A 63921-nucleotide genomic window follows, 5' to 3' on the forward strand; every position below is an offset into this window, starting at 1 on the left:
TTTCCTTTCAGTCATTACTAACACTGATATCCCCTTTCTCCCTGACAGAAATCCATAGTGAAGTATTAATAGGAACATGCTGTTGACTAAACATCTTCAACAAGCCTTTTAAGCTTGGATAAATACTAAAGAAAAAAAAAAACCAAAACAGAAAAATGAATATTAATAATAGAGCTCAACATGACCAAGAAAAGGCATTGCAAACCTAAGCTAAGAAATTACAGTGAATTTTCAGAAGGTGTCATTCTTGAAGTAATACAATCATCTGTTTTCTTTCAGAGTAAAACAGAACCTGTCTCCCTCTGCTGGTTTTCAGAGAAAAAAAAAAAAGTTTATGGATACTAAAAAAACCCTGGCTGCAATTTTGATACAAATTACAAATCGTTCCAAAATCAGCTCTTAAAACTTGTTGCCTTTAAATATATAGAGGTCACCTTGAGGCTATCAGTGCATTGATTAGCTGAGGATTGGTAAACTTTTTAGTGTTTACTCTGTTCAGGCTTAATTTCTCAGTATATTTAACATGATTTCTTTAAGAAAATGTAAGAAGATAAATATAACAAGATAAAAGCTGTTTTGCCTTTAATTCAAACATCGTTGAATCTAGCAGCTATGCTAAGAGCAGCCTCATACTGGAGTTGTAGATGTAGTGGCATGATTTTCGTTTCCTGCGTAGTCTGAGTTGGTCTGCTTTCAAATCCAAGCTTTGTGTTGCAGTCCACACCCCAGCGAATGAAATCCTGGGAATTTCCATGCTGCACAAAGTGGGTGTGGGTTTTTTACCATGTTCTGGTACATGGCACAGCTTCTGTGAAGAGGTTTTTGTCCTTGGTAGGACGTGCTCCTTCTTTCTATTGTCACAGGAAGCACATTTGTCCTTTAACAATCCCTGTGCTCTTAACAACAATTTGTCATTTACAAAAAGGATACTCTAACAATAGACATCAAGTTTATTCCTTCCAGTTAGTTAAAGGCAAGCAGCAGTTCCAGTACCTCAAGGCATTCACCTCTTAAATTTGGGAGGCTCATATATACATTTTCTGCTGAGAAGAAAATTAAGGAAAGTTTGGCTTTAAAGTGATTGCTTTTACTTATTTTTTTGTTTTGATGGCGGGTGTTTGGTTTATTTGATTTTGTGTTTTGTTTTTGTTTAGTTTTTTACCTCTCATGTGTTATAGTCACCACAGCACATTTATTAAGCTTTGTTACGTGTAGATGTCCTTTTGATCTAGGTATACTTCAAGCTTCCTTGTATCCTAGATATTGTTTAAAAAAGCATCTACCAGTGACAGTTTATCATATTTACAGTTAATACCAGTGTCAATATTGTTAGTTACACAAGCTGATTTGGTCTTTGCATATGCTGTGTGTCAGATCTTTTGGGATGTTTGACTACCAGCATAGTGAGTACAGCACTTACTCTCTCCAAATATTTGACTAAATTCTCTCATTGATTCTGTCTGTGGTATGCAATTTAAGTTTTCATTAAAATGTTATTTAATAAATTTTGGGTTTTTTTACACAATATAATTTTATCAAGTGAAAATATTGTTTTTATCATAGTTTTACCTCCTGAAAACTGTCAGGGCAGCTGTGGCATTTGGTCTGTGTATCACAGACAAGACACACAAGACAGTGAGGCCGCTGAGACACACACCTTGTGCTTTGCTTTCATGGGCACATTAATAACTTCCTGTATGAGAAATACTTCCAAGCTTGTGTCACTTCTGCGTGTGGGAATGGATAACTTGCAATCATCCATTCCTAAGCAAGTCTGCAGGCTATGCCATTGTTCCCTTCTTGACTCAGCTCTCTAGAGAACAGTGTCACTTTGCCTGGAAGCTGAGCTTCCAAGGCCAACTGGTTGTCTTTCTTGAAGGAGAACTGCTGTGGCTGCCCAGCTGTGGAGAGGCTACGTGGCATCTGACACACAAATGCTGGATCTAAAACTGTCTGGTTCTGCTTCCAGAGTGCACCTGATAATTGGTACTTGGGTAATGTGGTAAAACTAAGAAACAATGAAAGCAGAGGCAAAAGTACCTGTGTTGGAGTTGCTCTTCAGTGCAAAGTGCTGGCCTATATTATAAATAGTGTGGCCAGCAGGACTAGGGCAGTGATTGTCCCCCTGGAGCCCACACTGGTGAGATGGCATCTTGAATCCTGTGTCCATTTCTGAGCCTCTCAATTCAGGAAGGACATTGAGGTGCTGCAGCTAATCCAGAGAAGGGCAACGAATTTGGTGAAGGGTCTGAGGAGCAGCTGAGGGAGGGGTTGTTTAACCTGGAAAAAAGGAGGCTCAGGGGAGAGAGACTTTATTCCTCTCTACAGTGCTGAAAGAAGCTGGTAGCCAGCTGAGGGTGGGTCTCTTCTCTCAGGACAGGGCAAGAGGAAATGCCTCGAGTTGTGCCAGGGGAGGTTCAGACTGGACATCAGGAATAATTTCTTCACTGAAAGTGTTGTCAAGTACTGGAACAGAATGCCCAGGGAGGTGGTGGAATCACCATCCCTGGAGGTGTTAAAGAAATGACTGGGCATGGCACTGAGTCTAGTTGACAGCATGGTGTTCAGTCAAAGGTTAGCCTCAGTGATCTTGGGAGTATGTTCCAACCTTAACGATTCTGTCACTCTGTGAAAACAAAGGAAGGAATAGCACACTCAGTTTGTATTCAGTGTGATAATATGAAATCAGTGCCTATTTAACATGAAGTACCTTTAGAATACCTTTCAAAAACAAGATAGTGCTAAAAAGGATGGCTTGATTTTTTTTTAAATATGGTATAGCAAGAAAATTTTTTGACAAGAAGGAAATAATTTCCAAGTAACAGCACAGACAGTTCTTACAGTTGTAGTGATACTGATAGGCAGGCTTGCAATAGTCTAAAATTCTTCACTAATCCACAGAATGAACCAAATCATCTTTCCTATCTCAACTAGTAAGATTCATATTTGACCTCCTGTCACATATCATAATAACATGATGGAGATTGGTCAATCAAACAGCCATGATCATGGAATCATGGAATGGCTTGTGTTGGAAGGGACCTTAAATGTATCTCATTCCAACATGATCTTGTTGAAACAGTTGGGTGTGGCAACTGCTTTTTGTTCAGACTAAGCAGGTTAATGCTCCTTTACTTGTCGATGGATGAAACATCAACAAATGATTATCCCAGGACTAAACCCTATGGCCAGTGAGTCATAAGTGCAGTTGGGAACAGTTTAATGTGACCTGTACCTGAAGGGGAAAGCACAAACACGTGGAACTGGTTGGCAGCAGGATCCCTGTCAGAAAGACACTGTGTCTCTGTAAAGAATCATTTACATGGGTCACTAATTGCTCCAAGTACAGCGCTCTCCTGGCCAGGATCACCACAGGAGCCCAGCAGGAGAGGTGGCCGGGAGACACGACTGCCAGGACAAAAAGTCTAAAATGCAATCTGCAAAGAAGGTGTATTTGTACAGACTGTCTGGAAAGGAGCCTTGAGCTTTCTTTTTTTTGAGTAATTTCTTCCAGTGATGCTTCACTCTGTTCAAAATCGGAGCAGAATTTGCTTATTGATTGTCAAAACTGGAACGGCATTAAAAAGGATCGATTTCTACTCCTAATAACTGTCAGCCTGAAAAATTCCTGGTGGCTTAGATCACAAGGGTGGTAAGAACTCTGGTAAGTATTTTAATCTATGTAATTAAAGTCATGTCTGTGATGATTCTCCAGGAACACATTTTGTGTCAGTCTTCCAAGTCCCCATTTTGCTCATGTAGAAGTCACCTGCAAGGGCTTTCATTGACCTTAATGGTGTCAAGTCAAGATCTATTCAATAGAAAATGCTTAGATGCTAAAATGAGGGAGGCTATATGTATCCACAGTAAAAATGTGACTGCCAGCAATGTATTCCTGACTAATTTTTGATAATTCATTTATATGGTAGCTTCTAAACAGATGTGTCTCTGTTTCCTGTGTGTGCTTCATTAAGTGTTTTGTATTTTTTGGAATTTCAGTGTGCTAAAAGTGCAGAATAAAGTACCAATAAGCATTAAGTGAATTCTTTGCTTATTTTAAGTAATCCCTGAGTAGATGGAATATAAAGTTATTCTCTCTGGATTTTACATCTACATTAAAAATAATGCTGCTACGTTTCAATGTCCATGACAACTTTCAATTTGATCTTATGAAAGGCCCATTGTCTAAACTTTGTATGAAATCCCACATGCAATACTTTTCGGCATACCCAAAGCATTTCTTTCTTTTGAAGCTATTGTGAAGGTCAAACCAAAATATTTAGACTTTCTGAAACGTGTTGGTATGTCAGGAAGGTTGGAGTTGACAACAGGGACCTGCCCTTGCCGGCCAAGTGGTTTGTTAAGTTAGTTAACCAAAGTTCTGTGTAGTGGAACCTGTTGTTGCAAACCACCGGGGATGGAACGATGCGGTGGCGGTGTTCATCCCCGCAGCCCAGCCCCGAGTGCTGGGGGCCCCCCGGCTTCTCCAGCGTCACTGCCCGGCCCGGCCCTTCCCCCGCCGCCGGGGCTGAGGAAGTCCATTGTGTCCGGACGCGGCTCCAGCCCCCCCGAGGGACATTTCTGGTGCGTTGGGCAAGTTCCCAGTCATGCCGAGCATTCCTGGGAAGATCGGGCGATAAGGGGAGGAAATGACGGAGAATCAGCCCAGCGCGCCCGGCCCGCGGCCCCCCCCGGCCCCCCCGGCGGGACGGGCTCGGTGCGCGGCCCAGGAGCGCAGCAGCAGCGGCGGCGGCGGCAGCGCGGGCTCAGGTGAGGCGGCCCCGGGGCCGGGCCCGGCACAGCGCCCGCCCCGCCCCGCCCCGCCCCGCTCCGCCCCGAGCGGCCGGGCGGAAGTGAGCGCAGCGCGGCGGAGCGGGGGGAGCTGCCCGCAGCCTGGAGCGCTCCCGCCGGGAGCAGCAGGGACGAGGGGAAATGGCCGAGGTAGGCGCGGGGAGCCCCGGGGGTCGCGGCGAGCTGCGGGCCCCGCGCCGTCCCAGCCCCGCCCCGCCGGGGCCGCTCGCTCCGCTCCCCGCCGTGCCCCGCTTCGCCCGCCTCTCCCGCCTCTCCCCGGGGTCGCCGCGACCCTCGGCCTCCGGGCGCGGCCTCGGCGCGGTCCCGGCGCTGCCCGGCGGCACCTGCGAGCGTTGGGCCCGGGCCCGGGCGGCGCTGCCCGTCCCGCTCCCCATCCGTGCGGGCTCCCCGCGCCGGGCGGCGGCGCTGCCTGCGGGGAGCGCCCGGCCGGGAGCTGCGTGTCCGGAGCGCGGGGCCGTGCGGCTGCTGCCCGCGCTCCGCAGGTGCCAGCGCTGCTCTTCGGAGCCGGGGCTGAGCTCTCCGGGGTGCGGGGAGCTGTCACCGGCACGCGGCGGGGAGCTCGGGGGGTGCCCGGCGTGGGGGGCACCTTGGCGGTGGCTGCACAGACCCACCAGGTTTACATTTCCTTTTCGTTCATCCCATCGGTGGCTTTGGAGTGGGTTCACTCGCCCCGGGTTGGTGCGGTTGGTGCTGTGGTTCCACAGAAGTTGGATGTTTACAAAGCTGATCCCAGGGCTCTGGTGTTTCCTCCGGGAGCTTTGCCGGTATTCCTAGTGATACATGGAAGTTCGTGACTGCCTTGCTGTTCTTGGCTCGATCTAGTTTATTATTCTCTATCAACACAATAAAAAAGGTATTCCCGCACCTTTGTTAGCACATGTAACCTCCCACTTCAGCTATGCTGTTGTTGGGAGAAGGGCGTAGTAGCAAGATCAAAAAAGAAAAGCTTTTGGAAGAAAGGGCAGTTCTGGTGGTCTTTCTACTCAATACTTACTATTACTTACTATAAGTATTATAGTATTACTTATTATAAGCCTGATACTAGAGCATAGCACAGTTAAATTGATTTGGGGTAGAAGAGAGATGCAGAGGTTTTAACTGATAACACTGCATGTTTCATGCGTAGCTCTTCCTAAAGGGAACTGAAAATTTGAGAAAAAATGTCTGGTGTTTGTACAAGATGTTGTGCAATACTTGCTTTGAATATAAGCTGTGTTCAGGAGTGGTAGTGATGGATGATTTATGAAGAATCCAAAGGGGAAGCAGAAATGGGGCAGGGGAAATGAAATCAGACAGACAAATTATTTTTTATATGGCTTTGTTGGCTTTGAAAGCAGTTGCGTGCTTCATTCCCCCAGCACTGAGAGTGGGCCTGTAAAAAACTTTATGCGTTCTGGGAGGAAGGGAAGTTGCTTGAATTGGCCTCACTTGGCACATTTGTGGGAGGGGGAGAAAGGGATTGTAGTTCCCACCAAGTTCTGTTTGTGTTTTGGGGTTGTGTTTGTTCTGTTGTAAAAGCAAGTTGGAGCAAAACTAGTAAGAATAAGGGGACAGTGAAAGAAAGTCGCATAGAAAATAAAGACAGAGGGAGAGGACACAGGCAGAAATGACAAATATTTGAAGTTAAATTACCTTTTGGGGAGGAGACCTCAAACCAGACAAGTAATAAGTTATTTAGAGTCTCATCTGCTTAAATGGTGTGCTATATTTGAATAGTTTTTTACATCTCTTAGAGATGCTTGTTTATGAAAAATGCAAAGGAAATCTCAGGAAATCTTTAAAATTGTGATTGATTTAATAAAATCGGTTTGTCTTAATTACAGTTTAATAGTAATCCTGATTTATGTACTTGAGATTGCTCTTTCATGTGGGTTGTTGCTGTCATCCCTGCAAACTCAAACATAAAGGTTCATCAGGACATATAATCATTGTATTGAAATTGGTAATTTAGTTATTTTTATCCAATTTGAGTAGCTCTCTGTACTAACAAAGAAAATTGAATGCCTTTAATGGAAAATGATGCATTTCAAAATGCCAAGTAAAAAAAAAAACAATTTCTGATTTTGTGTTTCTTTGTTTCTTACTTCTCAAACTAAACTGAAACTGTTGATATTTCTTACTCAGTGTTGCTGTTGTCTCCAGCTGCCTGGCTGGAGACACTTGGATTAAAATGTTTTTTAAGAAATAAAAATGCTGAGGTGATGTTTTGGAGGGATTTTTTTGTTGTTGTTTTAGGCTTTGATGTGGGACCAAAACCAGACGGTATGAGGTTATTTAGAAAAATGAATGCTAGATTTGAATTTTATTAGGACAGGATTATATGTTGTTTGTCTTTTAAACAATCTTAAGGCTGTCTTATGGGAGCTTTGAAAATTGCAGTGAAGTAGCACTGGTGACTAGGCCAGTGTAAGTCTAGCACTGGCATGACTAAAATTCATAAAATATAATGTCAGCCCTAAAGACATTCAGGTAAAGATCTTCTTTTTTTTGTGGGTTTTTTTTTTGTTTGTTTGTTTTAGAAGTATTACTTTTTAGTGTCTGCAGTCAGTACAGAAATTATTTGGTGTTTGTTTTTAGGAGAATACAACAAGCTTAAAAGTATTACACAAATGTAAGTTGTTTGTTTTATGGATGTGTAACTGTGCAAACATTCTATTTTAAGTAGAAGATGTGGATGTGTAATTAATTACGAGAACCAGAGTTCAGTCTTTTATCAATGGTGGTCAATAAAATCAGTCATCTAATACAGCATCATCCAACCCCTTTGTAGGTGACAAGGTTGGTGATGTAAGTTTGTGAGAAGAATGATGAAGTTGTTTCCAGACAGGATAGGGAAGGAGGAAATGTTTCAAAGCATGCCAGTAATGATAAACCTCACTTAAGCTATAAAAAATTTAGAATGAAATGCTTTTGTCAAAGCTTACATTAAAAAATGTTATGAGAAATATTGCTTCAATCTATAACTCTGTAGAAATGCAGCTGGAAAGTGTTTCCTTGTATTAAGCTGTCACTCCAGAGGGAAGAAATGGAAGTAAGAGGGAGAAGGTATGCCTGCATGTTCCATGTCACTTGTAATTTGAAGTTACGAACAAAATATCACTTAACAAAACCAACCACAACTTGCAGTGTGTAGTGTGTGAGGACCTTGTGGTGTTTGTGCTAAAGGAATGTCACTGGTTCACACCTGGAGGCTGGTTAGTGCATCGTGGCCCAGAGGAAATAATTGAGGTTGTAGGCTTCAGTGTTGTAGTTGATGTTTGTGGGGACTGATGGAGAACAGGTCATCAGTAACTGCCCCATCTTCTGCTTAGGTTGTAGTCACAGCAGAGGAGCAGAGCGTGGTGACAGTGATGTTGTAAGGTGAGAGCTGGAGGTTTACCCAACTTCAGCATCCATCTGAATGAATTCCTGATGAAAAAGTCCATCAAGAGGTCTTAATCTTAGAGAAGTTACCTCAGGATTCAGGAAGTACTTGAGTGACATATTAGTAGAGACTAAAAAGGTATTTTGAGGAAGTGTTTGTGTTGGTTTAGCTTTTTCATATTTGTATTTCCAAAGCCACCTTTAGAGACAAGATAAGGATGAGATGAACCTTTGCTCTGAGCGTAGCCACCCTGTTCAGTTCTCTACCTGTGTATTGTAAACAAAGCAAAGCCAAACAAACCCCGTAATAAACATTTAGTAATTTCTAATGGATAAAGCATGGAGGTACACGTGAACGGTGCATTTGTTCTGTCAATTAGTAATCAGCAATTCTGCTCCATCTCCTGTGAATGTGAGGTGTGTGACTGAGAAGCATCTGCTGGTTATAACTGATACTGTGCAAGTTTCCTGCCTGAGGGGAAACTCAACTGCTGAAGCAAGTGGTGGAAATAATTTGGCTACTGCAGCAGAATTGCATTAGGTTAGGCTGGTAGGGTGATACTAATATAGTGATACAGAGTTAAGTCAGGGGCAGAGCTGAGGTGTCAGTGTTTCCTCTCCATGCGTGTTTTTGATGTTTTGTTGAAGGTGTGTGTTGTGCACTCCTGCACAGGGAGTAAAATAGGATCTCTGTGGGGGAGGGTTGTTTTCATCTCCCTGTGTTAACAGCCTCTGTACCTTGAATCATGAGCCTCCTGCATTTTACTGTGTTTTCAATGTTTTACCACATTAGGAGGATGTCTGCAGGGCTTACTTCAGGCACATAATTTAGGAAAAATTGGGATTTTAACATGGTCCTCTGTCTGTGCTGCAGAATATTACAGAACTATGTGGAAGGTGTTTGAGCAGCTGTGTTGTGGTAATTAAAGCAGACAGCACAGATGTTTCTTTCCTCTTTCTCTGTCCTACCTAGACTAGACACTTCCTGTGATTTTGATAAAATTGGATATATAGTTTAAAATGTTATCTGACTTCTGTTTAATACCACCGGGATTGGGATTAATGGAAGTACTAGTTTAGCTATATGCTCCAGCTAATTTGTCATGTTCTACTGGGGTCAGGCCCCACACTGCATGAATAAATAAGGTCCCTTCCAGTCTTAGTTGTTCCATGAAAGTGATATTCCAGAATAAAATTACTTTGCAAGTCAGGAATTAGTGCACCAATTATTCAGCTGGGGAATCAAAATATTTGGGATAATGACCTCACTTAAAGAAGAGGAAAAAAGCCTCCCCTTGAGCCAGCAGTTAATGTTGATTCTGTACGAAAGTTTGTATTGCATGAGTGTTTTCAAGTAGCCTTTGAAAAGCAGGATTGGTGGAGGGATTGTGTATGTCAGGGTGACGTGGAGAAAGGCACAACTTAAGAGGTGCCTGTAAGCAAGGGAACCAGTACAAAGTTTTTAAAAGCCAACTTTTGAGACGGGAGGAGTGGAATTGAAAGCATTACTCTGCAAGGAGAAACATTGCAACAGAACTAGAATTCCTAGCCTTTGTCAAACAATGAGGGTAATAAGCTTGGCTGTAAGGCATGGAAAAAACTGTCTTGGCCAAGTGCATTGGAATGAAACAGCCTGGGATGCCATCAGTTTCATTCTTGCTCTTTTCTGGTACCTGCATCCAGAAAATACTGGGCAGGAACAGAATAGAAGGATGCTGTTAGAGAGCTGATAACAGGATAGGGAGAAATATAGAGATGCAAAGTTTGGTGAGTAGTTCTAGAGCTGATGAAACTGATGCCGAGCTTCCTGTTGATTTGTGTCTTCTGCTGATTGACTTTAAGGACTTCTTGCCATGATTCAATCATTTATAAAGTTTATCTTGGTGATAAATCTGCAGTGTCCAGTAACATGAGCTCATGCTACAGTTTTCTTCCGGCTGTGACACCCATTGTTCTTAGCAGGGTCAGGGTTTTTGTTTTTATGCAACTTACATGGAATTCAATTATCTTTATGACCCCCATCTCTAAACAGGCCTAAATGGAATGGTGATTAGGTTCAAACTTTGAGGGGAGGAGTATAATAGCAGAAATGTGCTGAGTAAGCTTGCAAACCAGCTATACCAAATCTGCATGTATCCACATCTACTACATGATGGAAGGGCTTGCAGTGGCCAATGGTGCAAACCATTGCAGAGGAAGAGTGTGGCCGTGGGAGACACATGATCTGTAGGTATCTGCGGCTGCCCTCACTGAGATCTGGCTGGAACATCATGACAGATGCAGCCACGCTTTGTCTGTCTTGAAACGTTGATCAAAACCAGAAGATTCAAATTAAACAGCAGCTACACAGTGTGCCATATCTACTAAAGATCCTCTGCACAGTGTCTGGGGTGAAAATTGATTTCAATAGTTAATACATATTTATAAGTACTGAAACAGCTGAGGTTGGATTTTTCAAGGGATTTGTTGCTGATGTTGAAAGACCTTAAAGGCTGAGACTTCCTGTTCTAGTGCTAGAAACATCCTATTATTGCCTAGCCCGTGAGATCAAAGGTTTTGTGATGAAATTGTACTTTTTAGGTGTAAATGGAATTTCAAAATCAAAGGTAAGAGATGCAGTTCCTGCTTAGGTATTTATGATCTGAATGATTTGAGCAAAACAAATGAAATGAGTGTTGATTCAGGTTTGTGGCCAATTTAGAATTGCACCAGTATTTGAGCTAGTGAAATTGTCTTTGAAAGTTCTGTAGATATGAGCTGAAACAAAATTGATTCAATTTTTGGTTAACTGTGTTCATCTCATTTGTAAGGAGGCACTTGCTAATTTTGCTAAAATGACTGGATTAAAGAAGCTACTAAGGCTTTAGTGGAAAGATAGCATGATAGAACTGTATAGCTTTAACAGTGGTTTCAGAGCTGTTTGTTATTGAGAACCTCCACTTTAAACTTAATATTATTTAAAAAGAATAACAGCGTTACTTCAACAAGTCATGTCATGAGTATGTGCTCAGTATTTTCTCAGTTTGTAGCAATGTGAATGCATCTGGCAGGGAGGGCTTCTGAACATCAAAGTTCTTAGTACTATTTTCTTTCTCTTCTTTGCTAAGGAGTTTTCCTGCTGTGGCAAATGTCTGGCTATGGATTCCTTTGCTGATGATTAGTATTTTCCACAGTTTATTACTGCTGTCGTATTTTGCTAAGTTTTCCTTGGTTTCCCATAAAACTGCTACTGTTTCTGGTATGCAGGCAAGATTTGTTAATTTGTAAGTTAGCTATGATTCAATGTGGCAAATGCTCCAAGTATTTTTATTTTTGTTTTCTTTAATGGCACAAAGAACCTCAGAGTTACTTTGAAAATTGCACTTGTTTTGAGGAAGCACTGGCTACTGTATGCCAGGGTCTTACTTTATAAGGAATGCAGGAAATGGCCTGAGTTGTTATCATTGCTTCTGTATTTAGTGCTTGGACTCCAGGGAATTCATGTGCGCTGTTTTCTGATAGCTATAAAGTACTTCTTGTGAAGAAATTACCAAATAATATGTTCTGTGCTTGCGTAGAACAAATTATAAATAGGGTATTACAAGCCTCTTTTTGAAAAGAAAGCTGTGCAACTCATCTGAAATAGAGAATAATGTTAACGTGTACATGAGCAGATGGTGAGATTACCTCTGCTTAAGGTAAAACGATTTATGTCTGATGAAGTCATCCCTTGCTCATTTAGATTGGAAGCTAATTTAGATTTTGGGAGTCTTTGTCCTGGTAGAGATGTATTGGTTTCACAAAGTTTCTTACCAGAAAATTACAAATTCCTTATTGGAAATAAAATTCTTCTTTGTTCCATTTTATGTATTTGCTAGAGTAGTGCATGTGTAACTTTTTTTTTTTTTTTTTTGGTAAGCCTAAGTGAAAATATGGTTTAAAATTAATTTCCATTCCATACAGAGGTTTTGATCTGAAGGAAATGGTCAGGCATCTTGCAGTTTCTTGGTGGTTCTCGATTATTAATAAGTTTTCTTGCTGTTTTTTTTTTAAGAGTATTTTACTCCTCTGAAATAATAATGTGCAGTATTCAAAATTATATAATAATATGCAGGTACTTGAGTGATCAAATTAACTGTAGGCTCTAAACACATTTATGTAAAATTGTTACCAATGAAGTGTTACTCTTTGCAGAAACTTTGCTAGACCTCAGCCAAAGAGGTTTGCAAGTTCCTGTCTGGTCACAACTGGTCGAGAAAGGAAATACTACTTCAAATTAGTGAAATCTGACTGCAAGGGACATTACCTTGGTCAGGGCTGTAGATAAATTGTGTGGTTGAGGTTTTAGACCCAGTTTTAAAGGAAGCAGGTGAGGTTCTGCTAGAACAATGGAAATGTGGTGACTTCACCCAAATACCAATGTCTTTTTTACTATCAAAATTAGGGGACAGTGTAGTGTAGTGACAAAGTAGTGTAGGGGATTGTTTTATCACTTCTGAATTTCTGTTATAATCTCTTCAGTTGCTTCTGGCTTTCCTTTAAAAATAAACGCAATGTTTCTCACGTTCTTTGAGTGCTTGGCAAGATGAGTGCTCTTGAAGGTGAACAGATTGACAGCTGAAAACTGATTATTACTGTTACTTAAAATAGTGTGCAGCAGTTCAGATGAGAGCAGTCCTAGCTCTGTAAGGATCACTTCTGGGTCTCCAATGACCTCCAGTTGTTGCAAACTTCTGGTGAGTTCCTATAGCTTGGTCAGTAATGGTTCAGGATTCCAGGATTTGAATTGCAACTTATTTTTCTGAGTGTTTGAGGAGTTCCCTGCTGATAGATGATCCTAATGGAATTTGCCCTTCTCTTTGTAAATGTTGGAGAAGTTTAAATTCTGCTCACTCTCTGCCTTTGAACTTAGATGGCTGCAAAGTGAGAGGTTCAAAGTGAAGTTAACTGATGCTGCATGGTTAGCATTTAAAAGCAGATCTATCACTATTTAATCATGCTTATGCCTAGGGAGCTTTTATTCTGATGTTATATGAATTTACTGCTTAGAACTGGCATGCAGGATCAAGTTTCGCCAAAACTATTGCAATTTTATCAGATTTTTTGTATCAATTTTTTTTTACTGTTTTTTTTTTAACTGTTTGCAAAAACCTGCAGTCTGCTTATAAAATTTTACAGAAATTTATACACTGACTTTATAAGTTTCCCAAGGACAGGACTTAAATACAGCAATCATGTTATGTGTATGTATGCTGTTGAGGCTGTCTTGCAAAGAATAAAGCTAGAATTCAATTTTTCAGATAACCACTAACAACAACCTTCTGTCTTGAATGCTAGAAGTCACTGGATTTGTCAGTGCAAGTGTGCTGTACTGAAATACAGCACTGTAATGTGAAATTGTGGAATAAACAAGCAGTTATTGAGCGACTGGGGTTCTCTAGATGTTGTGAATGAAGGTGCTGTGGTAGCTGTGTACAGTTTTCTGAGAGCTGAGGAATGTGTGTTTATCTGCAGTTGTGACTTCGTGGAACAGGGACTCTCCTTGTGAACAGGAGACTGCTTGGTGATATGGAGATCAAGGCCATTGGTTTCAGAAGAAAAATAAAGCTTTTTTATTTTTTAAAAGTAGGCTGCTGTTATATATAAATACTTTGAAGGCTATATAAATTTTTTTGTCATCTCCTTGGGAAAAAAAATCACTGTAATTAGCAAGCAACACCTGAAGGGATTGATAATCTTGTAAATTGTAGCCCAAGCAGTTCTGAATAGTCTCGGAAAGTACGATTCTGTTTTATTTTCTTGACTAAAGTTCAGGAAAAAGCCCCGCTGCTCTTCAGAATCCATAGGCAACATCAAGACTCTGAAAACTGCAAACTGCACTTACCTCAGGCTGCTGCTTCTTGGAAAAGCCGAGTAGGAATTCTTGAGAGGACTCATAAGTCAGGGTGTTCTTGCATCTGACATGGCAGTTTTAACCAGCTGTAAGTTAATGAAGAGATTAAAGCCAGCTTAGCTTTCTAGACAGTCTGAGAAGGTGGTGTCAAGTATACCAGGCTTCTCATTAGGATATTTTCTGTAGCTGGTAGGCTTAGACCATCTACAAAATATTCAGTACATCTTTAGGAGAAGTTTTAGTGTGATTGTCCTGCTAACAGGAGCATAGTAAATCATTGAAGGCCACATTTGTGCCATGAATGGGACTAGAGATCTGCATTTTCTATAAAGGAGCCCAGCAAAATAGTTTTGGGGTTTTTAAATTTATTTCCTGATTGTGTTTCACACTGAACTCTGGAGATAGGAAACAGACAGGACAACAATTCTTCCTGATGGCAATATTTATGGCTTTAATGGGTGTCAAACTCTGCAACTTCATATACTGTACAGAAGAGGATTTGGTGTCTGTTTTTTTCTGTAGACTTTGTCAGTGTTGAATATTTACATCCTTATCCTATGGATTGATTCATACCTGTAACTTCCAAAGCTCCTTCTTAAGACTTTATGACTCAGGACTTGAGTTGTGTGGTTTTCAGGGTTTTATAATTTTGTTAGTCTGTTACTCTTTCAGTCTTTCTGAAGGCTCCTTCTTTTGTTTAAATCTTGTCTTGGTAACTGTAACATCATTTCTGATTTAATTTTGCTTTGTGAAGAATTTCACTTGGATTTGTCTTCAGACTGAGCTGAAATGTATGGCATCTCTTATAAGGATGTCTGTCCTTCACACTATAAGCCATTGAAATGAAGTAGATAAAACAAAAGACTTGGCCAGACTTAAAGAATGTAAAGAATCTGTTATAAATCTCTTAAGAATCTTACTGTGTGTGTGGGGAGTCCAGAGAAATAGTCACTTTGTTTGAAGCACATCTTGCTGGTTTGATTAAAGGAAGGCAAAAAACCAAAAAAACCCAATCTAAAATCCAAACCCTTCCACTGGGTGTGAATTGAAAGAGAACATTTTGAATTTTGAATATCTACCTTATTTTCTGTGGAGAATACTTAATTTGTAGATTGGTGCATGTGATTTGCATCTATAAGGCTCATCTAGTTCGGTGAAACTGTGTTTTAATGAGGATTGCTGATTATGTAACCCTTCTAGCAGAAACTCATTATTCCTGATTTTTATCTTGCTGCTTGATGTGCATACTGGCTATTGCTGGAAGACATCTCCTGGGCTCAGCTCTGACCCGGCTGTGTGCAAAAAACTGGAGAATAAAGTAGAAGTAGTGCTGAAAACTAACACAGTTCTTGTGGTAATCTCTTGCAAGATTATTTTAATAAAGAGTCTACGTAGATATTGTAGTGAATATGGGCAGTTGTATCATAGTCCTAAGCACAAGACTGGAATTGGAGAAATGTAAAATACCATTTTCATAGTGGTGGCCTTAAGCAAAAGTGACTTTTTGGAGTTTCTTCCTTTACCTAGTAGTGAATGACACTTCCTGTAAAGGGCTGTTAAAGAGATTAGTCAATGAGCAGCTGTACTTAAATATCTTATTTTGCTTGTCCAAGAAATGCATTTCACAAGCATTATTTTTCTTGTTAAGAGGGTAAAGTACAATCTTTTTCAAAGGAAGAGAGGTCCTTCAGTGTCATTATGACCATTATAATCATGGCATAGCAGTTTGAAAGGTCTGGTTTTGTAATCTAGTGAAGTAAGGTGGAAGTCCTCTTGATAATGTGCTTTATCAATGCTATATTTGTATAGTCTTCAGAACAACTTCTACTCCCAAGATTGCACCTGTGCAATTGCTCAGATCTGAAAACCGCTACATGCCTGAAGGTGGCTTTTGTGTCTCTTGGGTCCACTGGTGCAAAAAGAAACCAAGTGCTTACTAGCACCAGTAGGCACAGTAAGAAAAGTAAATGGGTCTTGCGTAATTCAAAGACTGTGATTTTATTTATGTGGCTTCTTTTTAAGTTTGACACTCCCTCTCTGCCCAAAAAAACCAAAAATTGGCCGCTTCAGAATTTTACATCCTCAGTTTCTGAAGGACATGTGCAAGCTGGTGGTGTGTGACTTAGCAGTTGTCCACATATGATTTATTGCTGATGTTTCATTTCCTTTGCTATGATGTGTTTCTAATGTTTCATTTCCTTTTCAGGTCTGCTAAATCTGCTCTGAAGCCAAGGGTAGAGAACCAGTGCAAGGGAAGTGTTGCTGCTTTACATGGACATCTGCTCTTGCGGCATGGCCCAGATATCCAGCAGCAATGGATTCAAGCAGCGCTCCTCACCGTCTCTGTCAGCCCCAAGGTCAAAAGATGTGGACAAAGAGGAGGCACTGCAGATGGAAGCTGAGGCATTAGCCAAGATGCAGAAAGAAAGAGGTGTAGCTGGTAATAAACAAACCTTTCATTCTTTAAGCAGCCCCAGACAAAAAGCGCAGACTCATAACAAACAGGACCATGATCTCATGGTGTTTCCAGAGTCTGATGCCAAGAGCATGGAAGATAAACTAAGTACCATTGACATAGAGAAGCTCACTCATGCTGAACTAGAGAAACTGCTGCTGGATGACAATTTTGAATCTAGTAAAGCACCTACGTTACCAGCAAGTCCCATTTTGAGCCCATCTTTGTCTTCACAATTTTATCTTGGGCCCACGGGTCAGAGGAGACAGTGGACACCTGGAGTACCAGCACCTGTGACATGCACTTTACCTCCTATTTACACCTCAGCTTCTTACACAAAACAGACTGGTGTATTTCAGAATGGATTCCATCCAAGTATGTCGTCCTATCCCCCTAGAGAGCCTATTTATCTTGGCCTTCCAAGACAATACATTTCATACCCACTGGCAGCTACCACACCTTTCCATCCACATGGAGGCCTACCTTTATACCCAGTACTCACTCCAGAAATGGCAAAAGTATTTGACAAAATTGCAAGCACTTCGGAATTCCTGAGAAACGGGAAGTCGAGCACGGACCTGGAAATGACTTCCATAAAGTCTGCAGTTTCCAACCTGCCAGCCTCAGAGAGCTGTGGGGATGTCAGTAAATTCGACTGGCTGGATTTGGATCCTCTGAGTAAACCAAAAGTGGACACTGTGGAGACTTTAAACAAGGCAGAGGATGATGGGGAGAGGGCTTCAAGAATGACTGCTGAAGACCCATGGGATGCTGTTCTGTTAGAAGAAAAGTTACCAAATTGTCACCTGGAAAGAAAGGTTAATGGGAAATCTTCTGGAGCAACAGTCACAAGGAGTCAGTCCTTAAACATGAGAACAACTCAGCTTGCAAAGTTACAGGGCCAAACATCACAGGTATGTAAATCTGTATCTTTAAATTGCAGTACAACAGTGAAGATTAATGACAGTGTTTAAAGACACTTTATGGTCTGTTATTTATTTTATGTGTTTTACTTGGCTTGAGCAGTGTCCAAATAATGTGATGTTATGGCATATGTATTAGTGCTATTCAGAAAATTGAACATTACTACTGAATTATCTCCCAAAATACCTCTGCCCTTGTGTAATCCTTCCACATTTACTGAGGAAATTGCTATTTTTCAACTCAACGCTCCAGTAAGAAAAAGAAATAATACTCAGTGCAATTAAGTGTCTAAATCATATTGATAAATGTTTCAATTTTATGAGCAATTCACATGATACTGGGAAATAAAAAGGTGGTGAGCTAAGCACTGAAAGTTTTATCACAATGCCACAATAATTCTCGTTTGTAGGTAGAAAGTTTTCCTTCTGTGTAGGAATGCTACACAGAGCTTTTGGTTATACTGTGCTGGAGTGGATGTTGGGTCAGAAACACTGTACTTCTGCTCTAGAAGAAGGCAAAACATCTTTGTGTGATGTGACTTGTATCAGGCAGGGCAAAAAGGTGTTTGAGAGATTCTTCTCTAGGATCACTTTAACGAAATATTCAAGAGCAAACTCCCCACAGGGGCTTTATTATGGCACTCATATCTTTGAACATGGAGCACATGCAGTTTGTGTCAAAACCCAGCTATGCAGCAGGTGATTAGTACTGGCACAGTCTCATCTGCTTAATTGCACCCCTTTAGGACATCCTACTTTTTCCCAAGTCCTGTAAAAGACTGTAGGTTATTCAACTCTTCCTATATTTTCAGTTCTTTCTGTGTTAATTCCACCACAAAAAATAAAAAAGACATTGTGTTTTAAAACATTAGTCAGCTCACTAGAAAGTGGATATGAATACTTTTGGGTTTTGGGGTTTTTTTTTTGGTGGAGTACAAAGACTGAAAGAGAAGTGGAGAAGTTTTCAGTGGAAAAGCCCTGGCAAGGGTGATAATGGCCCCAAAAATTGTATTTGTAGAAATTGGTTAGAAAATGGGAAGTAAACTATTTGTTTGCTTTGGAGACTGTGGTTTACAGCTGTTTCAAATCTTAGGTGTTGTCTTTCTAGGTGTTCTTAAAAGGCTAGGGACATGCCATAAAAAAAACAGTTGTTATCACTCAAGGATATTTTTTCAAAATTCCTTAGTTCTTCTCTCCACACTCCCAAACTGGAGGAGGTTTTCTTTCTCAGAAATAGGAATATTTACTAGTCTGTGGCCTAAAAGGCTGTGTAAATTTCCATTGAAGTGAAAATTTTGGCCCCTCATTAGAAGGATTTCCTGTTTTTTCTGGGTTAGGTGTCAGTATTCTGGCGAAAGTTAAATAGAAGGCCAGTGGAGAAGAAATAAAAACTACCCTGAAACCCAAAAAATCTGTTTATTTCTGGTTTTATGCCATGTATACAGATCTTGGGTTTCACTTACTTTTATTTCTTTTCCCCAATTGCTGTTGATCTGGGATACATTAGCTGTGTTATTTCCTAGTATTTGGAGAGGCATGTAAATTTGGGCTCTACAACAGTTTGCTATATCATTTGGTGATGTGTTTGTCAGTTTTTCAGTGGTGGTTGGTTGACTGTAATTAAATCCTGACTAATAACTGGGCTACACTGGATCACTGCTTCTCAGGTGGTGTCTGTAGGAAGTACTGTTTGACTGTTGCTGAATGAAACCTGGCTTTATACATACCGGGTTTTTTCTAGAGTGTAGGATTTCAAAGGGTCTTTCCTATTCATAAGGCCCAGCCTCCTGCTATTTGCATGTCATGCATTGACTACAGATTCATAAATGAAGTTCATGCTCTGCCTCCACATGTGGTCTTTTCCTCCTGCCACTTCTGATTTAAAGGCTGTTCCAGCTCCTCCTCATCATTCCTCTGATTTTCAGCAGAACACATTTGTAACTAGCTCTTAGCAAATGTTCTTCTCTCAGGATAGAACAGCAGGTACTTAAGATGAAAGAATCGTTTTGATATTTACCTCAGTATGTTACAAGAGACGGTGACTTTCTGTCAGCTTTCACTGCAGGCTCTGTGTGAGAGCTTCTCTTTCTTTTTTTATTTTTTTGAAGATGACTTATGAGAATTTTAGCTCTCTGTGTGAGAGCACAGTACCACATGCCTTGTACAGCATGAATAAACCCTCGTTTTACAGGTGGGGGCATCCTGCTTGGTACTCTTTTATTGCATTTGCTTTATTTGTGATAGCATCACAACATCAATTCTCTAGTCAATTAATTTTTATTAAATCATCTTTTTCAAACAAGCTCTTAATTTGTAGCAGAGTTCTGCAGTGAATGCCCAATTGAGGGTTTTGAGATCTACTTTTCACTTCTGCTCCTCCAGGCTTGTTTTGGCATCACACTCCAGTTCTAGCCTGTGTTAGGTAGATGATGATACAGGACTGTAAGTTAGAAGTGTTGTTTCTGCTGAGTTGTTAAAGAAGAAGATAAATAGATTTAAAGATGAGTCTCTCAATTGGATATCCTTGAAATAAAACCTGGATAGTCTCTCTTTTGCCTATCCTGTGCTTCTATTTCATTTCCTAGTTTAAGTGATTTTTCTACTTGGTATAATAGCTGGTTATGTAGCCTCTATTTGTGGCAGTTCTCTTGTGTTTTACCCAATTTACCCCAATTTATATGTTCTTCAAAGTGTATTTTTAAGTCCTGCATGTTAACAAGTGTGGATCATTCCCCCCCAAACCCTTCATGAAGAACTCAGTCTCACTGCCCCTTTAAACAAAAATATTAGTATTTTGATTCTGTCAAAACTTACGACTATCAATGTGTTTAATCCCTGAACCAATAGATTGCTTTGTTTTGATGAAGTCTCTATTTATATCTGTTTTTGGTTTTGCCTATTTAATGTATATATTCATATTTGAAGTAGTTATATGTTTATTTATTTTAAATACTTTAGTGTTTGTCACTCATTTCTGAAAGCAGAGGCAAAAAGCATCATTTTACCTTCTTTTATGTGTTGTTTTCTCTTGCTTTCCACAGAGCTGCTGAGTCTTGTGACTTTGTGTACTCATGGAATTTTATTTAACTTGACTTTTGCTAATTTATTGGGGTTTGGGTTTGTTTGTCATTGTTCAGATTAATTGTATTTACAGACCACTTCTATTTTTGCAGCCTATACTGACATGAACTATTTATCTCATTTGGCCTGAAGTCCTTCCTTTCAAGTTATTTCCTGTTTGACTGATGGCTTTTGCACCTCCTAGATCAGCCCAAGTTGAAGTTAAAGAAATTAAAATTCTACTTGTTGCTCAAAACTCATCTGAGTCCAGTGGGTTTAAATAGATTTTTTAGTTTTTCCTGAAATTATTTTCCCAAAAGTGATAAAAAATTAACATTGAAGTTCAGCTAACAATAAGAAGGTGTTTGATGTTCTTAATTTTCCACCAGGTCTTTTCCAACGTTACATGTTGGAAACATGAGATTTCTCTCCTTAGCCATATGGATAACCAGATCTTTTTTTTTCTTTGCTCATTAGACTAGAAAGTATTATTTACCCTGGCTAAGTTAGCATGTGTTGATATGCCATCTTAGTTCCCTAAACCCTGAATTTAACAAATTCAATTAACAGTAGAATAACCTCCAAATTTTTCTCTAAGGAATTCAAAAATGACACGTAGTGCCATAGTGCTGTTTCATCGCTGCTGTGACTTCATTTGAAGTGGGCCCCTCATTTAGTGCTTTTATCCTGTGGTTGCATAGTGCTTTGTGTACTTATTTGTGCTGTTCCTTGAAGAGTTTGTAAATAGAATTTAACATTTGTAGAGGCAGCTTCTTGATTTGTAGAGGCTGAGTTTTGTGTGGAGTACCAACCAGCAGGTGATTAACCTTCGTCAGATGTGTTTGCCTTTCCCTGGATGCGTCCCCTGCCTGTTTCCTTGGAATTTTTGGTGGTGGTGTTGTGCAGTTGCTTAGGGAGTGTGTTTACTAGATACACCTGCACAGGTTGGCAGGTCTTGTGAGGCTACCCAGTATTTTTATGTGATAGAACTTGTCCGAGATGTTACTCTAGAAGAACCTATTTAAATGTAAGGTATTAGGCATGCTGCTGCAGCTCATTTCAGGTTTTGTGGCTTTACAGCTTCCTGCTGTAATTGTCTCATGTGGTATGGCTAATCCCCAATTACACAGAAATTGACTGATCAGTATTCATGAAACCAATATTTTTCCTGAAATAATTAGGTTTAAATGCAATTCAAGTGGCAATTATAGGTTGTATCTCTTCCAAGTTTATGCTGTACTGCTTAAACAAGTTTAATTGCAAGGGGAAAAAGTGCTTCAAGGAAAAGACCTGACAGGCAGTATGTGGCTCTCTCAGATTTGACCCCTTTTCTGAGAGTCTAATTAAACTATATTGTCTGATATGCTCTAATGAAATTAGCTGACTACTTGGGCTAATAATAAATAACCCACATACTAGTTAAGTAGTTAATCACTACTTCAAATATGAATAAATTGTGGTGATTTTCAGAAAAACTGTAGTGCAGTCTGCTTTGTTCCTGGCATTGTGGCTGGATTAAAGCCTTTTGTAAGCATTGTAAAATCTTTGGATGAAAAATGAAAAATGTAACTGGTCATGTAACTTATTCCAGGGAGGATCTGGCAGGAGCTTCACAAATCCTTCAGGCTAGTGGTGGCTGTTAGACTGTAGACAACTGAGTTCCATTGGTTATTCCAACTTTTCTCTGCTTTTTGCTCACGCCAGAATTTGCATGGATGTATTGTGAATTGGATCAGAAAACAGCAGGATTCAAAGCCTGCTGCAGTTCTGTGTTTGATGTTTTGGTTTTGTTGGTTTTGTAAGTTTATTAGATTTTACTGTTGTTTTTTGGATTGAGTACTTCAAAGATTGTGGGTTACAGTTTTGGTAGGTGATGGCAGCATTTAGCATAAGGGGTTAAAACAGTGGTAAGTTAATTCCATGGAGTTAATTTTCAGTTTCATGTTCTGAATGCTATTTCCTTCCAGTGTTCAACTTGTATTTTCCTGCTTTGTAGGAAGAGGTAATCATGGGCACCAGTGATACGTAGTGGTTCTTTCTGGAACTACACTGAATTTGAATTGCAGAACTGGAGGAAAAATGTTTTTTTTTCCATCTGTGGTTCAGCTGAATTTAGCCAAATCTGAATGCAACAGGTCTCTGCTGAGAGCTCAGGAACTGCTTGCAACTTAATATTAACTGATAATGATGCTGGCAAATAAATTACATGCTGTCAAGGAGTCACTGCTCCAGTGAATCCACACTTTTCAATTTAGTAGTGATATATGGTTTTCTCCATACAGAAGTCGACATAAAAGTAATAGTAACCTCAGACTCATGAAAATCTATCACCTATATGTAGCTTTGCTGGCTTTAGGAGTATGTTTGCAGCTATTTTAATCCTGTTATCTTTGAGTTGCAGAAAGACAATGGGACCACTGGCACGCTGACAGAAAACGTGCTTCTCCAAGCAATTGAAGGGCAGAATCAAGAACTGTCAGCTTTTTCTGAAGCAGTTACGAAGTAAGAAATGACTGAATATGAATTAACTTCAGAAGGGAAAAAAAATAGCTAAGTGATTCATTTTCCGTTAGCTTGACAGGAACAGTCCTACATTTTGTTTACTTGATGGGTCAGATTTCAGTATGTGTCCTTTTTCCTTTTCTTATCTCAGTTTTTCCTGGTTTTGTCCTAGTTTGTTTATTTTTTTTTCAAGAATGCAACAGAATTGTTAAGATCTTCAGTGCTAAGATTATAGTATTCTCATATGTCCTCTTTCTTATTTTGGTCCTGTGACTTTTCCTCTTTCCTTGTTTTTATATACCTTTTTATCCTCGAAGCGTTTTTCTGTATCTTGTTGGGTTTTTATTATAATTTCTGCTAAAAATATTTGAAGTCTTTTTTTTTTTTTTTCTTGTTAGCTGATACACCTCACAAAATCCTATCACTCAGTGGATTTCCGACCTTTAAATGCTTTTATTTTTGTTGCTCCCACAACTAGAATTCTGTGACATAAAGTCTTTAAACTTGTCTCTGCTTAGATCAGTTAGTGAAGTTCCTTAAAAATTGTGTGGGATTTTTTTCTTACTGCCACAATTTAATTAGAGATTATTTTTTTGTTTTCTTCTTAGAGAAGACGAGCTACTCTTGCCTTTTTTCCTTTAAAGATCAAAATTCAAGAAATAATGGAGGAAATAAAGATCCTTGAATCTCAATGATAGCATCTTTTTTTTTTTTTTTAAGCAGGAGTGTTTATGAAATGAAAAGGAAACTCCACAAAATAAATGGGAAGCTTACTGATGAACAACATTAGCACAAAGCTCACATAGGATAGGCTTGTTGCAACACTTTCTGGTTCAATCTAATTGTTATCCTTTCTTTCAAAACCCAGTGCTTAAAATACTGGTGGACTTTTAACTGCACAGCTCCTGCTGGAGGATCTTACTATTGTCCAGAATTGAGATGATGAAATAAATGATCCTTGTAGAGGAGTTCTGTTCTTAATCTCTTATCTTGCTTTAGTATTGGCAGAAGTTTAAGGTTAAATTATTTTATCCATATTAACTAGCTGAAAATCAAAAGCAGTTTTCAAATTATGATTTACTCACCAGTAGATAAATAGCTATACTGTTTGTGTCCTAAATAAAAACATTTGTCTCAATTAAGTCCTCTTACTCAACCTCCATGCTTGGAGTAGCTACCTTCTGCATCTAAGTTCAGATTAGACTCCTAAAAATTGAAACATATGAAGAGTTTTGTTACTTTTTTTTTATTTTTTAACTAATTTTCAGATGATACTGTGGATTTATCTTTTTAAGAACTGTTTTAGAGCTTAGCTTCTGCAGAAGCTGGGTATGTCCTGTAAGAATTGACCTATTAAATATTTTAAGCTGTGTGGAAAACCTGCCTAATTATATGCTAGGATTTTTTTTTTCCCATCTAACTATTACTTGTATAATTACTGTGGGCAATGTTCTGTTGAGAGTAGAAAAATTAAATGGTGCTTTGCACATGCAATTTAGGTAGAGAGCCAAAGGTAGTCTTTACTGTTCTGCCTTGTGGTTATTACCACGTTCTTTTGTTTTAGTCTTGGACTTCTCCATTGCAATATTTCATAAACCTTCTCTTCTTCCAGATTGAGGACCAAGTTTCCTTATACTGATCAGCAAACCAACCCAGGTTTTGTGCTGAGTCCAATCATGCTGCAAAGAAATATAAGTGGGGAGAGTGCCAGTATCAAGGTTTCGATAGAAATCGAAGAATTCCAGCAACCAGTAACTTTCACATGCGATGGTATGTTCCTGCTTCTTGCAATGGAGTTTGCTTGTTAAACACTCAGCCTAGGACATTCCCTTCCAGTTTTTGTAATCCCTGGGTCTCAGGGGCATGAGGTGTTTGTGGGAAGTGTGGGAGAGGTAACAGAGGAAAGGCCTAGTTCTGGGTCAAAAAATATTTAGGGTCCAGCAAACCAGAAGCACTGTTTAGACAATAGCTGGGTAGAATAAAACAGTTTTTCAAGACTCTTTACTTTCTAGTTCTTGAGGGGATAATGACTGAGATTTTTAATGTTTAATTTTTAATTTCAATGCTAACATATTTTAAAATAAATTTTTGTACGCTATCTAAAAATTCAGGCAAACTGCTGTTGGAAAATAGGAATAAACACTAAACTATCTATTACTTGCCTTCAATACATGCTTATGAACACAAACACTAAAATAATATGGTTGGATGTGCCACAACTGGCTGTGCCAGTTTTGTGGGTAGCCAGGAATATTGGTTTGGGGTGGACCTTTGAGGTTTCCCTGGTTGTACTGCATAAATTGATATTCTCTGTGCAGTCTTGACTGCACAGTGGTTGCATCTGTAACTGCATGCTGTCAACTTCTGGCAGTTCTGGCTGATAAAATAACTGGATAGAAACTTTTTACCTCTACACTTCTGTAGCCTCTTGTCACTTGTGAGGGTTACCATTTGGATCTCAACTTCTAGCAGTGTAGATGCTTCAGAGCTGGTTGTTCTCAAAAGATCTGGAGTTGTTCTGTTACTCCCATGAACTTGCTGCTGTATTGGAAAAACAAGCTCTCAGTGCATCAGTGTTTTGATTCTATGTTTATTTGCTGGACCTTACGTTTATTCTGTGGTGACTTAATAATCTTTTGTTAAGAAATGAGGTGGATTGTAAGTATAGCCTAGGAAGGGTTGCTGCACTTAATCCTTAAAACTACACTTTTCTAGTATTACAAGCTTAATCCTTTGCTACATGAAGCTTTGGTAGGGTAACTAAAATATTAGGGCTTCAGCTCTTTATTTCTAGTATCTTTTGTGACTAGTTTGGAAAGTGTTTTGCATTCTAGCCCAAATACTATCTTCTTTGCACTTTCTACTCCCTTCCTTTTTTCTGAAACTGAAACTAACTCCAGTTAAACTGTCTTTCATAGCTGGTGAAATGTGACTAGTAATGGGGATATCTAAAGTTATTCTCTACTTTAATTCCTTCTCTTCTTGGTCAAATTGTTGCATACCTCAGCACCCTGATGCTAGAGCTGCTTTACTCCAGTGGCTTTCAGTGTTGCTCAGAAGGAACTGCAGCCTCTCAGTGCTCTGGCAGCTGTTTGTAGAAAGGACTCAGGAGGGAAATGGATGAACTTTAGAGTGCTTATTTGCATTCATTTTGCATTCATTTATTGGACTTTGCATGGAAGTTTGCTCTGTCTGAGCAAACATGGTGTGTCAGCAAGAGATTAATGTCTTTGAATAAGATGTATGGCAGGGAAAAGGTGGTAACATTGTCTTTGCAAGGCTGGCAGACCCTTGGCAATGCAGCCTGTGGCTGCAGCACAGAAACTATCCCTGCATGAACTATCCCTGCACCTTTTTTCTTTAGCAGCTACCAGATAGATTCTCTGCTGAAGGTAGCACAGCAATTTCACCCAGTAATAAGTTAAACAGGCTTAATGGCTTAAAGTGTTTCTGAATTCATACTTCCTATCATTCCTTGTTCTTGAATTTCATAGTCATTCTTCATTTGTGCTTGTATACATCTGTGCTTGTAATAATCATTTGTTAATGAGGTGAAGCACATGTGTTATCATGTGGAAAATATTGTGGCATTACCTCTCTATCTACCATAGCAGTAATATTTCTTTCTTAAAATATTTTTTCTTAAAAAAAAAAATAATAATAATATCAGGAAAATTCCTGGAGGGGGGAAAAAACCCTCCACTCTGAAGGTACTGACAAAATATAAAATTGCTTCTATACAGCAGGTTTTTACAGAATTTTGAGGCACTTAGTGATAATATTTGCAAAGGATTTGAAGGAGATCATCAGAAACTAGGTAGGGAGAACTAGAGAGCATTTTGTATTTAAACATTTGTGTCATTCAAACTTATCTGTATTTTTAGTCAGTGACAGCTGGTGGCTGTGGGGGGATGGATTTTAGGTTTGGGATTATTTTTTTGCTCTGTAGTTACTGCGTGGAGGAGAGACTATTTTCCACAAAGCTTTTGGAGCCTGATAAAAAAGTACTGGTAGCTAAGAGTTGTATTTTGCAAAGGCTTGGTGGTGCTTACTGAGATCTGCTCTGTACTAAGTAGAAACTTCCCTGGACAAGTGAAAAGGGAAAAGGACTTTCGGTAGGATTTGCCTCAGCTGCAGCTGATATCCAGTTCCTCAAAAGCTGAACAAATAGAGGAGTTCCATCTCCAACTATTCAGATAGTGTTTTTTAAACTGTAAGTGCCTCTGGGATCACTTACTATTTGAAGTCCTTTTTAAACAGGGCAAATTTATAATATAAAAGAAAAAGGCTGTCCTTTGTCCTGCAGACTGTGTGTGTACTTCTGGTTGAGTGACTTCACTGTATCCTAATTTTATAAGATTTTTTTGGGCTTTTTATAATGACAGGCAAGTTTCATAAGGTACCTTATGAAAATATCAAACTATGAAATTTAGGTGATACTAGAAGTGTAAAGGTCTTCTCTGCAAGTATAAAAATCAATTTCATTAAATCACTACAATTTGTGAGTGAACAGTAGTTAATACCTCTTGTTATAGATTTGTATTTAACTTTTAGATGTATTTTTTTAAACAGTGAGTTCCCCTGTTGAGCTTATAATAATGCAGGCACTTTGCTGGGTGCATGATGACTTGAATGAAGTGGACATTGGCAGCTATATCCTGAAAGTCTGTGGCCAAGAAGAAGTTTTACAGAAGTAAGCAAACTCTTTTTCATTAATACTTAATTTCATGCTTTTTCATGACACAGTTGCTGGAAAGTGTATCTCTAGTGATTAAATGTGTGAAAGGATCCTTAAAAATGTAAGGAAGTCAGTCTGCACAAAGACCAGAAGTTTTTGGAGTTACTCTGGGATACAGCAAAGTAGGTCAGCATCAACTCTGTTCTAATGCATAGGTCCGTTTCTAGAGCCTTTCTGTAGGTGGATATTTAGTTTTTTAGTTTAGTTTTTTCTCTTCAAATCTCAGAACTGAAAAAAAATCAACTGTTTTCTAATAAACTGGGGGAGTTGTAGTTTGCAGGGTTTTGTTTCTTGGTGTGATTTTTGGTCTGGTTTTTGTTGTTGTAATTTTTTTCTATATCTAATGGTTTACAAAACCCCATTGGTTTTCTGGGTTAGAATTTTTGGTTTCAGTGTTAACCACTGTCATTAAGAGCTTTAGCACAAGTACTGGTATCTGCAATAGCGTGCAGAAGTAAAACTCAGATCAAGGATGGTGTGGAGGTTGATTCTCCATTTCCTTGCTTCATGGCAATGGGTTGCCTGGAATATTTTGTGGGAGCTTTTGGGAAAGCACTGCTCTGGCTGTGACTGTCCATGCTTTTGTTTCACAGCAAGCACTGCATAGGAAGTCACGAGTACATCCAGAACTGCCGCAAGTGGGACACAGATATCAAACTGCAGCTCCTGACCCACAGCGGGATATGCAGCGACCTGGCACGAACAGTGAGTACCTCCCAGCCTGCAAGAGAGTGCTGGCTCCAAGGTGGCACCTTCTTGTGTGCCTGACAAATTAACATGTCTGCCTGGTGTTGGAAATGCTATCCTCTTATCCCACGAGGAGTGAAGTGCATAACTGAATTTTCACAAGGCAAACTGCATGAATATGGATAATGCCTCTTACTAGAACCAAGTATTTTATACCTGGAAAAAGTATGCAGTCAGTTGGACTAAGCTTAAGACTTGAAAAAGAAGGAACAAATTTCAGTGTTAAATAGAAGTTGGGAGCAGCTTTTGAGTTTAATTAAATATGTATCAGACAATCAAAGAGGAAGGAAGGAGTATTTGGTATCTGCATAGTTGGGCACTTGTTGGCTGTTTATTCCCTCTGTCCCCATGTGTACACATTTCACTAGCTATTGAGTAGTTGTTTCTTTTCCTCTTTGAAGAGATCACCTTTCATCTTTCCTCTTCAACACCCTAGCTGTTAATAATTAATCTTCTAAAACTGTATGCATATTATAGAAAGGTGAGAACTGGACTTAGTACCTAATATTTTATTGCAGGAAGAGGATGACAGGACACCTGTACATCTAACCAAACACCTCTACAAAGTAGAAAAGCCTTTCAGAGAACCTATTATAAGGTAATGTTTTGTGGGTTTTTTAGTAATCAAGTGCTGATCACTGCTGAATTCCTGACCAAGGTTGTGTTGTGTTCTGTTCTTGCACTTGTGTTCAGTAACTATTATTTCTTGCAGGTCTTCCATTGAAGAGCTTCTTGAGGTATATCACAAACAAGTTAACACAGCTCTTAAGAATGGGGTAAGGTCACTGTAGATTATTGCTGAATCAAAAGTAGCATGACCAAATTCAGTGATAAGGTGGCTGGGAAAAAGACTTTGCAGGTTTTCTCAGGGAAACTGACAATCTGAACAAGCTGTCAAATGTGATATTATAATCATGGGTATTCAGATTTCTGTTCTTTTCTTCCTGGCTTTTCTTGCAAACCAGTTATTACATGATCATCACAACTAGAAGTGTATTTTCCAACTCTTGGGGTGCAAAATAACCTCTACCTCAAACATGCTGGAAGAGGTTTATTCAGGAGAATAGGGAAGAGGTCTGAATTCTGATTATGGCTGTTGTTGACAGCCATGAAGGATATATTTGCTAACAGATAAAAATCTGCATAATAGAGAGCAGGAATAGTTGTGTACAATGGGAGTTAGAACTGAAGCATGTTTGGAACATACAAGTAAGTTCTACACAAAGCATAATAATGTCTTACTCTGCATTATTAAATTCATTTAAAATACCCTGTCAAAAAAAAAAGTCACTTTCAGGGTATGACAGGTAGCTTAAAGCAGCTTGAATGTTAAATAGTTTAATGTGCCATCTGCAAAAGCTTATGGATATAACCTGCTCTGCTAAATTCTCAAAGGAGAAGCTGCTTTTTACTGCTGATAGTAATGTAACTTGTAGTCTTTAGTGCTTAAAGGTTAGATAACTGTGTTTCTTAACCAGTTTCTGTAAGAACAGTCTTGAAATGAATTACTTAATTGCAAGACTTTTCTTTTCCACTATGTTTGTTTGCCTCTCCAGGAATGCAGGTCTGAACAAGCTGCTGTCTGCTATTTCCATACTCCCTTAATATCATTTAATTCCAATGATGGTGATTCACCACGTTCTCAAGGGTGGTTTTGAACACAACTTTTTGCAGAAGAGCAGGCTGTTACTGCTCCCTGACATGGGGGTTTTGTTGCTTTGCTCTTGCAGCTGCTTCAGCTTCTTTGTTTAGCTGTGATTTCACAGGCTGAGATGAGGAATGCAAAACATCTCAATTCAGACTTGTGTTCTACTCTTTGTAGTCTTTTTGAGGTTGGAGAGGTTGTTTGTAGGTGGTGATGATTAGGTCCAAATAGCAGCAGTTCTGCATTTGAAATTTTTCACTTCATGAAGTGAGTTCCTTTATATATTCAGTAGCTGAAGCTTGCTAATCCAGGTGAAGAAGGGTAATCCATAAATAATTTCTATGTAAGCTTTGATTTCACATTGTTGAATGCTTTGAAAGTTATCAATTATCTTTTCATTGATACTTGAGAACCTGTGAAGAAAATAGCGGTGGAAATTTCTCTTTCCATGTCACAAAGAAGCTGTTACCTTCAATTTGTTACTTTGGAAGAATGGTTTAAATATTTACAGTGTCTTCTGTGGTTATTTTCTTACCAGAACAGTTAATCGTTGCCAGGTAATTCTCAGTGTAAAAACTTTCTAATTCAAATGGCTTATTTGCTATCCATTTGTAGGAAGGCCAGGAGAATATGTCTGGAAAAATGGTGGTTGGGAATCAATTTACATCTTAGTGAGAGAATATCGCAACAATTATTCCTGTTATTTAGTCGTAAGTGCTCAGAAGTTATTGTGAAAGAAACCTATACATTAAGCCTTTAAAAAGTAAATCATTATTTTGAAACAAATATTTTAATTTTATACATGTGCTCTTTAAAATTGGGTGAAGACTTTCCTTACATTAAAAAACAAACTCCAGGAAACCTAGGATAATTCAATTTTCACTCAAGTGGCTTTTCTTCTGTTGGAGAAGTAGAAGGAAGAGAATATTTGGAACAGCTCAACTTTGTCTTAAGTAGCCTACAAAAATATATTAAAGTGATCTAAAAAAAAATTAATTCCATCATGGAACCAGTACTGTAGTGTAAATAGTAGAAGTGTCAGTGTAATTTAAACCTGTATCTATGAGAACTGAAATTGAAACACTGCTTCTTTAACTAATTGAATTTTCTTCTTTGAACTGTACTTCCTTTTTAGGAATTGAGCTCAGTGTCTCATTAGAAAATAATTATTTGCCAACAGTTTAGTAGAAAAATGGTTGGGAATCTCTTAATATTTCCTGGCACCCTATTCTAGGATCTGTACTACTGTGTTTTTGGCATTCATAAGGAAGTTCTCAATATTGAGGTTTTTCTTTATTCCAGTTGTTAGACCGCAGTTTAATGTAATGGACATATGCATCTCATAGTGACATTTTCTTGGCAATTCATTAAAAAACATTAAAGCAATACTGGGTTTCACAATTGTGATCAGATCAATCTGTTCTCTCATGCATTCCTTATTAGAACCAGCATAAAGCAGTAGATCATGTAATTAAGACTGTCAGAAAAATCTGTTCTACATTGGATTGTGTAGAGACTCCTGCAATAACAGAATCAGTGAAGAAGGTCAGGAGGGCTGTTAATCTCCCAAGGACTAAAAATGCTGAGGTAAACTTCTACTCTATAAATTGCATACTTTAACTGATAAATGTTATTTCACAGTCTTTAGTAATTGCAAATACCAGCAACAGTTCTGTCAGGGTTATGTTGGGATTTTTTTGTTGGGTTTTACTTATTTATTTTTTAAGTTTAATTTATTTTTAATTTGTTTATTTAACTTGACATCTTCCATTTATTTTGCCATTTCTCTGCTGTTAATGCATTAATTGCTTGCTTTGGGAATATTTTCCTTTTCTAAATAGTGACTGTTTAAAAACTAGTTTTAAAATACTGTTTTCTGGTTCTGTAACTAGAAACTTGTGTCACAGCAGATGCCACTAAATCTGACTGAGGGGAACTGACAGGAGCTCATGCTGTCTAAAATTAATGCATTTATGCTTTAAAGGAGGAAATGACATCATGTATTTTCCCAGTAGTGTTTGTCTGGCAATAGCATCTTAAAACTCTTAACTGTTCATACTCCTGCATTCCTGAGCATAAGGACAAACCCAAAATCTCTCAAATAGCACAGAATTTGATGATGCAACTGCCCTACAATGAATGGTTCACTTGAGCAGGATGGTCTCAAGTCATATTGTCAAAAACAGTCATTAAGTGGAGAAGTGTGCAAATAAAAAAGTGAAATAATTTTATAATGCTATTTCTGTTGTCCTGCTGCCTTACTAGAGTGGCAATTCATGTGATGCTCTGTTTGCTTTTGGCTTCATCAGTTCAGTGATATATTTGTAACACTGGGCAGAAGACAGATAAATATAGTTGTCACAAGAACTAAAATTATTACAGGGAAGTGCAGAAGACATTAAGACAACATAGTGAAATACAGCATATACATATTTTTTCAGTGTTTGCTTTTTGATAGGAGAAAGCTGTAGAAATAATTAGGTTATAGTGTACAAATAGTTCCCAAAAAATAACATTGCTCCAGTAGAATTTGAAAAAGGGGAGATTTTGTAAATAAAACCCTGCAATTATTTTATGATGGACATTGGCTTACACAATAATGTGAGTGAAGGCATGTAGGACTGCTTTCAGAAATTGCTATAAATACTGGAGACTGTTCCATTGTAATCTTTAAGATATTGTTTGATTTTATTTTCTTTAAAAGTAATTCTTTGTGGTTGGAAGAAGTGACTATGTTTTTTGTCAGAATGTGAAATTTTTTGATATTCAAACTTTAAGTTGAAGATGCTCAATTAGTACATTAGAAGTGTAAGGAGAGCTTTTATTCTTCTGCAGCACTTGTGGCAAACTTCTTGGGAAGTTAGGAATTCCCTGGGGTTTGATTTAAAGCACAAGCTTAGTTTTCATTAAAAATTTTTGTTTTGTGAGAACTTGAATTTGGCATGAAACACTTCCTGATTAGAAGGGAGTAAATTCCCATGATTTGTTTGTCACCTCTTGGTTTCCACAGTCTTTGTTGAGACTAGACATTGCTGTGGGAGAGATTGCTGTGATGTTGCAACATGTTGAGACTTCCATTTTAGCAAACAAAGATAGTACAAAGTAACAGTCCTTACTGTTAATTTTCTCAGTTGCTTAATATTTTTTATTAAGAAAATTTATAACTCTGCCAGCAAAATGTACCTTACCAAATGGCACAAACAAAACAGGAAAAAAAAGCTGTTTACAGCTGTTCAGATTTAAATTACTGGGCCTCTGCTGTCATCTATAACAGCCCTGAGGAAGTTTTATCTCTGCCTAGAGAAGTTAGATTATCCTGAGCAATATTCCAATGTACTGTGTCTTTCTGGATTTCATAAAGTATGTCAAAACAGTTGACTTGACAAAAAATGAGCTTTTGAACTTGGTGAATAGTTGCTGCATCATATGGAAATTGTGATGCTGTTAGTTAACTCTTGAGGAGCTTTGATTGAAAAGATGTGTTAGATAAACATAAGTATGAACCTAATTCAGATACTTCATAATTTCTGTATAAGATACTTAATAGCCATGGAAAATTAATATGGATTTTCAATATTGAAATTTCCTCTGACTTTATTGTGTAGGTATCCTTAAAATGTGGTGATGACAATAGCAAGAGCCCCTCTGGTGAGTAAAGTTCTTCAATTTTTATTTTAAAAGTGTTTTGAGGTGGCTAATTTAGGAAGAGATGCATTCAAAATAAATTGTCATTTAGGTTCCCTGCAACCTGAAAACCCTCTGAAAGTGAGTCTAGACCAGTTAACAAGAGCAGTTGAGGCCCTTCTGCAGCTCCACACCAATTCCTGTAGCAATTCAGCAGCAATTTCTCCAGAGGAAAGTAAGAGTACCAAGGAAGCTTGGACTGCCACAGAACATCTCCAATTCACAATATTTGCTGCTCATGGAATTTCTTCTGGTTGGGTGTCAAAGTAAGTGATTCACCCTTTTATATATTTTTTTAATGTTTTTATGGTTTTTTAATGCTGAACTTTTTTTTCCTTGTCCAGTTATGAAAAATACTACTTGATTTGTTCCCTGACCCATAATGGAAAAGATCTGTTCAAACCTGTTCAGTCCAAGAAGGTTGGCACATACAAGAGCTTCTTCTACTTGATTAAATGGGATGAACTGTAAGTGACTTTACTCTGTTAAAACTCAATAAAAAGTTTTGTTTTAGCTAGTTGCTGAATACAGTCAGTCATTCAAGCAGCTCTTGGTTCTAATTCCATTTCAAGCATCCAAAGAACAATTTACTGATCAAAATCAAAAATAGATTTCCAAATGGTATTTCAGTATTCATTTTGAAAGGGGGAATGGTAATGCTGGACTAGTGCCCTGTGCTAATGTGTTTGTAGCATACAATTACAGGGAGTTGGGAAGGTCATAACATTCCTTGCAATGGGAATGGCTTGTGCTGCTTTAAGAGGGATTAAAGAATAAAGCTTGCTTGTATGTACTGCTCAATTTATGTAAATGGAAAGGAAAAGCAACTCACTTTTACTAACATCAAAAATGGAATCAATTTTTTGTTCCAAGTACAGAGGGTAGAAAGGAAGAAGGAAGAGCATGCAGAGAAAAGATAGGGAGACAATGGCAGGTGGTGTCTGATAACTGAAAGGGGAACATTTTTCATTATCTCTGCACAGCTTAATCTCTGCCACTTGAGTTATCAGGCAGCCTGTCATAGCTGAAGCATCATGTGAGCTCCATGTGCCCCATATCCACTCTCCTGACTGTTTTTAAAGGTCAGAGATAGACCCTGAGGAATACCCTGAAAGTTTGTGGTGAACAAATTATTTCAGATCAGCAATGAGTTTTCTAGAACACCTGCCTTCAGAGAATACTCCAACTACCTTTTATTTCCCAGTGATGCATGGGATTAATTGTCAGATTTTTTGCTGGCAAGTACTATGTATTAGTGAAAGGTCTGCTAGATTGCTTAAAAGCTGCTGACAACAGTATAGTGCTTTATTGTGTAGTTGTCATGTTTAACAGAGAAATCAAACTGAAAGAACATTTTTAGGCAATAAAAACAGTGTAAACATAAGTGGAAGCTTGAATAGCTCAGTGAGGTGCATACTCCTCAGCTGCTTGCTTTATAGGTTTTGTACCATTTAGAATCTAATTTTCAGTAGTTCTTAATAGATCCTTTCGTTTGGATGGGAAGCTATTGTCAGATGACGCTTTCAACCTGAAAAATTAGGAGGTGGCTAACATGGAATTCTGTGTGCCCTTCCTAGTGAGTGGAGTGGGAAAACTGGTTATGCTGGACAGGTCAATTCTGTGCAAGGAATGTGATTTAACAGACAGAGATTAAAGAGGGTTGGTCCAAATCTGAGTACAGTGCAGAAGTGTAATTTAGCAGGTTTTACAAACTAATTGGCGTGGGAGATGAAGTGGAGTGAAATATGATTGCATGGATATTTAACACTTGTTCTTCAATGTTAATTGACTTTTTAAAAGCAAGAAGCATAAATGGATTATATGGATAAGCCTGTAACTTACTAACTGCTACCTTTTTTCTAATTGACTTATTTTTAATACTTTTATTTTATAGAATAATTTTCCCCATCCAGATTTCACAGTTGCCTTTGGAATCAGTCTTATGTCTGACTTTGTTTGGAATCCTAAGTCAAAGTAGTGGGAGTTCCCCTGACTCAAATAAGCAGAGAAAGGGCCCAGAAAATTTGGGTCAGGTTTCTCTGCCTCTCTTTGATTTTAGGCGGTAAGTATCCAAAACATGGGTAAGGTTTATCACTATGATTTGCTCTGTGTAGAGCTTCCTCCACACCCATAACTCTAGAAATTGCCTCTTTGATATTGAATATAGTAAGCCATGATAAAGGTAAGGGTTATAAACTACACTGATACAGAAAAAATGCATTTCATTAAACAGAGGACAAAATGTGCTCCTGTGTTGTAGGATTTCCATCTAACTGGCTGAAAAAACTTTACTGCTGGGGGGGCGTGAATATTGTTTGGATGATTTTAGCCCAGAATATTCTAAAATTATTCCTTTTTATTCAGAGATGGATTAATTTTAAACAATAAAAAGAAAGGGATAATTAGCAAGTGTGTTAAACTTGCAGCATATTTCTGGTTTGAGCTGGCTTTCCTTCAAATACTGGATGCTGGATGCTGTTACACGTTTTTCACTAAGAATGAAAAGCCTGCTGTAACTTTCCTAAGCAGAGTGTTTCTGGATTGGTTCAAGTTGCTTTGTTCTTCCAACTTTGATTGCAAAGTGCATTCCAAAATGCTTATCACTTGGGCAGCTACTCAGTGAGACATGAACCAGTAACCTTGAACCACAGGTGCCCACATTACACATCATGTTGCAGAAGTGATCACACCATTGCAAAACAGCTTCTACATTTATACTTAAGGTTTCCTATTTATGTGTGCTGCTCACTTCTAGGTCTTAGTGCAAGTTTAAATAGTCAAGCAAGGCTGCAAAAAGGCAGCCAGATCTTTCCTGGACAGTTACTGCTGTGTGCTGCTTGTGGCTGTTTCGTGTGCTTTGTGTCCTCTGGTTCTGGATTTGACTTTACTTGTTCTGCTTTCTCTTTTGTGTGGTGATGATTCCAACAGCTTGAGGGTATCACAGAGTTTAGGATTTCCTGCACTGTAAAGATGGCCTGCAGCTGCTTTCAGTCTCCACCAAAGCTTGGATTTCTTTTCATAAATGATGCTTATTTCAACCTTCTGTTTAAATGTTGCATTTCAGTCTCCTATGTAAATATCACATTTCACAGTACTTGAAAACACAGCTTGTGATTGGAATTTCAATTTTTTCTTGTCTTCAAGGCGTTCTCATAGGAGTTAGTTTGGGGAGAAAACTGTATTTTCTGTTTATGCAGAGCACTGCAATGGTGTGTTAAGCCAGAGTTGCTGAGTGGCCTGCAGGTAGCAGCTGTAGAGATGCTCAGTGGTCTAACCCACTTACAGTCCACATAAATTCAATCCAGACCTAGGGAATTCAAGCTGGTAGCCAAATATTCCAGTTACAGTTGAAAATAGCATCAATGGCAGACAGGTACTAAAACTTGAAACTAACTGAAATATAGGGAGAACAAATCTGGTTGTGTATGTGTTTTGGAAGGATCCATGGCCAAGTTAAAATTCCTTCTGCTGAAGTGCATGTGGAGTGGCTTAAAATGTCATTACTTGTGGATGAGACAGAAGACTGTGGCAGCTGTGTTAAATTGGGGAATTATTAAAAAGAATAAACTGTTCAGCTGTGTTTTAGTGGCACAATTTGGTAATCTTTATTGGCATGGCAATCTCCTAGTTAATCAATATTTACATATAACAACTTGGTTTTTATTTGAAGTCCATATAAATCCTCAAATGTCTTTGAAAATTCACTTAAGGCTTGGCCTTCAAGCAGTCTTTTGAGCAAAATTTTGATTTTAAAAGACTGATAGGAGTTTTCTGTACTTAACATTCCACACTTGATTGATTTATGAAGTGTTTTCTGTTGTGTCCTACATTTGGAAATGGTACTAATGTTGGGAATACACTGGAAAATGCAAATGTCATTTGATATGCCCTTGCAGAATCTGGTAATGTGGGAAGTCCAAGCAAATGGTGATGCCTGTAAGGTTCATATGCCTGGGCCTTTTTTCTAGAAGCTAAGAAGAGTGTGTGTGCGTATTCATTTTTTTTTCTCAGAGGCAAAAGTATTCCTTCTCCGACTTAAAGAATAGGGAGCACCTAATTTATCTGTGTCAACTAAATCAAGACTGAACTTTTTGCTTTGTCTTTTCCACCTAAAAGTTGTGTACAGCCCTTTAAAGCACTTAAAGGACAGACAACAGCCAGTGAAAATGAGCAAATTAATTTATCAAATTTATCAACTAATATCTTGGTGAAGTAAACAGACTGGGATACTAATAGCCTGTACATGTTCTTTTCTCAGATTGTTAACTTGTGGGACAAAGCTGTTGCAACTGTGGACCTCATCACATCCGCATCATGTGTCAGGGGTGGCCAGTAAGAAAGGAAATATGGAAAGAATAGTATTACAGGTTATACATAATTCTGATTCACCCTATGCTTTGTTTGAATATTGTGACTTGTAAGTCAGATTAGATGGAGGTTTTGGGGAGAAGGAAAGTACTGCTAAGTAATATTTGAAAGTCAATATAAAATAGTGATTACTAAACTGGAAGGGCAAAGAATGGGAAGCAAGTAAGAGAAATCAGAAGTGTTTTGGCATTACATGCTGTCAGTACTAGAAGAGAATGTTTTTGAAGGCAATCCATAGAAATGTTTACTGAAATGGGAGTTGTCTGGACACAAGCAGTAGTAATTCCAGCTGCTTTACAGAACACAAGCACCTCTCTTTCTCAATTCAGAGTTCAAATTTCCCTCCAGAGAGAAGGTGCCTTACTAGGCATGACTCAGCAGTCCCAAAACATGACCTGAGTGGGTGTTTGGGTGGAAACCACTGGGTTGAACAGTTCTGTGATTATCTCTGCTCTAAGCATTCTCCCTCCTCTTCTGAGGACTGCTCCAGCCACTGCACTGTGCAGTAACACAACTGTGCATTTGGTCATGTAGAAGAATTGAGATGGAAAAAGATATTCAGCAAACTGTATCTGGGGACTGTTGAACTTCTAGAACTAGAGTTCAGATACCCAAACATCTGAGATTGCTGGAAGGGTGAGCTTTCTCTACTTAAGAATTTGCATCATCTTTTTTTTTTTTTTTTTTCAGATTGACTTCCCATCCCATACCTTTGATATTGAATATAAAATGCCCCAAGCTGCCAAGACTACTGTGCATCATTCTGTAGAAACATTAGAAAAACCATTGAGAGAACGTCTCCTTGCCATTCTCTCCAAGGATAGCACCATTGGGTATGTCCATTTCTTCCAGCTGGGCTCTTTTTGCACATGACAGTTTGTAGCTAGGGTATGGAATGCTTACATGTTCTTAAGTTTTGGTAATTCTTATTTGTTTTATGTTTTGAAGACCTGTAGAGACTTAAACAAGAGATTGAAATTAAACATATGAAATCTTGGTACTGACAATGAATTTCCTTGTGCTTTTCATTGCTGGTGCTATAATAGTTTCTTGCTACAAAACTGCTGTCCCTTTGTCTGCCTGTTAGAGTCACCTGTTCCTGCTTGGCAGTTTCTCAGTTCCAGGGAGCATGGCAGTCTCAGCAGTGTTCATGTTCCATGGAAGATTTTCTGGCAGCCTTTCCTACTCATCTGCACCAAACTAACATTGAGGGGTTTGATTTATTTCAGCTTATATTAAAGCTTAATTTTGTCCCACCCAAATTATAAATTTGAACAAATGTTTCCTAAATGTTTGAGGCTTTATTTGGTTTCTTGATTTGACTTTTGTGGAAGTTAAGAGTAATTTCAATGTAATTCCATTCTGTGTGTTAAATTATCACTATGAACACAACAGTCAGTGGCATTGGGGTTACTCAGCTGATGGTTTGTCATGTGCATTATAAACTGAAATGTTCTTGTCTGCAGGCTGTCGAAAGAAGATAAAGAATTTTTGTGGGAGAAGAGACATTATTGTCATAGCCATCCCAATAGCTTACCAAAAATACTGGTTAGTGCCCCTCACTGGGACTGGGCAAATCTTCCAGAAATATATTCATTGCTTCAGCGGTGGCCTCCTTTATCACCATTAGCTGCACTGGAACTACTTGATTCAAAGTAAGAAAACCAGTGTAAATAAACTCTGTGTTTTGTTCAGCATTAAATGACTCTTCTTTGGCAGAAGATCCCGGAATGGTGTTCTGTGGGAAAATACTGCTGAATTTCTTGTGGCAAAAGTTAAATATTTTTAAAATTTTAATGAACCCCGTGCTTACTTTATTGATGTAGGCTTAGCCAAGTCGTGTAGTGAAAGCAAAAGTGGCTAGGGTTCTGAAGTTTAACATGCAACAGGACAGGAGTTTATACAGCCAGAGTTTTGAAAGGTTTTGAGTGTGCTTGTCCTAAACATGCACATGCAGTTGCATTTATGTGATAAAGGGCTTTGTACTTGTAGGTCCCTTATTGAGCTTTTAAAGACTTTATGTGGTTGCTTTTCTATCTAGCTGATCTCAAAAAAAGAATAATTTAAAAAATCCTACATGAACAGAGAAAGCTTGATGTGGATTTGTGGTGATTTTCTAGGTTTGCTGATCAGGAAGTACGAAATACAGCTGTGAAGTGGATAGAGACATTGAGTGATGATGAGTTAACAGATTTCCTCCCTCAGTTTGTACAGGTAAGACTTTCTGTCTACACTGAGCTCTGAATTTTTCTGGCTCTTGAAAACCTGAAGGAATTGCTTCTGACTAGTAGCAGAAGTGTTGTTGTGTGCCTCTAACCGTACTGCACAGTAGGGGAAACAATTTGGATAAATAATCATTTTGTGATGGTCCGAAGTATTTGTGGTAATTCTGTCTGCATTAGTCACAAAATAAATCTTCATCAACAATTAAATGCAGACCTGATTTATGTAATTTCCATTGTATTTAGGCATTGAAGTATGAGACCCACCTTGACAGTGCTCTTGTGAAATTTCTTTTGGCTCGGGCACTGGGGAGCATTCGGATTGCGCACTACCTGTACTGGTAAGGGCTTCTTTGTTCCATTGCTCGTGTCATGTGTGTGCCACAAGATTGATATTTCCAGATTAAATATCCTCCTTGACATCATCATTCAATAACATAACAATGACTGTTGTGAATGGTGCTTATACAGAATGTAGATCCTCGTTGTTGTTTTTTTTTAATGGAAGAACAGATGGTGCCTCTACAAAGCACAAACTTCTTGTCTTTTCTATCCTGTATATCAGTAACTTCAGACATACATAGTCCTGATTCACTAAAATATTTTGATATGTTAATATTGCATTGTTTGCTGTATTTTCCATAGGAAAATTTAACTTGCATCCTTTATTTCAGGCTTCTTAAGGATACACTGTATGATACAAAGTTTGGTGTAAGGTATGAGCAAATTCTTGGAGCTTTTCTTTCAGTCTGTGGAAAAAGGCTGAGGGAAGAGCTGGAGAAGCAGACCAGGCTAGTGCAGCTCTTTGGAATGGTAGCAGAAAAAGTAAAGCAAACGAGTGGATCTGCTCGGCAGGTGTGTATATAATTTTAATTCAAAATTAATCCACTTAAATGTCTTTTTAGTCTAAATTCAAAATGTTATGTAAAGGTATAGGAAGATTAATGGACCTGCTGTTCTGCAGAGTTTAATGAAGTTGATGCTTTTGTCAAGTTTATCACCTGAAATATATGGTGGTGAGGTGATAAAGCAAGAAAGTATAGGATGTGTTCTGTGTATGATCAACTGGAAATGGATTTAAACCTATTACTGCTGAAGAATGATCTCATCATGCTAAAGAATGAGATCTGGTTTTGTGCTGATAATAGAACTTAGTTTGATGGAGTGGGATGCTGTCATCTGATTCAGTCAAAAAACCCCCACAAACATGTGTGATGAGTGTTGCATTGCTAGGCTTAGGTATAGCCAGCAGCTATAGTTTCTAGTATTCCTTTGCCATTGTGGGGTTAAAGTAGTGCTTTCAAGGTAACTTTGTCCAGAAATTTTCTGTAGATGCTTTGACTAGGAAAATGTCAGCTGAATTTTCTTTTTGTCTGCAGGTTGCCTTGCAAAATGGCATGGAGCGTGTGCAGTTATTTTTCTTGAAGAACAAATGTCGTTTGCCTCTCAATCCCAGTCTTGTGGCAAAAGAGTTAAATATTAAGGTACTGCACATTTCAAAACCCTTTTGTAAAAATTACAGCTAGATAAAGATTTTACAAATGAAGAAAATCACTTTGAGTGCTTGAAAGCTCTTTATGCTGTTGAGATGGGATTTAATCAAAAATTTTGATTGAATAAGGCAGCAAAATTTGCTGAGCAAAGATAAAATGTGTCCAAATGCAGTGTAAAACTAACAAAGGCACTTGTGTTAAAAAATACAGACGTACATCTCTAGTAACTTATTACATCTTCAGACCCTGTCTCCTGAGACCAGCAATCCTGGTTCTAGCAAAGCAGGGGACTACTCCAAGTGCATGAAAAGTCCTGTGTGCATTAGTAATCCAATTGACCAAGAATATGGAGTTCAAGCAGTGAGTCAATACTGTGAAACAGTGACACTACCTATTATTGATTGTGTCCAGAGATACTGGGGAGGGAGGCAGTAGCTTTATTTTATTGTGAAGGTCTAGCAAGTCATAATGTAGGAGAAGCAGGTGAATTATTTTTCCAGAACTCTGCAAGGTTTGACAATATCTGCTCAACCACAGTCTTGATTATATCATCATGCATGACTGGAAACCTAAAGATTTGTTAACGCTTGAACTAATCCTGTGTTTGAGAGACAGCTCATCTCACTTTCCTCCTCTACTGTAACTGTTAAATCATGAGCAGGGACTTGAAAGGAGATAAATGAGAAAATACTGTGAAACACACAAATAGACATTTTTAATACATCTTCTAGGTTTCAAAAAAAAGCTGCTGATAAAATATTTATTCATGTTTTATTCAGTCTTCCCTTCAGAATGTATAAAACATCACCGTGCAGCACTGTTGGCTTTTGTACAAGAATTCAACAAATAACAGCCACAGGGCTCATTATTCAAAGGAAGCACGTATTCACCACAATTGAAATGTTAAAAGTCTGAATAGACACATTGTGTGTCAAACCTGCTTGTTGTCAGAATGTCTTGTTTTCTGGGCTAGCAGGAATAGTCCTTTCTGACCATTGACACTAAATCTACTTGCAGGCCTGTTCTTTCTTCAGCTCCAATGCAGTACCACTCAAAGTTGCACTGATAAATGCAGACCCGCTGGGAGAAGAAATTAATGTGATGTTTAAGGTAGGCCTTACATGTGTTTTGGAGAAAAGAAGTTGAATGATAATCACTGTTTCATTGATGTCAATTAATTTTAGCATAGATCAATAAGCTTAGTTATTCCATGAGTTTGCTGCTGTGTATCTAGAAAGCACATGTGAACAAGCATAAAACATAAAAATGTACCACATGTGAAAGTTTAATTGTAGTCTGTTGCTCTTTTAAGTTCACTGTGTCACTGGTTAACTTTTATTTTTCCATTTAAGGTTGGAGAAGATCTAAGACAAGATATGTTGGCTTTGCAAATGATTAAGATCATGGATAAGATCTGGCTGCAAGAGGGGCTGGATCTAAGGATGGTTATCTTCAAGTGTCTCTCAACTGGAAAAGACCGAGGTGCTAAACCAGATTCTGCCTTTAATCTTTGCTCCCCCCCCTTCAATTTCTTGTCACACTGATAGTGAAAAACCTCTGGGCAAAAGGTGACAAGGAACTTCAGTACCTGAGAGTATAATAAGTTAGATTGTTCTGAATTTCCTGATGGCTCAGTGGCATCTAAATGTGTTTCTTGAGCATTCTGTTGTCAGTGAGTAGGACAAACAAATAAAATGATAAAAACTAAGGTTGCTCACGATGCTCTTACTGCAACACAAGAAATGAATGGTGCTATAGCAATCCTTATTCTGAAAGTTTCATTATGGTAAAAGTATTCCAATGCAAACCAAAATGCTGAAGTGTTTGTAATCTGCTGCAGTTGAGTCAAGGAGTATCATTCTCGTACTGAAATGTACAAAAAGAAGATAAATCAGAACCAGCCCTTGACACGCACACACACTATCCCCCAGAGTTTGTGTCATATTCTGGTGAAAGTTCCTTGGCAATATTAGGCTGTCTCTTGGGTTTGAAAGTAGGTCACACAACTCCGAGTGCAAATACTGTCCTGCACTTGAACATGCTTTTTGCTAGTTTTAGCTAATTCTCTAGAGCTGGCCAATAGAAACCAAAGATATTTAAGAGGATAAACAATAACTTAAATATTTCTTCAGTCAGATGAACAGCATGACCAAAACCCTTAAATATGTGGAAAAGATGGAAATTTAGGTGGCAAAACTAAGCAAAAGGCTTCTATTTATGTAAGACTTGCTTTTTAGAGAAACAGATGGCTTTTCCTCCTACTCTGAATGATGATTTGATTTATCTAGCTTTTTTTTTTCTTGTTGCTCCTTAATATACTCAAAAAATTAAAAGGGAAAAGTCAAAAGGATCTAAATTGCAGATGTACCTTTAGTAGCTCTTGCCAAGATAGAAGTAAAATTCTGTTAATCAACTAAATGTTTTCCTGTTATAATTCAGCTATACAAATATTTTTAGTAAATTATATCTCCAAAGCAAGACCACCACATATCAAGCCCACTGTCTGGTCTGTTTCAACACTTGACAGCAGATAAAGTTACTAGATTAATTCACTGTCAGTGTGTGGGAATTGTCAGCATCAAAGTATTTTGCCCAATTTAGAGTAAAAGAAGTTTATGTGGTAGATAATAATTATTCAAAGCAAAGCTTCAGTGTGCATTCTAGCAACTGTAACTAGTGGTAGGAAAGTAAGCTAAGTTGGATTGCTGCATGTTTCATGGTTTACTTTGTAACATAGTCTGTGACAATGCTTAGGGGACTAGTAGTTATTTTTACACCTAACTGGATTTTCAAGGAGGTTGGTCTAAGACTGTAAGATTCATCATTGTTAAGAAAGTTTCTACCAAATAATAAAAATGCATGATAACTTAAGGAGATTGCTAAATACACTTTATTTTATTCTCTGTCAAGGCATGGTAGAGCTTGTTCCTGCTTCAGATACGCTTAGGAAAATTCAAGTGGAATATGGAGTGACAGGTTCTTTTAAGGACAAGCCTCTGGCTGAGTGGTTGCGGAAGTATAATCCTACAGAGGAGGAATATGAAAAGGTAACTTGTCATCACTGTTCTTTTTTGAAAGGGCTAAGTACAATCTGATGAAAGAATGAAATTCATATTCCAGGTCTTCCATTGAAATTTTTCTTTTGTATATTTAAGAAAGTTAATTTTTTTCTGTATTTGAAAGAGAGCAGATTAAAATCCCCCCCTATAAAAGGGAGCCAGATGTACTCTCAGGATTTTCATCAAGAGTTTTTATTGGTTATAGTAAAAATGAAATTAAATTTAAAGGGGAGTGGGGAATAGTGACTGCTCTTAATTGTAGTTCAGAAGCAGTGGCCTCTTCTTGTACACGAGAGATTCAAAGCTTAAAATATTTTTGTGACTATAATGCTGTGACAATACATTGGAAATACAAGTCTTGTACCCTTTTCTTTGCTAATACAGTTTTGTGATTTGTCTTCAACTCCTCTTTTCTCTTTCATTTGTGTAAAAAACGAAATAACCATTTTTGCTGGAAAGGGGGATATCAAGAGATTTTGGCCAAGCTAGCTGTTTAAAGAACAGTATTTGGCGGGGGGAAAAAGGCAAATTTAGGGTCTGTTTTACCTGGGTTGGATTTTGCACTCATCGAGATTGACTGTTGAATACGTGAATTACGTTTTTTTTTCTAACATTTGATCTCAATTCACTTCTTTTCGCTCCTTCCCAGGCTTCAGAAAACTTCATCTACTCTTGTGCAGGATGCTGTGTAGCCACTTATGTCCTGGGAATCTGTGACCGCCACAACGATAACATAATGCTGCGGAACACTGGGCATATGTTTCACATCGACTTTGGAAAGTTTTTGGGACATGCACAAATGTTTGGTAGCTTTAAAAGGTATTTTCTGTACCTAAGCAATGTGGAGACTGAAGGGCTTTTCTTTCCAAGTGTTGCTCTAGGAGATGTCCTGCAGGTCCAGTACCATGTGAGTGTGCTGTATAACCTGAGGCAGCACTTGGGAGAGGAACCCAACCCAAACCTGTGGAAGGGCATTTTGGAATATTTAATAACATTACCTCAGGGTGGGGGTGAAGGGCAGCAGGAGGCACATGACAATGAAGAGACCTTATGATGAACTCATGAATTCTGTGCTTTCTGTATAGGGATCGAGCTCCTTTTGTGCTGACATCAGATATGGCTTATGTCATTAATGGTGGGGAAAAGCCCACAATTCGCTTTCAGCTCTTCGTGGATCTCTGTTGCCAAGCTTACAACTTGATAAGGAAACACGCCAGCCTCTTCCTTAACCTGCTGTCATTGGTAATCATTTTTGACATTCAACTGAAACTTGATAGATCTCTCATGCTGGGTTGTATTAAAAACTGTGCTTTTTATGCTGCAGAAATTCATAATGCAGGCTTTTTTTAAAAGCCAGAAGCATCTAATCTACTTTTTGGGAAGCTTTATTTGGAATCTTTTAAGCTTTTTTACTGCCTACCTCTTTCATGAAAATTTAAAACTAATGTGCTACCACAAATCCCACTGCAAAGAGTTTTTAACTGCTTTTAATTCAGCAGAAATAGTGAATAACTGCCAATTATAAGTAATTGTTGTCTATTGCTGTTAGTATTTAGTAATTTAGTGCAACTGTAAATAAATTTGAGGGTCTAAGTCTTAATCATTTCAGTAAAAAAATCATATTGGATTTATTGCATGAAAACTATATTTGAATTTGTTTTAGATGCTTTCTTCTGGGTTACCAGAACTAAGTGGGGTTCAGGACTTGAAGTATGTCCAGGATGCTCTCCAGCCCCAAACAACAGATGCAGAAGCCACCATTTTCTTTACAAGGTACTGGATAGGAGAAAACTGAAATATCTCTTAATGGAAGATTTCTGCTAGGAAAAAACATACTAGGGATGGTCACAAACGTGTCTAAAGAAGTTGAACAGTTACACTGTACAATCATAAAATATCAGTTAACTACATAAGTAAGATGGATTCCATAAAAGAGTAATGCTTGTGCTAAAATACCTTGCAGATTTCAGGGGTCACCTTGTGTGAAAAATTGGTTTAAAGTGCTGAGAGTAAATAATTCTGTCTGGCTGTTTAACACGTTTTGAATACATCCCAAATCATTTAATAGCAGAGTTTATGATGGAAAGCATTGTAAAGAAGTTGTCTTGGAGAAGTGCTTTTGCACCCTAGGGAGGGAGGGATGATGCCCCAGTGTAAGTGGAGTGCATGCAGTGTAACTGAGACACTGCTACATGTTAGAAAAATGTTACTGTACTTCAGATACAGAGAAACTGCAGTGGTGTGCTTGCAACTTAGAATCATAGAAAAGTTATGGTAGGAAGGGACCTTTAAAGGCCATCTAAGACAAATCACCTTGCAATGAGCAGGGACATCCTCAACTAGTGAACTTCCTCAGAGACCTGTCCTGACATCAACAACCTCTCTGGGCAACCTGTTCTTCTGGGGTTTCACTGGTCTTAGTGTAAAAAAGTTTTCTTTCTTATATCTAGTCTGAATCTGTCCTCATATACTTTGTACCTTGTCCTCTCACCACAGGTCCTGGTAAAAGTTTATCCCATCTTTTCTGTAAGTTCCCTTTAATTAGGAATGGCCTCCCCATGAAAGGCCACAATAAAATCTCCCCAGAGCCTTCTCCAGTCTGAGCAATCCCCATTCTCTCAGACTGCTGTCACAGGAGAGGTGTTCATCCTTCTGATAATTTCTGTGGCCCTCCTCTGGCCCTGCTCCAACAGCTCCATGTCTTGCTAGGGCTCCAGAGTTGGATGCATGTCTGGACAGCCTTCTTGTCTTCAATAAAAACCTATTCCAAAGTTTGGATACTGAGTCTTCTATTAAATGTTGATATGATACTATTTATATAGCCCATTGATCACTCTTAAAAACCTTTTCTTTGTCATTAAGTAATAGGGTTTCTTTTTCTTAGATTTAAGTATGAGGCATTGACAGAATCACTTTTGTGTGTTTTGACATTTTCTTTTTCTAGACTGATCGAATCCAGTCTGGGAAGTGTTGCCACAAAGTTCAATTTCTTCATTCACAACTTGGCTCAGCTGCGTTTCTCAGGTCTGCCCTCTAATGATGAGCCCATCCTGTCATTCTCTGCTAAAACCTATTCCCTCAAACAAGACGGCCGAATCAAACAAGTGTCTGTGTTCACGTATCAGAAGAGATACAACCCAGACAAACATTACGTAAGTATGTGGGAGCTGGTTCCACCCAGGGAGGATAATGGTGTATTTTCCTCCAGCAAGACACAGCAGGGACAGCTGACCAAAACCAGCCAAGGGGATATTCCACTGCCTATAGTATCACTGTCAGCAATAAAAAACAGGCACGGAGGAGGAAAGCAGGAGATGGGAGAGGGTCATCTTCCAAGGTGGCTGTTTGGAAGCTGGCTGAGCATGGATCTGCCTGTGGGCTGGTGATTGCCTTGAGTCACCTTCCCTCCCCAGGACTGTCTGATCCCAGCCCACAGATCTTCTCACTCTTGCTCTTGTTCTCCCCACTGCTGAGGGGGTGGGAGTGAGCAAGCAGCTGTGTGGGTGCTGAGCTGCTGGCCAGAGTAAGCCAGCAACAGCACTGCTAGAGTACAGACTGGCATTTCTAGCATCCCATAATCTTCTTCAAAATGAGAACACCTCTAAAAATCACCCAGAATGAAGTAGAAAGGGCAGAAGTAGTGTTGGAGATTATTTAAAAATACAGGAATTTGTCATGTTGATGGGCTGTTATGTAGCTGCCTTCTATAAAATGGCTCCTTCGTGAGTAGGAGTTGTTAAATCAGACACTCTGGTTTTGATCTGACCTTCCATTAAAAATTGATTTGTTCCTCCTAAATAAAAGCATTATTTCCTGTACTAATCAACTTACACTCTTAGTCTTACTAGAGGCACTAACTATTGCAATTTGCCCTTAGGATTTTAATAGACCTGGGTTACACTTTGAGACTTAATGTTTGTATTCTTATGCAGATGTGTAACCTTCTTCAATTGTTTTTAGTTGTTTTATTTCTCTACTGCTGTTTGCTGGGCTGGAGTAATCAGCTTAAGTTACATTGTCCTGAACTTTTTTATAAAGTCAGCTATATTGATAGATGCAAATGCACATCTCTTTCCAAACTGTGTTTGCTGTAAATGTCTTAATCTGGTAAGACACCAGCAAAGGAGGTAGAAAAAATCTGAGTCATGCTGAAAGTGAAAAGTTTTGTACTGAATCACTGTATCATAAATGTATTTGAGTACTCATGGGCTAATCAAAAACAGCCTCGCCTCTTCCAGGAAACTGTTAGGATGGTCTAGATTCTGTCTAGATTTTTGAAGTTAAATTATATAAGTTTAACTCTTCTAACTGTAAAATGAGGCCACTGAACTGAATTTTCTGTACAGCTCTCAAATTTAATTTCCCTTGAATAATGTGAATGTGTCCTGGGACTGTAACCACAATACTTTGAAAAATTCTTTTTGTATAATGTGTGCACTTGCATCCTCCCACCAAATTATCACTTTAAAAGCAGAATCCTTTAGAACCAGAAAGAAATTAAATTTTAAAAATACACCTGAAAGGTTCTGTGGTAGTTCTGGCCCCACAGATACATGTCTCGCTGTAATCCTGCACCAGTGTTAACATTTTGTATACCTGGTATGAATTTCCAATGAGACTTCAAAGGGAGAGTGTGCACAGCTCAGCCTTACCTACCTTCATCATCCTCCTCTCAGCTGTGCCATTACCTTTTGGGAAGACCATGTGACATTACTCTGCATTAAGGGCTACTCATAATTCTGCCTCTACTGTGAAACGCAAGTGTTGTAATAAGGGATATAATAATGGGGTATGCATTCAGGAGAAGGATTACTGTAGGAGAAAGTCTTGACTGTGAAGAAAATTGTTGTTAAGTCATTTCATAATATTTGTATATAAGCTACTTTTTTTTTGTTTTTTTGGCAGATCTATGTAGTGAGAGTTTTGAGAGAAGGGCAGGTTGAGCCAACGTTTGTCTTCCGGACATTTGATGAGTTCCAGGAGCTCCACAACAAACTTGGCATTCTCTTTCCTCTTTGGAAGTTACCAGGGTATGTTCCTAACTCACTTATCACTACTACAAAAGCAACATAACTGCTCCTGGCTGGGTGGAGGAAGAAATAGCTTGAAATGGAGACAAAACTGCTGAGGGGCAAACTAGACCTCAAAGTTCGCAACTGAGGAAGAAAACAGTTGTCTCAGCAAGGAGGAGATCCAGAGGAACATCTCAGTGTTGTGGTCTGTGTGTCATATCACATATAATAATTAGGTGTAAATATTTCCTTGCCTTTCTGGAGTGTCATGACCTACTGGCATGCTGTTTCCACTCTGGATTGGCAAAAATAAATAAAACAAAAAACCAGATGTCTGCATTTCAGGGTATAAATAACAATGGAATCCTACTGTACTTACTTCTGATAAATTAACTGAAAACTGTGTTGTTCTTATGCAGCTTTCCTAATAAGATGGTTCTGGGAAGAACACATATCAAAGATGTAGCAGCCAAAAGAAAAGTGGAGCTCAACAGCTACATACAGAGCCTGATGAACAGTTCTCCAGAGGTGGCAGAAGTGAGTACACATAATTTAAATCAAATGCATGTTTTTAAGTTTTGGTGCTTTTTAACACTTTAACTAACATGTAACATTTCTTCCAAATTTAGTGTGATCTTGTTTATACTTTTTTCCATCCATTACTTCGTGATGACAAAGTGGAAGGAATAGATGGAATAGCCAGACCTGCAGGTAAGGAATGTTTATAAATTGGATGATATAGTATGACACATTTACAGTGGGAATCTTTGAAATGCTTTTTACTTAACTGTAGTTTTTTCTCATTGAAAAATGCATCATTGTCTTTCCTAGTGTGCCTACATACAGTTTCAAGGACATATATACCAAAAATTGCAATAATTGTGTGGTCACTTGGGCCTGTTTATGGCTTGACTGAATTATTCAGGTTTTCACTGCAAACCTCCAACTGGTTCTTACGAGAGAATGGAAAAACCTTTAAAGGGGCCTTGCTCCTGTTAGCGAACTAGAAATAAAATCAGGAACTGAACTTGATCTAAGGCTTGTATGTGATAAGTCAGTGTAGTAGTGATGAAAAGGTCCCATTATTACAGAAGAAATATTTGTCTGTTATTTCAGATACAAGTCCAGGAAGTCCTACCTCAGGCAAAGTGGGAGGAGAAGTGAAGCTATCCATATCCTATAGAAATAGCACTCTATTTGTCATGGTGATGCACATCAAAGACCTGGTAAGTGGAGATACTGCACTCACTGCCAAAGACTTTCCATTTTCTTAATTACCATCTTGACTTAGATTGATGCAGGAATAGTGAAACTCTCTCTCTTCCTCTAAATTTTCCAACTGCCTGCTTAATTAACTGCTGCTTTTGATTAGGTTGATTGCAAAGTCTAGACACTTGAAAAAAAATGTGAATAGTTATGCACTAATTAGTTTTCTAAGTTGTCTTGTTTCTTTGGCTGTAGGTTACAGAAGATGGTGCAGATCCAAATCCCTATGTGAAAACCTATCTACTTCCGGACACGCACAAAACATCCAAACGCAAAACCAAAATCTCCCGGAAGACAAGAAACCCAACTTTCAATGAAATGGCAAGTTAGAATTAATTCTATGTGATCACTTCCTATAGCTTACTGCAATCTCTAATTCTAAGCAATAATTAAAATATTGTCTAAAAAAATACGTGAATGTATATAAATGGAAAAGGAAATGTTTTCAAAAACTTTGTACCCTGTTTAAATATAAAGCAACTGAGTGGATCAGTGTGTTACTACAAGGAAGCAGAAATTCCTCAGACTGACTCTGAGGAGTGATGTGGAAAGGGTAAGGAATCTTAAAACTAAAAATCCCCCTGCCCTGGATTCACTGACTGATGAAGTGGAGAAAAATGAATTCAGAAGTCTTGGCATGTAGATAGTAATTCAGTCATTTTAAATACTTAACATTGGGAGCATGAAATAAAATAGGGATGTCCTTGAGCCCACTGTCTGAGAAAGGGGCATTCTGAATGGTCACAGTGTGTAGTTGAGACATCTGTCAGTCTGGGTAATTTCTTTTGGCTAACCAGAAAATTCTTGACTTCTCACCCTCTAGCTCGTGTACAGCGGATACAGCATGGAAACTCTGAAACAGAGGGAGCTTCAGTTGAGCGTGCTCAGTGCGGAATCGTTACGTGAGAACTTCTTCCTAGGTGGAATTACACTCCCCCTGAAGGACTTCAACCTGAGCAAGGAGACTGTGAGCTGGTATCGACTGACTGCTGCACCCTACCTGTGAACTCAGACCAGAACAGGTGTATTCACTTGTGCTTTGTGCATCTTCCTACTTGAAGATAACCTGTACATCTTAAAACAAGGGACTCTCCATTTCAACAGATACATTGGACCAATGTTCAGGTAGCCTAATTTGGAGGATTGCAAAACTGGTTCATACCCATGTGATGTTATCAAAGCATCATTTGTAAACATTTAAGAGTTGTGGGTAAAGGAAGGGATTTTTAAACCATTGGTGAAAGTGAGATGAGCAGTTTGACCATCCTGGTTGGTTGAACCATAACTCAGTCATTAGGCCCATGGATGGAGTGCATTTTTGCTTTTCATTTGTTGCCTCTGTTGTGTCATCCATGACATGATGCTGGAGAACATCAAAGAAATTGCATATTTTAGGATTACATTCCCACTACTAAGGAGATATCACAGAAAAGAGCGACAGGTAAAATTTTGGTGGCTGCACAGCAAATGAAGAAATGAAGATTGAAGGGCTGGAAAAATTCCTTAGCATTACATCTAATCCCAGGTTCATGCTTCTCTGAGCTTATTGGAGTGAGTGCCAATGGTGGAAGTTGTAAATAATGGTGCCTTATAATTCAAATGCTTCTCTTTTACCTCATTTCTGGTATTTAAATATGTATACATACTAACTTTCAGCTCCTTATAAAAGGGGAACATTCTCATATTTGATACCTTGCAGGTTCTACTGGAAGCCTTTTCCCAGGATGTGTTATTTACAAATAGCATCACTTATACTGATCTTCACAATTTGTTCAACCTAAATATGTTTTTTCTACTTCATCTTCTACCCATGGTCTCCAAAAATTGCATGAAGACTGGCTGAATGTGGTACCTACCGTAGGGAATGTGCCCAGCTTCTCAGTGGGGATTTTTGTTGTAATTTCTAGAATTTTTCGATACTGCAGTGATTAAGTGTGGAACAGATTCAAACACTAATTCAAAGTGGCATTTGCATCTGTGCTTCCAGGGAAAGGGTGGCCTCTAGTTGAAAAGCACTACTGCTGGATGAATTGCAGGCCAGAAATTAGTTCAGTTAACAGCTTTGAGAGAGGAACTTGGCTGGGTTTTTTTTTCCTTTAGCAGTTCACAGCAATACTGTTTCTCACTCCCAGTAAGAACTACTCGCACTAAAATACTTCATTCCAAGGAAGTATGGAAAAATATATTCCATTTGAATATCTTGTGACAGTGGAGTGCAAGTGTCACTTTCTCCTGTTAATACCACTGGTTAATTAGGCCTTTCTGCACTACAGGTGTCACCTTTGTGTTCACCTAATTTGGGATTTAGGATGTTCATGTTCTGTGTAAACAAAGCTCTAAAGTTGCACACTTCTTTAGTACAAAATCTTGAAGCAGACTTTTTAAATGAAATATGCAACTATAGACAAGGACACAATACAGGGAAAGCCTTTTATCTACCCAACACTAAAAACCTGTTTTATCATCCAGTTTTCCTTCCCCTGCTACTGACCAATCTCCCTTCAATACAGAAGAGAGAAGTAAACTTGAATCTCCTGGTGCCTAAATGATTCACGGTCCAATTTCATAGGAATTATTGCAATTACAAAGCTAATGATACCTTGAATGTTAGAAACTGGGCCAATACTAATGGGCGCTAACAAATCCCAGTTGTAGTAGGCATCCTCTGCATATTTTTCATTTAGTACATAGCCTGTAAATAATATGTAACTAACTAGATATATTTCCTGCTCACTTGATGCTTTTGAGACTTACTCCATTCCATCATTAGAATCACAAGTCACTTAAACACAGGAAAGTAGACTACTGTTTTTGTGAAACGTTCCATTGTGAAATAAAATGAAAGCAATATGGACTGCCTTTTTTGCAGTTTGCTATTAAAGCACAGTGTCTTACAGCACAAAATACAATTAAACTAAAATAATTTTTTAAATTATTTTCAGTTTTAACAGTTGTCTGGACTGAAAAAAAAAAGTATAGTACTGTATTATTGTTAGCACATGTCCTGACTTCTGATTTAACCTTCTTCATAGCTTAACTCATTTTGTGCCTTTCCCTTCCTTTTCAAATTCGTCACTGGCTGTAGCTTTTTATGGTCATGGATTTTATGTTGTCTATGGGATCTGGCCTTGGCCTCTCCTCACGTGTAGAGGACCAGCACCAAGCTTGCACTTCTTTGCACTATTCTCAATTATGAAAAAAAACCTGATTGTTGCAATAAGAATTTACCGTGCTACATAGAAAAACCAAGATGGATGTGAAAGAGGGAAATACTTGATTGGGATGGAATTTACCAGTTTGCTAAGTAGCTCGAAAATGTAGTTTTAACAGCTTTTTATATCTTGTTTAATGAAAAGGAAAAAAAAAATCTTTTATGCACCGTGTGACCTGCAGCCAGAAGTGTAATTGTCCCTCCAGACCTTGTGTTGGTACCCGAGAGCAGCAGCTTGCGCTAGACCTTTCCTCTACTAACCTCCAACTTTGCACTGAACTTTTTATTACTGCCTTTGTACGACCTACAGCTGCCTGTCTCTGGCCGCATGTGCGATCTTTGGTAAACGCTCTTTTCTCTATTTTTACAACTGTAGGGTTGTGTAGACCCCCGTCACCTGCCTTAAGGCCGGGGCCCGCCCTGCCGGGCGCTCCCTGACGGGGCGGAGGGCAGCGAGAGCAGGGCGCCTCCCTCCGTCTGTGTATCTCTGAGAACCAAATGCTTTAATTAATTAAACGATAATAAAGATGTACAATATGGCCCCGCGTCGGGCGGGTTCGCTGTGACTCCGTAACTCTCCTGTAAGTACATTAAACACTATTCTGGAATAAAACCCAACGCGTGGCCAGCTTTGTGACGGGAAGGGAGGGGCCGCAGGCGGGCGCTGCGGACGGGACACTGAGGGAGCGCGCGCGGTGCGGTGCGGGCGCCGCTGATTGGCTGTGGCGGGGCTGGGGGCGGGGCGTTCCGTACGGGTGCCGCTGATTGGCTCTGACGGGGCGGGGGGCGGGCCCGCGCTCCCGTCGTAAGCGCGTGGGCGGGGCTTTCCCTTCCTGCTCTCTCTTCCCTGCGCCATCATGGGTCGCATGCACGCTCCGGGGTGAGCAGCAAGGCCGGGCCGGGACCGCGCCGGTGGAGCGGCCCGGGGTTGCTCAGGGGGTTCGGGGGGCGCCGCAGACCGGGCCGGAGGCGGGAAGGGTGCGGCGGGAGCGCTCCGCCGCGTGTGGGGATGGCGGGGGAAGCGCGCGGCCGTGCGAACATGGCGGCGGGGTGGGGAAGGCTCGGGCCACGGCTGAGGGGCCGAGTCTCAGCTCGGACGCTGAGTGTCTGATGTGCTTGTTCCCGCAGAAAGGGCCTGTCCCAGTCGGCCTTGCCCTACAGGCGCAGCGTGCCCACGGTGAGTACCTTCCCCAGCCCCTTCCCCGCTCCGGGACCCGCAGCGCAGCTCGGGGTGCCCACGGAGGGAAAGGAAACGAGATCCGAACTGCTTTGCGTCATCACTTCCAAATTGCGGCCTGTGTAAATGCTGCCTTGCTGGGTGATGGAACAGGCTCCCCGCTCTCCCTCTGTGGAAGCATTCAGTACCCACCGGGATGCGCTCCTCTGTGATTGCTCTAAGTGACTCTGCCTTGGGGAGGGGCTTGGATCTTCAGAAATTTCATGGAAATTTCGTGGTTCTGAGATCCTCTTTAGTATACTGAGGAGCAAGTCTTTTCCTGGCCAGATGGTTCGTTTGGCAAAGAAGGGTCTTTTCGTCTTCATACCTTTTTCTATTTAAGTATTTCTTTAAGTATTTCGAGTCTGCATGCTAATAAATCTTCGAGATTAAATAATTGTTTTCAAGCTCGAGTTTGTAATTGTGGAATAAATCGATTGCCTTCAAAAATAATGACAACTAATTTGTTGGTCAGGGGACTAAACGAGGTAGTTTTGGTGTGCCCTTAGTTCTCTCAAGGGTACTTCCACTTAAAAAGGCTCTCTCTGCCCTCCTTTGCAAGATCATTTTTTGGAGGAACTGTTTGTTGGCAGAAGGAACAATTTGTGCATGTGGAAAAGCATGGAGTGAAAAACAGTGAAATGAGAACATAAACCCCAAATCTGAAATTAAATAGATATGATTAAAAGTAAGGTAATATGTAGCTGCCGGAAGTACTGCTGATGGTTAAACTGTTCAGTAACAATTAGGATGATCAAATGCTATTTTGTCTTAAATGACAATCTTTAGAGAACTTCCGTGTTTATCTTTGCTGTGCTTTTCTGTTTCATACTGTGATAGTATTAAAAAGTAAAAAAAAAAATCGGGAGCTTCTGTAGCTCATGGAAAGTCATGATAATGTAACTTGTTGGTGTTGTTTTCCCGTTGATAATCATGGGAAGCAGTGGCTTTATCTACACTGTTTAACATAGAATTAATAGGAAAGGCACAGGCCTATCATGGTAGGTAGGTTAGTTTCATTTTTTAATTAATTAATGTACTTAAAGTCTGATTTTTCACTTAATCTCTGTAGGTACTACTGAGAGGTGGCTAAATGGGTCTCAGTTTTGGTATTTGTGAAAGGACGTGGGTAAAGAATTCCTTCCCAAGGGCAGTGATTTTTTTTTTGTCTTAAACATTGAATTTTGCTTCTGGTGTGGCAGTTAAAGTGAAATGGTGATAAAGCTGCTGGTTGGAGGCTTTATGGAGATTTTTAAATGGAGACTCTCATCTTTACCTCTGCCTTCCCCCATGGCATTTCACTAGCACTGTGGGTTTAATATATGCTGAAAAATGTCTGTATCATTAAAAGTCCAATTTCAGTTCTTTTATAGTTCTTTAAGCATTACAAAGCATCTCTTTCTACCATTTGTTAAAACTTTTCGTGTAACTTGCCTGTGCCTCTGTATTAAGTGGTTGTTTATCAGTTTGGCTTTTTTTTTTCCTAATTTTCCTTAGTGGCTGAAACTTACTTCTGATGATGTAAAGGAACAGATCTACAAGTTGGCTAAAAAAGGCCTGACTCCCTCCCAAATTGGTAAGGAATGTAAACCACTCCTGAATGGGGACAAACCCACATTTTGCTGACTGTAATACTGTAGTTGTTCCTTCAGCCTATGTTAAATGATATGCTAAGAGAGCACAGCATATGTTCACTGTGGATACCACTAAATCCTGTGATAATATCTTGCTACAGGGATAAGCAAGTTCAACACTGGCATATTATGCATATTATTCTTGCAGGGGGCATATTTGGTGAGGCAGTGGGTTGGTTTGGGTTTTTTTTACAAGTGAGGACTTGAAGCATCTTTTTCATCTTCTAGCCTATCCTTAGGAATGGCCATTAATAGGTGTTACAGGGAAGTTTGGTGTGCCCAGTTTCCTAGAGGAAATTTTCCAATACCAGCAGCCCTGTGGGGTTTGCTGAGCCAGGCACTGCAGCTGCACCATGGACTGGTTTTGGGGTTTGAACCCTTCCAGAGCTGAAGTGTTTGCATGGCACAGCTTTTTATGGTCATGAGCTGTGTATGCAGTGTAAGTAGCTGCTGTGTAAATGGATTTTTAATTATAATCCTGAAAGCAGTATTAATTCCTTCTAGGGGGATCCATAGAGTGATTGAATACTTTATATTGCTTTAATGAGTCCTGCTGGAAGTTTTCCAGTGGTATTGGAAAAGATGGGCACCTCAGGTGTTATCTGCCTAAGCATGATGGGGGAGTCAATTGTCTTTTAAGTGTTCCCAGATAAGTGTTTCAGCTTCTGTAAGTTGCATTTTGCTCACTCATTGTCTGCCATTTCTTCAGTCTTCAGTTGCCACTAGCAAGGTTTTTAACTTGGAGAGGACCTTTTTTTGGATAGTTTGTTGACTGTAAGGTCAGTTTACCAAGATTTGTTGGTGTATGTATCTTCTTTTCAGTGTAAGGGTACATGTTTGTTTCAGGTGTGATCCTGAGGGATTCCCACGGTGTTGCCCAGGTTCGCTTTGTTACTGGCAACAAGATTCTGAGAATCCTTAAATCCAAGGGACTGGCCCCAGACCTCCCAGAGGATCTCTATCACTTGATCAAGAAAGCAGTTGCTGTTCGCAAGCATCTTGAGAGAAACAGAAAGGTGAGTGCTCCTGTAGTTAGATAACTCAGTGTCTGATTTTAAATGACACAGCAGTTCATGTGCAGCTTGACAAGGCAAAGACTCTGTGTGCTGTTAGCCCCCTTTTGAGTAAACTTCTGAGGCTGGGGAGGCATTTCAGTCAAGGAGAATGGCTTTGAAAAGGGTTTTAAAAGCCATGTTTAAGCCATATATTTCTGATCCTGCTCTGACTTTGCTGAAGTTTTGGTAATGGGGATGTGAAGTTTTTAGCAGTAGCTGTGGATTATTTGCTTTACTGAAACTCATCTGAGTTCTCTATTGAAAAATCTGTAACATTGGGGTTGTAATGTAACTTTGTTTTCCAGGACAAAGATGCCAAGTTCCGCCTGATTCTGATTGAGAGCAGGATCCATAGGTTGGCTCGCTACTACAAAACCAAGAGAGTGCTGCCACCCAACTGGAAGTAGTAAGTCATCTTCTGTATTCTTTTTGGCACTGAAGACTGCAAGGTCTTGTAAACTGTGCTGGGGCTGTTACTCAGAGGGTGAGGAATGCATTGTGAGAGGTGTGTATCACACATCAGGCAGCAGAGAACAAGTGTTTTCATGAATAAGCACCTGAAAAATCAGTGAAACTTACACATGAGTAAAATGACTGTTGTGACTCTTGGATAAAAAGCATGGTCCCAACAAATGAAGTCACTACCAGGTAATTTTTATAACACTTTAAACTATGATCTTGGTTCTCAGTTACTTTTATAGTTAGTGTAGTGTCACTTTGAAAGCTCAGTGAGAAATGGCTTAGTAGCTGTGACAAAAAGGGAAGTAACTCAGAGCATTTCTCTGCGAGAGGTAACCACTATAAAATTCCCATAGATATTATGATTGGCCGTGTTTTTCTAAGGAGACTCAAGTGTAGCTAGCCCTGTTTTTAAATATATGGTTTTGTGCTCTCACCCTAGGATTTTTATTGTGAAAGGAAGAGTCAAGTCTTTAGGCCACAAAAATTTTTAAATAGTGATGTAGCTGCTGATAGTAGTTAACTGATAGTTTAAACTTCTGACTGAAGCTTTGTTTGTGATAACTAGTTTGAAAAACTGCCTCTGCAATTAATATTTGTTTCTTTCTCTTCTCTCTTTTTAGTGAATCATCGACAGCTTCTGCCCTGGTCGCATAAGAGCTGGCTGTGACTTACTGAAAGAATAAATTTTCGTTACCTGAGTTGGTGTTGTCTCTAAATTGTTTGGTTGGTGTGTTAGAACTTCTGCATCTGGGTCATGGTTGTTGCAGTGCTACACCAGCTGGATGTTGGTGTCTGCTTAAACTGGTTTGTTTTTTATTACCTGAGAGACTCGAGTTAGTGCAGTGCCCTCTTCACTCACTGCATATGCATTTTATTCATGTGGGGCTGTTCCTCTGGTGTCCTGCAGAAGAGCTGGGGGGAGAAAGCAGTGACAGCAGGAAGATTTGGAAATACAGAAAACCCATTGCAGAAGGGGTTATGCAGGAGGTGAGAGGAGAAAATTGGAGAGGTTAATTCATTCATCACAGGTCATGTGGAGCTGTTGCTTGTGCAGAGAGCTTAAGCAGATGTCAGCCAGTTCCTGGCAGTAACTTGCTGTCATTTTTAAGTAGTTTTAAGAGTAATCTTCGAGATTTGGACAGCAGTTTTAGCATTTCTCAGATGTTGTGTCTTTACTGGAAGAGTTTTCCCTAAATCCAAAGAGCAGGAGCTATTGCATAGTCACTGTTGCCAGCGTTGTGTCTCCAGATTTGTAATAGCTTTGACCTGAAGTCACCTTTCTGCTGAAGAGACATGGGAAACAGACTTGGCAGGTTTCTCCTTTTCTAGGAGAAAATTATAATTGGAGTTGCAATGAGCTGTTGTGACTTCTATCTGGTACGCATTGAAGTACCGTCCTGCCTCGGAGCAGCTCCGGACGCTGGCTCTTCTTGCGCCCGGTTGCCAAGGGCTGTGTGCAGACAGGGAGAGCGCCCGGGAGGTGTCGCTGGGAACCGGGAGTGCTGCGAGCTCCGCGCCCCAGCAGCGCCATCTGCGGGGCTGCCGCTCCCGGACAGGCAACGGGAATGATTTCCCATGTGCCCGCTGCTCCAGGGGCTTTGGGAGCTTGTTGGAGCTCACTGGAGCTGGAGGTGTTTTCCCAAGGGTGGAAGAAGAGATGTACACCAAACTTCTTGTTGAGAAATGGTAATGTGGTGTGATTGTACCGTTCTGCTCAGTTCTACTGCTTATGTTGCCAAACATTCTGTATTTCCTGTAAATCATACAGGCTGGTCCTCAGTAAGATTAATAATAAAATCAGAATGATCTGTATTGAAAGGGGCATTAAAGATTACCCAGTTCTAACCCCTGCCTCGGGCAGGGACACCTCAGAGCCCCATCCAGTCTGGTCCTGAACAGTTCCAGGGATGGGGCAACCAAAACCTCCCTGGGCAACATGTTACAGTGCCTCACCCTGAATTTTCCCTAGCTGTTAGAACCCACTACTCCTTGTCCTATCACTACAGCTCCTGAGGAGTATCCCTCTCCAGCTTCCCTGTGGGCCCCCTTCAGGTACTGGAAGCTGCTGTGAGGTTTGCACACAGCCTCTTCTCCAGATTGAAAAACCCCCATTCTCCCATGCTGTCTTTATAGGGGTGCTGCTCCAGTCCTCTTTACCAGCTTCATGGCCCTCTGGATTTACTCCAATTATTCCACATTAATTTTAGGTTGGGGATCCCTGGGGCTGGATGCAGTGCTCCAGGTGATCCAGCTGCCCGGGAGAGTTAGTGAGGTCTTTCTTCCACTCTGTAAACACGTCTCTTGTCTGGAGAGATGTGATAATGGGGATAAATCCAGACATGCATATAGTTGCTCAAAATTAATTTTTGTAAGGGCTAGCACAAGCTATCCCTGCCTCGTGGTTATCTCCTGGCACCACTCTGACTTCCCTCTCCTTAGCACAGTGGTGTTCTCAGGCTTTGGGCCCCACTGCCCTCTTGCTTTCTCCTGCCATTGTAATATCTCTTTATGGTTCCCCTTGCCTTGATTTATGCTTCAGAATATATTGGTTCTGCCTTATTCCCAGCAGCAGTGTACAAATTTCTAGCCTTGCCTTTTCCTCCAGCAGCGTTTTCTGCTATCCCAGCAGGTACAAATATGAACAATGATTATTTTCTTTTTTTACCTGTCCTACTGTGAGCTTTTTCCTGCTTTTTGCTGGAACACACATCAGAAAAATGCTCTCAGCCCCTGTCACTTCCATCTCTCTTCCTTCTCCAGAGAGTGGCAGCCCCCTTTTTTGCAAATCAGTCAAGCTAAATTTCTTCCTTTCCTTTAGGTAACATGAGTTTAGCCTACCCTGATTTGGGTGAGCTAGGGGAGCGCTCAAATGTATGAACACACTTCATGTTTTCTTCACTTCAGCCTGGAATGGTAAACCCAGAAAGGTCTTTGGTTAAATCAATAGATGCCATGTGCAATTTCTACCCCTGTTTCTAGGAAAGCATTTGAAAGGTGACTGTTAAGTATGAAAAGGATTAACCTTGACAGGGATTTAAGGGAAAGCTTTGATTCAGTCATGGCCAGAGGACTCTCCCAGTGCTAGGTATCTATTTTGAAGGTTTTGGTGGTGTGTGACTGATTCTGTTGTGGAGGCAGATAAACCATCTTTTACCCCTGAATTTTTCTGATTGACAGTTCCTGTTTACAGGTACCTCTATGAAAAAAACCTGTGTAATTTATTTCAAGTAAGGAAACTTGAACATCAGTTATTCTGCTGTTGAGGCATTGCCACTGCTGGAAACCATGAATTTCTTAGCTGATGAGGGGCAAAAAAAGTAAACCAAGCTACAGCAGTGAAGATCAGAAATGCAAGAAATTATGTGGATTTATAAAGGTAGAGCTGCAAGTATGTGCTGCTTTATTTTTTGTTTTGTTTTTTTTTAACCAACTTGTTTCCAGTTGCATTTTCTACCACTGTGCATTTTAACATTCAACTGAAAACCATTGCTTGCAAGTTAATACCAAACAGCAAAAAGCGAATGAGACGTGCACTGTGCTTTTTTCGGAGCGATGCTGCGTGTGTCACTTTGCTCCACTGTTTTCAGTGTCACTTACAGATGGTGAAACACAGGGTAGTTAAAAAGCACCTCACGTGTTTCTCGGGGCTCTTTCCCCATTCCCATTTCAGTAAAGAGCAGTAGAGCCTATGGAATTTGCCAGGTTCGGGGCTCGCCGGCCTCTGGGATCGCTGGCCATTCTGGCTTAAGCTAATGCTGCTTCACGTCCGTGCAGTTGTTTTGTTCTCCTTTCAATGCTGGGATCAAACTCGTGAAAAAATGCGGCTGTTGCTGGGAAGTCCCTTCAATAACTCGGCGCATTTGCATGACAATAGGTGGCTGTGCCCTGGTAACCTCCCTCCTTGGCCAGCACATATCTTGGCAGCTGGAAACGCTTCCACACTGTTTGCTGCGCTAATGCTGTGTCCGTGAATGTCCTTTTCTCGCTTCCAGGACTGCTGGACATAGCTGCAGTTGGATAAGATAAATGAAGGTTCCCCTCTTTTTCTCTCCCCGCTTTCTTTTCAGGATAAATTCCACCAGTGGTTAGCAATCTACAAGCTTGGTAATGAGCAGCGTTGCTGATAGGTGTGAGTGCTTTGTTCTCACCGTGGGGTTTATTAGAGATGTTACCCAGCACAGATGCAGCCACAACTGGAACTGAATCGATGGGAGAGCACAATGTAAATGGCCCGGCAGTGTGTTCTGCATGTGAGGCTGAACTACACCTTGTTCATTGTGCTACAGGGCCTGGTGACTGCAGAAGGACTGGCAGCCCCTTTCTGGAGGCTTGCTCAGTGCAAAGAAGAGCAGCACAGCTCCTTACCTCAAGCCCCGAGCTGAAATACTGGGTGGCAGGTAATTATGTCGGCTGTGCCTGAGGCTAGAGGTGTACCGACATTAAAAGATCACCTGAGTTTTCTAGTGACTGCTGGTTTTACAGGCTGATATTTTATTCCCTTTGAGGCTGCTCACTCAAGACCCCTTTTCAGGTCAGAATTCTCCTTCTTCAGAGCCAGGAAGGGGCTTTCAAGTTTAGTGCAGCTGTCAGGGATCAATCTCTTTTACAGCTCCTTCAAGTTCTTTCTGATGCAGATGAATAATTTCCGTAGCTCCCGAGTCCTGTGTTATGCCGGAGTGAGAAGAGGGTGACTGGTGTTTTGAACTGTAGAAGCTCTTGACTGGGTGAAGAAACCAGCGACAGCCATTAAAAATTAATCAGCTTAAATGAACTTGGGAAGGATCCTAATCTAAGGGGAGCAGTTCTGATGGTGAAAGCATTCGAGATTTGCAAGGAAGGGGGTGAAAACCTCTCTCAGTACTGTATATTTTAGTGGACACAGAGCACACTGAAAGCTGTTGTGAAATACAGGCTATAAAAGAAATGGTTTCCTCATGAGGTTTTTTCTTGTTGCTTTGTTGTTACAAAAAAACACCTAGCATCTGCCTCTTTCTTGGAAGTCCAACCCATCTTGCTCAGCTCTGCTGGCCTTGGCAAAACTAGGACTATAAATTGATAAATTCTCAGAAACTGCTGATGGAGAAATATCTATCTATTATATTGGGTGTTCCATTTTCACCTC

At 39.6% G+C, this 63921-nt stretch overlaps 2 protein-coding genes across 2 annotated transcripts; both read left to right on the plus strand.

The window, feature by feature from the left end:
• Positions 1-4846: 4846 nt before the first annotated feature.
• PIK3C2A (phosphatidylinositol-4-phosphate 3-kinase catalytic subunit type 2 alpha) lies at positions 4847-55045 on the plus strand. Its single transcript, XM_033062480.1, has 33 exons — positions 4847-4941; positions 16254-17416; positions 22887-22987; positions 24600-24757; positions 27560-27680; positions 28319-28430; positions 28991-29070; positions 29185-29248; positions 31561-31704; positions 33723-33765; positions 33854-34067; positions 34146-34268; positions 35696-35863; positions 38060-38168; positions 38860-39002; positions 39636-39824; positions 40290-40383; positions 40638-40732; positions 41066-41246; positions 41771-41875; positions 42902-42994; positions 43237-43366; positions 44795-44931; positions 45593-45762; positions 46029-46185; positions 46607-46716; positions 47888-48095; positions 49849-49973; positions 50375-50492; positions 50585-50666; positions 51072-51181; positions 51417-51542; positions 52045-55045. The coding sequence occupies exons 2-33, from the start codon at positions 16319-16321 to the stop codon at positions 52225-52227; spliced, it is 5091 nt and encodes a 1696-aa protein (XP_032918371.1). The 5' UTR covers positions 4847-4941; positions 16254-16318; the 3' UTR covers positions 52228-55045.
• Positions 55046-55216: 171 nt separating this feature from the next.
• Positions 55217-59497, plus strand: RPS13 (ribosomal protein S13). The gene is made up of 6 exons (XM_033063862.1): positions 55217-55312; positions 55561-55609; positions 57146-57224; positions 58129-58298; positions 58643-58743; positions 59420-59497. Exons 1-6 carry the CDS (start codon positions 55290-55292, stop codon positions 59451-59453), a joined length of 456 nt encoding a protein of 151 aa, XP_032919753.1. The 5' UTR covers positions 55217-55289; the 3' UTR covers positions 59454-59497.
• The last annotated feature ends 4424 nt before the right edge of the window (positions 59498-63921 follow it).

The sequence above is a fragment of the Catharus ustulatus genome, chromosome 6 (genome assembly GCF_009819885.2).
Source record: "Catharus ustulatus isolate bCatUst1 chromosome 6, bCatUst1.pri.v2, whole genome shotgun sequence".
In the NCBI taxonomy this organism is placed as follows: domain Eukaryota; kingdom Metazoa; phylum Chordata; class Aves; order Passeriformes; family Turdidae; genus Catharus; species Catharus ustulatus.

What these genes read in the sequence shown, in the direction of transcription:
- RPS13 (XM_033063862.1), top strand. Translation starts at nt 55,290, where the DNA reads ATGGGTCGCATGCACGCTCCGGG. An exon ending in GGTCGCATGCACGCTCCGGG is followed by an intron (nt 55,313 to 55,560) that starts GTGAGCAGCAAG and finishes TTGTTCCCGCAG; the next exon opens with AAAGGGCCTGTCCCAGTCGG. An exon ending in CCTGACTCCCTCCCAAATTG is followed by an intron (nt 57,225 to 58,128) that starts GTAAGGAATGTA and finishes TGTTTGTTTCAG; the next exon opens with GTGTGATCCTGAGGGATTCC.
- PIK3C2A (XM_033062480.1), top strand. Translation starts at nt 16,319, where the DNA reads ATGGACATCTGCTCTTGCGGCATGGCCCAGATATCCAGCAGCAATGGA. An exon ending in TCCTTAACCTGCTGTCATTG is followed by an intron (nt 46,186 to 46,606) that starts GTAATCATTTTT and finishes AATTTGTTTTAG; the next exon opens with ATGCTTTCTTCTGGGTTACC. An exon ending in ACCCAACTTTCAATGAAATG is followed by an intron (nt 51,543 to 52,044) that starts GCAAGTTAGAAT and finishes CTCACCCTCTAG; the next exon opens with CTCGTGTACAGCGGATACAG.